This window comes from Mya arenaria, chromosome 9 (genome assembly GCF_026914265.1).
Source record: "Mya arenaria isolate MELC-2E11 chromosome 9, ASM2691426v1".
NCBI lineage: Eukaryota > Metazoa > Mollusca > Bivalvia > Myida > Myidae > Mya > Mya arenaria.
The window spans coordinates 65,872,646-65,944,734 of record NC_069130.1 but is presented as its reverse complement, the minus strand read 5'-3'; the positions used below and the strand labels follow the sequence as shown (position 1 = coordinate 65,944,734).

Sequence of the window (72,089 nt, the reverse complement as noted above, 5' to 3'; positions counted from 1 at the left end):
GCATGATTTGTCTACATTTGTATTCAACCTTCTTTAATGGTACTGACGATTCTGATTGTGGGTTAAGGTGGTGGTTAAGATATACAATCGACCTCTGTTTGAACAAAGCCAAAGTGTCAGAAAAGTCCAACCTGGACTAAGTGGCAACCTGTAGTAAGCAGCCACTGTTTCTTTTTCCCAAAGGTGGCCACGTGATACAGGTTTGACTGTAAGTGTTTTCTGAACTTGGAAAACGAAATAGATCCAATTGTCTGACGTTTGCCAAGTCATTTCGCGCTGCAATTGATGTACCTCACCATTTGTTGCATATACTTTGGGTTTCAATAAACATTTCGACTTTTTATATATTGCTCGTACTTAAATAAGGGGACGTCGTAACTAAATGTCAAGTTTCAGGATTTTATTCAGATTTTACTCTTTTTTTCTATTCAAGAACTTGTTGACCTCATTTTTAGTGTCAGTATGATTCTAATATAAAGCAACTGTATGCTGTCAGAAAAAATCAAATCAACAGTCGATAACAATTTACATCCGCTGATAGAAGTGTCATTTAAATTATCAGTCTAATGATACTTGTAGGCAATTGTAAGGTAAAAGAGGGGACTTCATATAGTCTACTTATTGCTCGTAATTAGCGAATTGGCACTGGATTCATATATTCCTTGTTTATGCATTGACGAGATTCTACATTGATTGCGAGAAGACGTGGGACAATTCAAGACATATTTTTAAAAATATTCTAATCAAGAATCTATATAATAATAAAAGTAACATCACATGGGTATTTTATTTCTTTAATAAGCCGTCCGGTTTCGCTTGTAGCTCATCAGGGCTTATGTTAAATGTGTAATTGCTACGGAACGTCACATGTGTACACATATTTCCGAACTTAAAGTCATCACTTTGTGTTTAAAAATGGCTTAAAAGTGTCAATGAAAAAACGCTCTTTTGATAACCTAGCTGAAACATCATTATTTTGAAATTATGAAAAAGAGAATATTGAATTAAGGGTGGGTTTGGCAACAATTATCTGAATGTTCTTTTCATGGAATTTTCCTTGGTGATGGTTTTAATTGCTGGCCATGAACTGTACGATGAGCGCCAAATATTTTATTAAACACTTGTTCAATTTGGTCGACTTATAAAAAATAATATATCATTTTTAGGTATGTTTTGAATGTTGTATTTTTTCCACCCTTACTGTTGCAATAAATTTTTTGTTTGTTCTCTTCATCGAATTATCACATTGTCTTCACCAAATTAAAAATTGATGTTAACCTTTGGGACATTATCCATGTTTGTTACAGAGCCAGTATCAAATTTGGGATGAATCTAAAGGAAATTCTTGAAAATTGAAAGTTGTATTTCTCTTTGATTTTTCATCTCAGCTGTATTTTGTACATATAAGGAAGCCACATTTATTCAAGGCCACCCTTAATTCAACCAATATTTATCAAAACTGTTTCATGGAAAGTTACCAATGCCCAATGCATGTCCTTGCAGTAACAAGTGTTTAAGTGGCAATATAATTCAATTCAATCAACGCTTTAAAATACTGCGATTATTCATACATTTACATAGCAATGAATCCACTGTTTGCAAGAAATTTTCTTTCTGAACCTTTGTTGTCCGGAAAATGATTGGCCACTGATCCATTAATCTGTATTGTTTTGTTTTGGATGCAGAAAAGGGCATTAGGTTTTGAAAATTCTGACATATAAAGATGATTCTTTTTTTACTGATCACATATTAGTGTCTTGAATTGTTTCATAAATGATCAATTACAGTATTTTATGTAGACTACAAAGAAATCCAACGTAACTTGACTGTTACAACAAGGACATACTTGTGTTTGCAAGGACTATATTGTGTTACTGAAAGGAAACTCTAGGGCTTATGGTGTTTTATTCTTTTTATTTGAAACTGTTCAACTACAAAGTAATTACAAACATGTAATATACACAGCAATAAAACGATTTATCCATCAAAGCCAACTTTGTATTTAATGTATTTAAAAAACATACACCAAAAACTTTTCCTATGTTATTGTAAAGACACACTTTGTTATTGGAAGGAAAATTAATCTCATTACGGCCCAATATGTTTTAAATATCCCAATACAAAATGAATTTCTTAAATATGGTTTTCCCTACTTATCGAATTATTTCAGTGCTCTATTAAATAATACATTGAAAATAGGCTACTTCCCTAATCAATGGACGGAAGGCTATATTATACCATTATTTAAGAAGGGTGACCAAAACCTCCCAGAAAATTACAGGGGGATTACCTTACTAAGTTCTTTAGGGAAACTTTTTACAAGAATAATAAGTAATCATTTAAATACATGGGCCGAAAATTATTCCATTTATACTGAAGCGCAAGCAGGATTTAGGAAAAATATGGGAACAGTTGACAATATCTATGTCCTTAATGGTGTCATTGAACATATTCTTAACCAAAATAAGAAACTGTATGTCTGCTACGTAGATCTTACAAAGGCCTTTGACCTTTTGGTGAGAGGTAACATCTTCTACAAACTTATTAGATACGGAATACGTGGAAATATGATGAAAACAATATACTCGCTTTATAGTAATGTTAAATCAAGCATAAAGTTAAAAAATGAAGTAAGTGAGGCATTTGTCTCCTCACTTGGTACAAGACAAGGGGACTGTTTATCCCCTTTTATATTTTCCATGTACATTAATGATTTAGAGGAAGAATTTATACTCAAAGGTTGTCAGGGGATCAATTTAAACACATTAAAACTCTTGTTACTGCTTTACGCAGACGATATAGTGGTATTTGCAAATTCAGAAGTAGAACTGCAAAACGGACTTAATATTCTCAGAAATTACTGTCAAACCTGGAAACTGGTTGTAAATGTCAATATAACTAAGGTCATGGTATTCCGAAAAGGCGGAAGATTACGAAATAATATCAAATTCATTTACGGAGATTGTGAAATTGAGATTGTTAACAAATTCACGTATTTAGGAATCACATTCTCTACCGGCGGTTCATTTAATAAAACATTTGAAGCACTTGGAGGCCAATCTCTTAAAGCTATTTTTAAATTAAAGAAATATTTATCTAAATTTACTTACATCAAATTAAGCCACATCGTTTCATTGTTCGACAAACTTATATTACCTATACTCAACTATGGGTCAGAAGTATGGGGATTCCTAAGAGCAGATTCACTAGAAAAAAAATCATCATCATTTCTTTAAAAACTTACTTGGAGTAAAATTATCAACACAAAACAACTTTATTTACGGAGAATTGGGAAGAACCCCTCTCTATGTTTATCGATTGACGTCTATCATCAGATACTGGTTTGATTGACAATGTCGAATGACAGAAAATACGTAAAACTTTTAAACAATTCAATGATATCAGATATACAAGACAATATCGGTCAATTCAATTGGGCATATAAAGTCAAATTTATGTTAGAATCAATGGGGTTTAACGACGTTTGGCTAAATCAAGGTGTCGGAAACATTAACTACTTTTTATATATCTTCAAACAAAGAGCGAGAGATATATTTATGCAAAAATGGAATGAAGAGTTGAGAGACTCTTCGATAGCTTCCTCCTATGTATTATTCTCAAACTTTAACTTCCAATTATACCTAGACAATATCTAGAACAAACATCACAGGAACGCCCTATCAAGGCTTAGGTTATCTTCCCATAGACTCGAAATAGAAATGGGACGATGGCATAAACCACACATAACCCCAAGAAATGAAAGAAAATGTCAACTTTGTAACACTCTGGAGGACGAATTTCATTTTCTCTTAGAATGACCTTTATATCATGAATTACGGAAATCATACATACGTCGATATTACTGGCGTCGCCCAAAATATGAAATTCACTGAACTTCTTTCAACGAATAACATAAATACAATACGCAAATTGTCGTGCTATATATTTAAAAGTTTTAAAATACGACAAAATACATACTATAATTAACACTTTTCTCCAAAAGTAACATGTAAAGATATATCGGATATGATATGGATATCTTAAAAATTCCTCGAATAAGGCAATGCTTCTATAAATCATTATTCAACCAAATTAACATTTTCACTTGTAAATTTATTGTTGAAAATAAATATATATTCAGTTGAAAGTTGTATTGGATTGCATCATCTCACATTCAATTTTTAATCGTTTTGAAAATATATATGTGTCTGATATAGAAATTGATGAAAATTGTAAGAAAAGTATTATCATTGTGCATACCGGAAATGTTTTATTCTCTATATTATCGTTTGAAATATGTAATACTCATTGGCTTTAAGCTTATAGTGAATAAACTATCTCTGTATCTCTGTATCTGAAATTGACTAGATTCTGAATAATGTTACAAGAAAGAATTATGCGATAACGCTTTTTAGTAGAAACAATCTAAACATCAAAATGAAAGAAATTTATCAACCTTACATGCTCGTTATTGCAAAGACAAAGATTCTGTAAAGTATGTGACATTAATAAAGACAACTATGTTGTTGCAAGTCTGATTGTAATAATACATTTTTTCATCCCAGATATCAGTAATATACCCGACTTAAAAGTGATAAAGTCAATGGTAAATTACAAATCATTTGATTTCTTTTAAGATTATTAAGAAAACATCTAGTTACTGCAGTGACATACCTATATTATTATTAGGTATAAGAATGTAAACGATTAATTATAAAACAAACAAGTAATGTTTAGAAGACCAAATATGCCTTTTTATAGAATAAATGACAAATAAGAATGTAGTTGAATAAGAACATTTAACTTAAAATATTCACAAATCCTCAAAAGGCTTTGAAATCCAAATTATTTTATAGTTTGACTAATATGCTATAATTATTTACATGTAAGTCATTTTTGTATGCTTGCTTATGCATTGATACTCTTTTAGAATGAAGTCATGAAAACCTTTAAAAACAACATATAACATTGAAAGAACTAATTAAGTTTTTAAAAGTTTTTCAAACTAAAAGTAATGGAACGACAACATTTAATCCACAACATGTCATAATATTATGGTTTCTATTTTTATGTTATAACTTTTACACCAAATTTTCTCCTCTTAGTTATAACAGTTAAACCAAAGTCTCTTCTCATAGTTATAACAGGTAAACCAAAGTCTCTTCACTAAGTTATAACAGATAAACAAAGTGTCTTCTCTAAGTTAAAACATTTAAACCTAAATGTCTCATCTAAGTTATAACAGTTATACCAAAATAACATAACAGTGTCTCATCTATGTTATAACAGTTAATCCACAGTGTCTCCCAAGTACCCAAGTATCATGAGCACATGCTTGATTTGCAAACACATAGTGCATGGTCAAACAGTTTATCATCTATCATGACATGACAGATCACTTTTCTTTGGCCAGAAGAAACAAATTGTTGACCTTTTTCTTTCAACTTGATGCATGCATAGCACTTCCACTTCTTCATTATGAACTTCCTGGACAAGCCCTGAGTAAGGTTTGCTGTGGAAATTAACGATAACATATCTGTTAAGACATTCCTTTATATGAGGTACAAAATACCTTTCTTCATTTTTGTCAATTTGACAGACATTGTTATCGACATGTAATTCATTTGCATTATTCTGTTCAACATTTGAACTTACATTGTCAGAGATTCTTTCATTGACTTGGTCATTGTTCACCTGTATTACGTCCGCAGCTGTTTCAACATGGTAATTGTTTTGATTATTGTCATTTCTGTTATTGTTCATGTGGTGTTCAGTTCTAGTGTCTACTTTGATAGAATTATCTTCCTTTGAATTTTCTTTCCCCGCCTTTTCCCCAGTAAGCTCAATTGTATGTTCAGTCTTAGATTTATGTGCTAGTAGTACAATGTTTGTTTCAATGTCGACTCTACTTTCATTTGCACATTCATTTCCTGAGTTGTCTTATCTTGTCTGTAGGTTAAATCATTGTCAAGTGTGTTATTATTGATACCATGATTAGTCATAGACGAATCAATTTCATCAGTTTCTTTTCCTTCACCACTGTTTTGCTCATTTTCATAATCATGCATACTGCCTACTTTGTCTATCTCATCCTTTGACCTTTCTTGTTTTTCAAATTTTACTGATATCTTTCAGTTCTGTTCATCGGCAGGCAAAGAATCCTGAACACTGCCATCAAAATCCTCTCTATGGTCATGGTCCTGAATGGTTTGAATGTCCTGATTTTGTTTTGATATGCCATGTTTGTAATTAAGGCAGCAAGGGAACAAAATGGTTAGGAAGCCAGTGCTCTGTTGTAATGTCATCTCTCGTATTTGTCTACAGAATATAAATGGGATTTGACTTTGGTTATATTCTTGGCCCTATCAGTCTGATTAGATAATTTCTTATATTTTCATTTCCTTTCATCGGATACAAATAGTCTAAAATAATAGACATGTTATACAGGATTCTTCCAATCCCGTACGTCTAAACTGGTTGGTACAAAAAACAAGGGTGTTTTGAAAAATACTGAAATTGTATTAAGTGGAATATTTTATGGCTGAAATTTATCATAAAGGTTTATATTCATATTTTACCATGTAAGTGAAGAGTTATTTTGCACAAAACAAGCATTTAATGCATTAAAACACAAATGTCATGATTTTAACACATTATTTACCTTTCAAATTAAACGAAAATTGACTGACACAGACAACAATTATGCCAAGCGGAACAACTCATTCCAATCGTAATAACTCTGCCACCACCGACAAGCTTCAAATAGACCTCACAAATACATGTACAATCATAACAACTTGGCCATCGGAATCCGATTGTTTTAAAATTGTGCCCTAAAGCCTTGCAGGTTCCCTTCATGTATATATTGTTATGTTTTGACAGAATGAAATGAAGAAAACCGTTCAAACTCATAATTATTCGTTGGATATTTTTTGTGTACGGAACTAATTTAAATTAACATTATCTGGTAATATTTCTTGTTTTTATGATAATTTATAGACGCAATATGCCTTAACCCAGAATCCCAAATAACTACCCACTTTTCATACATACAAAAGAATTTGTACATGAAGGATTTGTCATATCAAAAATCGTAAAAAAAAATCTGTCATACAATTACTTGGACTATTGAGCCAAATAGACCCCATTTTGGTCAATAGCCCTCACTTGAAAAAAAATGGTTAAAACGCCCCCAATTTGGTCAAAACGCCCCAATTTGGTCAAATAGCCACCAGTCCTTTTTATTTAAATGTATATTTGAAGGTAAGTTATAATATTTTTAAGATATTTGTATGAATTTTACATACCCAGTAATTGCTAATCAAACAACAGCATTTGTTGATAATTAAAATGTTTTGAAATATAAAATATAATTTGCACATATTAAAGACTTATTAATTAGAGAAGATAGGGCATCTAAATTATCACATTGTGCAATAATCCTTCGAAGAAAGATTAAACTGGGTTCACACTTATCTTAATAACTGACTTCAAAGGGTTCACACTTAGCTTAATTACTGACTTCAAACAATTTAGTTTGCAAACCTACTCATTGATATTTTTATGCCCCCCCTTCAAATAAGAGGGGTATATATATTGCTTTGAACATGTCGGTCGATCCGTCCGTCCGTCGGTAGACCAAAGCTTGTCGGGGTGATAACTCAACAATTCCTTGACATATGGTCATCAAACTTGACATGGAGATAGGGCATGACCAGCAGATGACCCCTATTGATTTCAGAGGTCATCGGGTCAAAGGTCAAGGTCACAGTGACCTTAAATGGTAAAAGGATTTTAAAGCTTGTCCGAGTGATTGATCAACAATGCCTAGACCTATGGTCGTCAAAATTTACATGGAGGCTGGGGTCATCGGGTCAAAGGTTAAGGTCACAGTGACCTTTAATGATACATGGTTGTCCGATTGGCAATTTGACAATGCCTGCACCCATGGCCCTCAATCTTGACTTGGAGGTGGTGTTTGACCAGTAGATGACCCCTATTGATTTTGGGGGTCTTCAAGTCAAAGGTCACAGTGACCTTGAAGTCAAACACAACAATTCCTGGACCATCAAATTGGCATGAAGGTTGGGCCTGACCAGCAGTCTCATGATTCCTCTTGATTTTGATTTCATTGGGTCAAAGATCACGAAAAGGTTAACAAAGCTTCTCCCAGAGATATCTCAACAAAGCGTGGACCTATGATCATCACATTTGACTTGAGGGTTGAGCCTTAACTGTAGATGACACCTTTTAATATATGGGGAAGGGTACATCGGGTCAATGCCACAGTTACCTTGAACGCAAAAAGCTTGTCTGTGTGATAACTTGACAATGCCTGCACCCATTGCCCTAAAGCTTAAAATGATTGATTGTTAGCAAAGCTTTCATTGTAGAAATGAGTTCATGAATGTGGTGCTGGATGACAATTTTTAAAGAAAATATCGGATTATTCATGTTTGTTCTGTAGTATTGACATTTTTAAGTGTATATTGGGTTTTTCATTTTTATTAAGTCATATTTATTAATTGTGAGTGTTTGGTTACAAAATGGACTATCCTTGTGTAGAAAGCATTAAAACTGTCAAATATATATGGCGCAATATATTCTCCATCAACAGATTCTTGCATTTTTCTTTTCGGATTTTTTTTGAAAAGGAATATTTATAACAACACCAAAATTTAAGTGTTAAGTACAAATAACGCCATGTCAGCCGTTGTATAAAAAATGAGTTGTCCGATATATCACTGTCTGTTTCCGGACCTTCCCTGTGCCATCATACTTCATTACAACTGGAATTTTAAGCTTCTTGACCCGACCGACACTTTCCACATAATTATATTTGAAAAAAAGTATTGAAAATATTTACTAAATGTAAAAAAATATATCTGAGTGGCTAAATCTAGTTGTCTTGCATATGTGTTTTCAGAGCAAAACCACAATAATTTGAAGCTTGATTTTGTAACAGAAGCCTGGTTGTATATTGCTGACTAAGACCGAATGACTGTATAACACTACAAGCTCCTGTGTGCTGTGCTTGTTTAAGTCAACTTTTTTTAGTCAGTTTGATATATAATTATGTTTGCCCTTTTTTGTCCTTTTTAACAGGACCATTTCCTGTATTGGTGGAGGAGAAAACTGATGCTCCCTCCTATTGGGATACAGAATGATGCAGAGAACCCGATATTCAAAAGTATGTAACGATTATTGTGATTCTTTATGATTTGTCTTCTCTTTTTCATTCTTCAGTATATGTTGATAAGCTAGAATTGAAAATAGTGATAAGTGCCAAGTAAATAATACCCACTTTTGAATATTTTTAAATTATTTTTTTGTTTTCTGACATGCATGATCCTTACCACTCCTGTGATTTCTCTAGATAACACTCCAAGACTTCCATTAAAATGACACTCTTATTCAAAATCAATATATACACATGTAAACAAACATAAATTTTTACTCAGATAAACCTTAAACGACTTACTAAAAAATGCATTTGTGTACAATATTTATTACTGATAAGTAAGTTTGTAACCCTGTATTTTATAACAGAAAATTGCAAAAATATTAAATTATTAGTTACATTGTAAAATATTTACTGTGATCTACTATTATGGCATAGGGTAGAAATACAGTCTTTTAATTTTATGCACATTTTTACAAATTAAACTCGGTATCCTTCTTAAGAACTATTGTTTTCACCATTTATTCATCCTTTGTGGATATTAAAACAAAGACTTAATTGTAGTTAATCTAATTTTGGGAGTATTAAAGAGTGTATATTTAAGACTTTGAAACATCACAAAGTATATTGATTGCACTCAACGGTACTGTAGGTACTTTGAATGTCATTGTTATAAGTTATCTGAAGTAAAAACAAATTCAAAAAAGTTGTTTCAAATAAATTGTTATGTATTTATTTACAAGGGCATATTTTTTAGATAACTATACGATAATAAAGGACGAAATGGAAAGTTTCAAAGCGGAAACTTTTTGAATTTAAACTTTGTTAAATGCAAGTCATGCACACACATCTTATTGGCACACAATGACATTATGAAAAGCAACTTACCCGTATAACTGCAGCAATAATTGTCTACTTTTGATCAGCTGTCTGTGTAAAACACTTCAAGGGTTTATTTTCAACTTCCATTTTGGCTCAACTTGCGTGCCAACTTTTTCCGTATTATCTTTAAAATGACAGTCATATGCAACGCTCTTATCTTAATCATCACCATAATCGACAACATCATCACAACCACCATCATCATCACCACAATCACAACCACTTCCAAAAACCATCAGCATCATCATCATCATCATCATCATCATCATCATCATCATCATCATCATCATCATCATCATCATCATCATCATCATCATCATCATCATCAACATCATCATCATCATCATCATCATTAACGTCATCACCATTGTTTTTGTTGAAATATTTTTTAGCTTTATAATAAATGGTTAAATTAATCCTCTTTATGTGGTAAAAAGGCACAGTCGCGCCCCATATTAGCAATTTCTGCTTTATGCGTTGAGCGTCGCCGCATAAACGTTTATGCGTTGAAAATCACCGCGAAAATCAACGAAAACAAACATGCTTAATTATCTCGTTCGCATGACAAAGTAACTCTTGCGCTAGACTAAGTATCTCGTTCGCACGACAAAGTAACTCTTGCGCACGACTAAGTACCTCGTGCTCGCGACTTAGTATCTCGTGCGCACGACTTAGTATCTCTCGAGCTCACGGCTTAGTATCTTGTGCACACGACTTAGTATCTCGTTCGCACGAAATAGTATCTCTTGCGCACGACTTGGTATCTCGTGCTCACGACTTAGTATCTCGTGCAACCGACAAAGTAACTCTTGCTCACGACTTAGTATCTCGTGCTCACGACTTAGTATCCGTGCTCACGTCTTAGTATCTCGTGCTCACGTCTTAGTATCTCGTGATCACGTCTTAGTATCTCGTGCTCACGACTTAGTATCCGTGCTCACGACTTAGTATCTCGTGCTCACGACTTAGTATCCGTGCTCACGACTTAGTATCCGTGCTCACGTCTTTTTATCTCGTGCTCACGACTTAGTATCCGTGCTCACGACTTAGTATCCGTGCTCACGACTTGGTATCTCGTGCTCACGACTTAGTATCTCGTGCTCACGACTTAGTATCCGTGCTCACGTCTTAGTATCTCGTGCTCACGTCTTAGTATCTCGTGCTCACGTCTTAGTATCTCGTGCTCACGACTTAGTATCCGTGCTCACGACTTAGTATCTCGTGCTCACGACTTAGTATCCGTGCTCACGTCTTAGTATCTCGTGCTCACGACTTAGTATCCGTGCTCACGACTTAGTATCCGTGCTCACGACTTGGTATCTCGTGCTCACGACTTAGTATCTCGTGCTCACGACTTAGTATCCGTGCTCACGACTTAGTATCCGTGCTCACGACTTAGTATCTCGTGCTCACGACTTAGTATCCGTGCTCACGACTTAGTATCCGTGCTCACGACTTAGTATCTCGTGCTCACGACTTAGTATCCGTGCTCACGTCTTAGTATCTCGTGCTCACGTCTTAGTATCTCGTGCTCACGTCTTAGTATCTCGTGCTCACGACTTAGTATCCGTGCTCACGACTTAGTATCCGTGCTCACGTCTTTGTATCTCGTGCTCACGACTTGGTATCTCGTGCTCACGACTTGGTATCTCGTGCTCACGACTTAGTATCTCGTGCTCACGACTTGGTATCTCGTGCTCACGTCTTAGTATCTCGTGCTCACGACTTAGTATCTCGTGCTCACGTCTTAGTATCTCGTGCTCACGACTTGGTATCTCGTGCTGACGTCTTAGTATCCGTGCTCACGTCTTAGTATCTCGTGCTCACGACTTGGTATCTCGTGCTCACGACTTGGTATCTCGTGCTCACGACTTAGTATCTCGTGCTCACGACTTGGTATCTTGTGCTCACGTCTTAGTATCTCGTGCTCACGACTTAGTATACGTGCTCACGTCTTAGTATCTCGTGCTCACGACTTAGTATCAGTGCTCACGTCTTAGTATCTCGTTCTCACGACTTAGTATCCGTGCTCACGACTTAGAATCCGTGCTCACGTCTTAGTATCTCGTGCTCACGACTTAGTATCTCGTGCTCACGACTTAGTATCTCGTGCTCACGACTTAGTATCTCGTGCTCACGTCTTAGTATCTCGTGCTCACGACTTAGTATCCGTGCTCACGACTTAGTATCTCGTGCTCACGACTTAGTATCTCGTGCTCACGACTTAGTATCTCGTGCTCACGACTTAGTATCTCGTGCTCACGACTTAGTATCTCGTGCTCACGACTTAGTATCTCGTGCTCACGACTTAGTATCTCGTGCTCACGACTTAGTATCTCGTGCTCACGACTTAGTATCCGTGCTCACGACTTAGTATCTCGTGCTCACGACTTGGTATCCGTGCTCACGACTTAGTATCTCGTGCTCACGACTTGGTATCTGTATCTGTTATAAGCTATCTCTGCATTTGGGTAAAACAGAAACTATTTTATTCGGGTCAAAACAGAGGCTTAAATCTAAAGGCAATCTAAACGTGACTTGCAAAGGTTTGCCAATTGAATGTAAAACTTCAGTAAAATATTTAGGCGCAACCATTGATAATTGCTTGCCTTTGAGGACATGGCTTGGTCGGTCATGAAAAAGGCAAATACAAGGTTAAAATTCTTATTTAGGAAGCGTGAGTACCTTACCCAGCACACAAAAAGGTTACTGGTCATGTCCCTTATTCAGTGCCATCTAGACTTTGCCTCTACCATCTGGTTTTATTCTGTTTACCAAGACTTGCGTAATAAGCTTCAGGTCACACAAAACAAACTAATGAGATTTGTTTTAAATTTAGAATCTAGGTCCCACATTGGAAAATCTCAGTTTAATTGTCTTAACTGGTTACCTGTGGACAAAAGGGTTGATTTTATAACTCTTTGTCATGTTTTTAAGATTCATTCCAAATTAGCCCCTTCATATCTAAGTGAACATTTAACCCCGTTAGTGTGGCACACAATTATAAAACTAGATTCAGAATGTCCGCTACATCTCAGGGCACTGATTTTATGGATAGTAGGCGTTTTTCATATCCAAAGGTCAATAGTTTTGGTAAGAAATCCTTTGCTTACCGAGGATGCTCACTATGGAATGATCTCCCTAAGGAAATAAGGTTCAGCAAGTCTTTGAAGTCTTTTAAATCTTCCCTTAAAACATATTTGTTGGACTAGGGCTGTTCATATATCATGTATTTTATATTGTAATAGATAGATTCATGTCCAAGGTAATCTTACATTTTTAATTTAGCATACCAATTATTCATGGATTTTTATGTCTTGTTTTATTGTCCATTGTTGAATACATTCTGTTAATCTAGTATTTGAACAGCACTTCAATTGTGATACACTGTGATACTTCTTATTTTACCTAACATATTATTATTTATATTTAAATATGCAATACAATTAATACATAATCAGTCTTCTACTGTGATATTTTTTTATTTTATTTTTTTTAATTAAAATTTCTTAATAGCATGTCTTCCTATGTCAACTAGTTTGTTATATAAGGACCACAATGGAAATAAGGGATTATCAATCCCTTTTTTGTGTTATCCTTAGATATATAATGTAGTTAACATGGATATATTTTATTCCTGATATTATTTATCATGTGTTTAATTCCATGCTATGTACATTTTATGCTGAAATAAATCTATCTATATCTATCTCGTGCTCACGATTTAGTATCCGTGCTCACGAATTAGTTTGTCGTGCGCCCGAGATGGATAAAAACACACGCATGTCACCTCTGTGCCACCGTACTTAAAGATATTAAATGAAAGTTAATTGCGTATACTTAATATATTTATTATTTCGCTGATGATTTTTTCTATAAGCCACCGGAAAGCGTATACTTAATATATTTATTATTTCACTGGAGATTCTCTCTATAAGCCACCGGAAAGCGTATACTTAATATATTTATTATTTCACTGGAGATTCTCTCTATAAGCCACCGGAAAGCGTATACTTAATATATTCATTATTTCCCTGGAGATTCTCTTTATAAGCCACCGGAAAGCGTATACTTAATATATTTATTATTTCGCTGATGATTTTCTCTATAAGCCACCGGAAAGCGTATACTTAATATATTCATTATTTCACTGGAGATCCTCTCTATAATCCACCGGAAAGCGTATACTTATTATATTCATTATTTCACTGGAGATTCTCTCTATAAGCCACCGGAAAGCGTATACTTAATATATTTATTATTTCACTGGAGATTCTCTCTATAAGCCACCGGAAAGCGTATACTTAATATATTTATTATTTCACTGAAGATTCTCTCTATAAGCCACCGGAAAGCGTATACTTGATATATTTATTATTTCACTGAAGATTATCTCTATAAGCCACCGGAAAGCATATACTAAATATTATATTTGTTTTCAAGAATACAATCGTGATTAACTATTAATCAATTTTAAGTAGGTAAATGCCGAACTTACATTTTTGTACTTTTTCAGGAGATACAAAAACAATATAAAATGTCATAAACAATGACATGTAGGTTCGGGTTTTTCTGCAACTTCTTCTGACCAGTAAACTCAATTTCTATTGGCTGTTAAGTCCAGTGTTTTCAGAAAAGGTGGCAAACTTAAATATGATAATAAAAAGATGAAAACCCCGAAATATCAAAAAATGTAGGTTCGGCTTTTTTAAATGGTGCCATCGATAGGATATTTATTTGTGTAACGGTTATGTGTGTTCTAGACAAAGGGCTAGGCTTTAATTGATGAACTGGGTGAAGAAATGAATGACGTCAATAAGTATGTGGATGAATAAATGTACAACCGGGACATGATATATACATATAAGTAGTTATATACAAACCAAGAGTACACAGTCACTTACAGTGATATAAACGTGTTTTAATAGAGTTTAATACAAATTTAAAACAGAATACATACGACTATACAAGTATTCGTTAGGTTATTGTGTCTGCACAACATTATGTACGTTAAATTAGAGAACCTGTTCAGATTGGTTCTAAAAAGTCCTATACAGTAAGAGCAACCTTCTTGTATAAAAACGTGGAAGGACGACTTATTTTGTATACGGGGTGATAATAATGTCCACACGCTGATATAGTTAATCTAGCTCAAAAGCGAAACCCTTAAATAACTAAGCGTGTTTTGCATTGTACCAAAGATTCAAATAAGCTCGAGTTCAAATAATAAATAGAAACTATAAAACATTACAGCCTGAGCATATTGCAAATGAGTATTGCAATATATACGTGTTTTATTTCGTGATTATCGTAGGTAGCCGCGCCTATACCAAGTAGGTTTTGGCATTGATTTTTCAGAGAGCTAGTTGATAGTTCCCTGAAGTTAGTGTATCCGTGTGGTGACTGCTCCCATGATACTCCGAGACCCCTGTCGAAAATTTTAAAGCTTATAGTCATTTATAAAACGTCATCGTGTGATATACCCTACTGGTAAGCCACTGAAAGTACATCGTAGTACAATTATTCAAATACATTGTTATATATACTACTCAAAATTTGCTAAGCACCAAAAAATGCCCACACCACTATGAAGTATGCATTTAATATATTTGCGATATGCTTATTGGATACGGTTTGGTGATGTATTTACATGATTACCAGTGTACACATAAGCGTCAATAACGGGTAAATCATTCGTGCATGGCATGGAAATGATGTACCCCTCGGTTTTCACGTTTTTTAGGTGCATTGAAAACATGTACTCGAAATGTGTAGGGTATTTAATCTTCACTTAAACTTAAAAATCTGAAGTTGTATGAGTTAATTATGGAAAACGGAAATGTTAGAAGACATTTGTCAAATGGAGAAATGTGGCGGGAAGTTGGGAACGTGGAACAAGGGGCTATCCATCGCCAGGTAGGGGAGGCCCTTGGTGTGCACCATACAGTTGTCACCAGGGCCTGGGCGAGGTTTCTTCAGTATGGTACACCACTTAGGAGACATGCTGGTGGCAGAGAAAGGGCAACAACTGCAGCTGAAGACCGTTTTGTGGTTATTCAGGCTCGCAGAAGTCGTTTCGCGACAGCGACACAGCTTCGCGCCGACCTCCAGAATGCATCAGGGGTCAGAGTTTCTACTCAAACCATTCGATCTAGGTTGCACGAACGTTGTCTTAGGTCACGAAGAGCGTGTATACGCATTCCGCTTGCTCGGAACCACTGCCAGACACGATATGATTGGGCCTTGGATCATGCTGGTTGGCGTCGAATGGATTGGCGACATGTACTCTTCACAGATGAGTCCAGGTATTGCCTTGATGACACCGATCGGCGTGCAAGGGTGTGGCGGAGACCAGGCGAGAGATTCCATGCGGCAAACATTGCTGAACATGATCGCTATGACGGCGGCTCCATTATGGTCTGGGGCGGGATCAGCTGGGATGGACGCACGGATCTCTTGGTCCTTAACCAAGGTACACTGACTGCCCAGCGGTATCGTTATGAGATCCTGGATACCCAGGTGAGATTGTATGCTGGTGCAGTGGGTGATCAGTTCATTTTAATGGACGATAATGCCCGCCCCCATACTGCCCATATTGTACAGAGGTATCTGTACATAGAGGGTATAACACGTATGGACTGGCCAGCACGATCCCCTGACCTCAATCCCATCGAACACATGTGGAATGAGCTACAGGTTAGACTTTCAGCACGTCAGGTCCAACCAAGAAGTCTCCAGGAGCTTGGTGTTATGTTGGTCCAAGAATGGAACAATATTCCACAAAGAACCATCAGGAACCTTATAGGGAGCATGAGGAGGCGATGTGAAGCTGTTATTAACAGCAACGGGTCACATACCCGATATTAATCCTATACCAGCTTACAATATTCCTTTTTTAGCAAATTTACAAAATTTCACATTCAATCAATTTTTTTTATTTTCAAGGGTCACCCTACTAAACTTCTAAAAAGTCACAGAGAACAAAAAAAATCCTTTAAAAACAGTCGACATCATTAAATAAATCATCTATCTAAAAGTATAAATACTTTTCAAAACTGTATTTCAAATGTAGTATAAGGTATGCATGTGTATAGTTTTGGTGCTTAGCAAACTTTGAGTAGTATATATCTATACCAAACCCCCAGGATCATACAGCAAGGGAGGTAACCATTACTAACGCCGTGTGAAGGTTACAATGCAGTTATCTCGCATGTATCAAAGTACGTATTCATTTAAAGCAGTTCTACATTTTGGAAAAGTTTTGCCTTTGTGATGTTAGTAATATATTTAAACACCATTAAAGCATCAAAAACAAACTTGGTATCGACTAGGCTCTGACGTCAAAGGTCTTTTCAAACAAAAACACAAAAGCCGAAGATTTTACCATTGTTGTGAGGCTATTTGAGACATATATTTGATCGTCTAAACACTAAACGGAAACGTCTTGTTCGAATCTAAAATACGTCGTCATTCTTATACGCATATTTTATGTATTATTTAGTATGATTTGCAATGCGTTGCAAAATGTAAAATAAAGCTACAGCTGTGTTAAAATTGGCTAATTAATAATGTATGGTTCAACATCTATCCAAGAACTGAGAAAGACAACTTTCTGTTATTCATTGATACTTACCACAATCCAAGTGATCAACCATTAAGCTGAGACACAAACTCATACTGTATTTAAATGACGATTTACCAACAGACATAAGAGTTTTTGTTCACATCAGATTTAATTCTATACTTCCCGGTGATTTATAGAGATTTGTCAATGAATGAAAGATGATATTTCACAGTTGTATATAGCCGTGCCTTACCTACGTTAACGCGGAAGCCGTGTCTCACCTACGCTAACACGGAAGCCATGCCTCACCTACGATAACGCGGAAGCCGTGCCTCAACTACGATAACACGGAAGCCGTGCCTCACCTACGATAATGCGGACGCCGTGCCTCACCTACAATAACGCGGACGCCGTGCCATACCAACGATAACAGGGAAGCTGTGCCTCACCTACGATAACGCGGAAGCCGTGCCTCAACTACGATAACACGGAAGCCGTGCCTCACCTACGATTATGCGGACGCCGTGCCTCACCTACAATAACGCGGACGCAGTGCCATACCAACGATTACAGGGAAGCTGTGCCTCACCTACGATAACGCGGAAGCCGTGCCTCACCTACGATAACATGGAAGCTGTGCCTCACCTACGCTAATGCGGAAGCCGTGCCTCACCTACGAAAACGCGGAAGCCGTGCCTCATCTACGAAAACATGGAAGCCGTGCCTCACCTACGATAATGCGGAAGTCGTGCCTCATCTACGATAACGCGGAAGCCGTGCCTCATCTACATAACGCGGAAGCCGTGCCTCATCTACGATAACATGGAAGCCGTGCCTCAACTACGATAACGCGGAAGCCGTGCCTCACCTACGATAATGCGGAAGTCGTGCCTCGTCTACGCTAATGCGGTAACCATGCTTCAACTACGATAACGCGGAAGTCGTGCCTCATCTACAATAAATGGAAGCTATGCCTCACCTACGCTAATGCGGTAACCATGCCTCAACTACGATAACGCGTAAGCCGTGCCTCATCTACGATAACATGGAAGTCATGCCTCATCTGTGATAACGCGGAAGCTATGCCATACCTACGATAATGCGGTAACCATGCCTCAACTACGATAACGCGGAAGTCGTGCCTTACCTACGGTAAAGCGGAAGTTATATCTCTCCTACGATGACGGGGTAACCGTGCCTATCCAACAACAACGGGGAAGCCGTGCCTCACCTACGCTAATGCGGAAGCCGTGTCTCCCCTACGATAACGCGGACGCCGTGCCCCACCTACGATAACATGGAAGCTATGCCTCATCTACGATAACGCGGAAGCCGTGCCTCACCAACGATAACGTGGAAGTCGTGCCTCATCTTAGATAACGGGGAAGCCGTGTCTCATCTACGATAACGCGGAAGCCGTGCCCCACCTACGATAACGCGGAAGCTGTGTCTCACTTACGATAACATGGAAGCTGTGTCTCACTTACGATAACGCGGAAGCCGTGCCTCACCTACGATACCGCGGAAGCCGTGCCTCATCTACGATACCGCGGAAGCCGTGCCTCATCTACGATAACGCGGAAGCCGTGCCTCACCTACGATAACATGGAAGCTGTGCCTCACATACGATAACGCGGAAGCCGTGCCTCACCAACGATAACGCGGAAGCCGTGTCTCATCTTAGATAACGGGGAAGCCGTGTCTCATCTTAGATAACGGGGAAGCCGTGTCTCACCTACGATAACTTTGAAACCGTGTCTCACCTACGATAACGCGGAAGTCGTGCATCACCTACGATAACGCGGAAGCCCTGCCTCATCTTAGATAACGGGGAAGACGTGCCTCACCTACAATTATGGGGAAGCTGTGCCTCACCTGCGATAACGTGGAAGCCATGCCTCACCTTCGATACCGCGGAAGCTGTGCCTTAACTACGAAAATGCGTGACCCTGATTCACCCACGATGACGCGAAAGACGCTATTCACCTACGATAACGGGGCAGTCATACCTCACCTACGATATAGCGGAATCCGTGCCTCACCTACGATTACGCAAAACCCTGATTCATCTACGATAACACGGACGCCGTGCGTCACCTACGATATCGCTGAAGTTGTGGCGGTGTAGAATTAGTCCTGCCACTTTATAATAGACTTTAAACTTGAGATATAAGCATGAAAGCCTGGGATATAAGTACGAAGATTGCAATATTTGAATAAAAAAACTTGAGATAAAAGTTTGAAAGTCTGAGATAAAAACCTGCGATATGAGACTGTATAAAAGGACTTGAGATATAAGTTTGAAAGCCTATGATATAAGAATAAAAGCCTAAGATAAAATGTTGAAAGAGTAAGATGATAAGAATCTTTCATAGCCGAGATTGTTAGATATATTTATTCCGACCCGAGCGTAGGGTGTTTTGCGGAAACGAGGTTTACCGAGTAAAAATGCACGACAAGCATTTAATGTATATGCTGATTTTTAATGTTATCATGACAGATAAATCACTCAGGTTAATCGGTCTGCTGTAAATGTGCATAATAATAATAATAATAATAATAATAATAATAATAATAATAATAACAACAACTCTAATTATTTAACGAATCTTACATACTAAGTGTACAATCATTACAGACATACTACTTATTTCCAGCATGGCCTTCACACAAAAAGTATTACAAAAACACATATACTAAGTTACATTTTAAGCAACAATTAATATGATGATTATAAATAAATGTATATAAACGACTAGATTTATTGATGCTGAACCAAACATTAAACCTGTCAGTATTTCCCTTGGAACGCCAAATATATTTTGAACGTTTTATTAACATATGTTATAGTTTAAAAAAAATCGCAATGCAAATGTCTGCTTTATATCAATCTGACAAAGTGGGGGCCGTGTAACGGTCTACCTTAAGATATAATTGAACCGAATGTTGAGTTTTTGCTTGAATGTAACTCAAACGTTATGTTGACGTCGTCTGTGCTGCATTTGCTTTTGCCAGTAAACAAAAAGACAATACCTGTTTTCCTATATTTTCTCATATTGTTATATATCGTAACAGAAATGTTTGCTAAGCGTAAATTATACGAATAATAGCTGTACTTACACTTATACTGAATAACTATCCCCTGTCACGCGGAAAGACCGGGGTTCGATTTCTCGTCGGGGAGCAAAATTTAACCTTTTGGCTTATTACTTTGTAAACGCCGTGATGGGTTCGATATTTAGTTTATTCATATATGGAGAAAAAAAGGACAGCTATGATGTCTTTATGATATTGTCAAATTTTAGTATTGAGTATAGAATTTCGGTCTTTCTCTTACGAGAAGCAAATGTGGAATAACATAAAGAAAAAATGAAAGGGACAAAGGATTTAATAAACTGTGCATAGAACATGAATACAACAATTATGTTAGTAAAATGACAGGATAATAAGTATTCACACTCAAGCTAATCATACATTACAGAACAAACACGCCTGGGAAACACTCGCACTACCTATAATTAAAACCTGGTTACATATGCAGATAAATGTGCTGTTTAAATATAACATACAGTCGAACCCCTTTGGCTCTTACCCCGATGGACCGGCGAATATACCTCGAACCCCGGGAATTTTGAGTTATGCGGGAATGCTTACCTTCCAAAATAAGAAATCGGTCCTCAACATCTAGTTCGAGCCTACAACGAAATCGAGCAAAGCGAGTTCGAGCCAAAAACGAAATCGAACAAAGCGAGTTCGAGCCAAAAACGAAATCGAACAAAGCGAGTTCGAGCCAACAACGAAATCGAGCAGAGCGAGTTCGAGCTAACAGTGTTCAACTGTAATTACATTCAGCAGGATTGCATTTACACCCAGAAATGGACGCACAAGCACAATGACACCAAAATATAACTCCTTAAAAGGCAAGCCCACGTCAGTGTCGCCTTCTAACCATATACAGTAAACTACAGTCGAAACTCGCTATGTCGAAGTCTTCTGGTTATCTGAAATTATTCGAGATAAATATTCGACACCGATGAAATGCATGGAAATGGCACAAACAAAACACATTTAAATCCGAATTGTGGCTGATGCTTACAAAAGTAATTGAATTTGTTTTGTAATATACTTCCGTGCGAATTTCACTTAATTAGTTACATTATTACTGGTTAACTAGATCAGATTCGTGTTGCCACTTATCTATAAATATAATTGTTCAAAAAGTTATATATAGCCACGATCGGCGAATTTCACTTAGTAAGTGGTATTATGCTACTCATTAATGCACCAGTCAATTGTAACCACGGCCTCCCAGGTCCGGGGTATACCGGGGATAGCCGGGGAAATCGGCCGTGTTTTTACCTTTCAGGTGGCATCGCAGTGCCGGGTGAATGCGGTGGTTTTGTCTTCGTTTTAAATATAGCGGGGAATGAGCCTTACCTAGGGTCCCTGTGGTGCGGGGGCAAATGGCGACTCCGCAGGGCGGGGATTTTAGCCGGGGTTGTTGGACCGAAAGTCAAAGTCTCCGCTATTCGCCGGACGTAGGGGGGGGGGGGGGGGCATGGTTATAATTGACTGGTGCATAAGTGAAATTCGCAAACTACAACGAGTTATCCTGTTAATGTTGTACAGCTCAAAAGGCAATTATATGTCACCATAAATTCACTATTTCCTTTTCATTATCTTATTGAATATATGTCTTAATTAAAAAAGAAATCTCATCAAGACACACGAAATAGTTGATTATGTAATATCAGGCATATTAGCAAAAGGCATACAGTAGTACAGGGGTATACCGGGGAAATGGGCCGTGTTTCTACCTTTCAGGTGGCCCCGCAGTGCCGGGTGAATGCGGTGGTTTTGTCTTCGTTTTAAATATAGCGGGGAATGAGCCTTACCTAGGGTCCCTGTGGTGCGGGGGCATTTGGCGACTCCGCAGGACGGGGATTTTAGCCGGGGTTGGCTGGACCGAAAGTCAAAGTCTCCGCTATTCGCCGGACGTAGGGGGGGGGGGCGTGGTTATAATTGCCTATAGTTGATTATGTAATATAATATAAGGCATATTAGCAAAAGGCATACAGTAGTTATATGGGTCCGAAAACAATGCGAACGCATTTTACCCAATTCTGAGTACAATCTTCTTTCGTAACAATTAGTCAACTCCTTTGAATTCATGCAACAATAGACAATGTATCACGCGATATTGGAAATATATACATATACAAGTACATAATAATGTAGCATAATCCTCTTCACTATATACATGTATTAATATTTTCGAGCGATTTTACCAGCTTGGACAATGAAGAGCACGGGGATTTCACCTGAGTGAATGAAATCAAAGATTCCCGTTAACAAAAGCATAGAAACGTTTTACACTCAAAATTATCTCCTGGGGCGTAGCTCTAGCAAGTGCCAGGCCCTTAAAATGATGTCTGAATTTCATAAGGCGTAGGCTTGTGATACAAAATAAAGTTTGAATCGTTTTTCTCCCCATCTTTTCTCGAGTCAACATTATCAGCATTTTCAGTTATGCTGGTATGGTAGAAATTGTGGGAATCGCTTCCGTTGCTTCTTAAAATAAAATAATATCCAGCTACACCCCTGCGAATCAGATGGTGCGTATCATCCTGACCTGTATATAAAGAAAATTAGACCACGAGCCGGCGGAGTTCGTAGTTAGAGTCAGTTTTCAGAGAGTTTTCACATTATTTAGAGTATTATGGCCGCATTTCTTTTGTCGTGTACGTCATCATCATCATCTTCATCATCATCATCAACACCACCAACTGTAGCGTCGTCAGCAGAGCCGATGTCTTTTGTAGAGGGATGGGGCTGGGAGCCGGGAACAGGCGTCCGCGGGGTCCCTTGTCTGGTCAAGGACTCGCGGACAGGGGTTCAGAGGTATGTGGTCGTAGGGATTCACATTTACGAAATTCATTTTTTCTGTGAACTAAAACAAAAGTATCAAAATGGTGCAATTGACTTGAAGTATTTAATTGATAAAATGAATGTTTTGATAAATTGAAAATGAGTATAAATGAGTGTGTTCTAAAAGATACTGCCTGGTGTTCTATGACGAAAACAAATTGTTTGAACAATTCAAAATGCCTGTAACATATCAGAAGTATGTTGTTGTTCTTTCTAGCACTTTAACAGTGTACAAATTCAATTACACCAAAAACATGCTCTTATATTGTAAGAAAACTCTATCGCTGTCCACGTGACAGGGGTTGTCTTATGGTCACCCAAAACGGGCAAAGTGCGCACTCGTGTTCGTGAAAAGCAAACACCGACTCAAGATCATACTGGCTAATGCCTGGTCATGTGGTAGATAAATGTTCACGTGCTGAGCAATCATTTATGAGCCTACTCTGGACTGTTTCACGCACTCGGGATAGAATTAAAGTATTAAGTGTTTAAGCTTTATATCATACATTAAGACTGGTTTTTAGTATAAATCCGAACAAGATTCAAATCCCGAACACCTGTTAAATTACGTGTTGTTTGCGGTTATTGATACTTTGATCAAGAACAATACCAACACTTGCTCATTGACACAATTATATTGCCTTAGTAACACATTTTTTTCTCTTTTATTTGAGTATCTTTCTAAATCTGCAATCCAGTTTTCTTATGTATAGCGTTACGCTTAAAGATCAAATTGTTGCATGTGGAAGGAGAAACACCATAAAGCGCGCGTGCAGTTATGGGGCCTCGAAAATATCTTGATCTTCATTCAAGGGTTTAATAAATAGAACACCTGATTTGAGTTTGCAAATCAAATCAATTTTTCTTTTCATTCGGTATGACATAACAGACAATACATTTGTTTTGAATAGCTATTCCCGACCGTCTACACCTTTTGGGAATTGCCCATTTTGAAATACAGAAAAGAAATCTTTGTTGATAGAAATAATGTTTTACATTTTGGAATCGCGTGTTTTGAAAAATATTTGACTGCTAATGTAAAAAAGTTAACACATACAACATATCAACCAAACTCATGTACATATACATGTATTTTGAACATTAGGAACTCCTCGGTTGTATAAAAGTTTGCGATGGAAAATGACCGAGAGGTAACGAATGGGGTTTTGGCCAGTAACAAGTAGCACATTTTTTAAATGTACTTCACGGTAAAATCTAAGAAGCCTTCCTTAACACGAATATAGAATGTTGATTTACTGTCCACAAAATGACGTTTTAAGCAAAAGATTTATAAAATGTGAATATGTTCTTCAGTGACAAATGTTGTCACATTAATCTTTTTCTGAAATATAAAACTCCCCTAACAAAAACTACCCATGAAAATGTAGAAAAATCTATGTTTTATTTTACATTTTTTTTATGCCAGAAATAGTTCGTTTCTGAACCATGTGGTTTAACACATTTATAAATATGGAAAAAAATGTTGACCGGTAGCCGCACCACCAGGCTGTTTGCATTCGTAAGCAATTCTTTTTGGTAATTCATGGTGTATATTTCGTATTCTTCTACAAGACGGCTGCTTTCAGTTGAAGCTCTTGTTTAAATAAGCGTGTAGTGTTGACATGATATCTTCTAGATGCCATTAGTTAAGTGTAAATTACATGATCTATTGGAGTAAAAATATTCGGAACTCCTCGGCCATTTCATTTTCAATAAAAATGGCATATGAGTTCCGAATGGAGTAGAAATGGTCTGTAAATGTTGACTGCTATCTTAGTGTTGTCTGCGACAATATCATCATCATATTCATCATCAGAAAAAGGCAAAAAATATTCGATAAAGTACATCGAGACCATAGGCGACGATGACGCCATAATTCGATAAACAACTACAAGGTACCAAACGAACACCAAAAGGAATATTATGTTATTATAACAAATTATTCCATGTGCAATTCATAATACATATATTAAGGCATCGGTGATGTACCTGTTTTAAAGGGCATTTTTTGTTTAAATAGCATGTTGGTAGTCTTATCCATTAAAGTCTATTTACTTTCGAGCACCATAATAATAACAGGTACAGTAATAAGAAATCGGATACACAAACTTTCGGATATCGTGATTATGAAATTGGTACAGTACGGTGACTTACGCAGTAGGTCTTGTTAAAGCTGCTTGTGAAATTTTATACACTAGATAATTAATAACACCTTGGAAATTTTAGAAGAGTTTTAACAGCTTTATAATATCTTGATATTTACAAAAATGCTGATTAGTAGGTAGTCCAAATAATTGTACGTTGACGGATTTTTTTAGATTTTTGATATGGCAAATCCTTCACGTACAAATTGTTTAGTGTCAAAAGTGGGTAGTTGTTCCGATCAGGATTCCGGGTTAAAGCATATAGCGTCTATAAAATATCATAAAAACAAGAAATATTACCAGATAATGTTATTTTATATTAGTTCCGTACACAAAAAATAAATATCCAACTGATAATTATGAGTTTGACGGCTTTTTTTCATTTCATTCTGTCAAAATATAACGATATATACATGACGGGCACCTGCAAGGCTTCAGGGCACAGTTTTAAATCGCTCGGAACATATTTCGGCCATGGCCGAGTTGCTACGATTGTGTAACGAGGTCTATCTCGAAGCTTTGTCGGAGGAGGCCGAGTTATTACGATTGTATCGAGTTGTTCCCCTTCGCATAATTGTTTTCTGTGTCAGTCAACTTTCGTTTTATTGGAAAGGTAAACAACTTGTTTTAATGCATTAAATGCTTGTTTAGTGCAAAATAACATTTCACTGACATGGATAAATATGAATATAACTCTTTATGATCAATTTCAACCATAAAATACTTCATTTAAAACAATTTCAATATTTTTAAAACACCCCCGTTTTTTGCACATTCCCGTTTAGACGTTAGGGATTGGAAGAATCCCGTATAACACGTCTAATATTTTAGACTAATTAGTAGGATGCCAATTAACAAAGAATGCTGATTCAAAAGTGGTCTTTTGTACTGTACTGGTAACCTAGCAACGATCTCATCCAAAGTGTGAAGTGAATCAACAAGTTGTTTATTGCACTATGTTCTTTTTGTGACAGATTTATATGGTATTTTAGCATGGTTAATAGAATTTTGAAGTTTTTAAAATAAGTTTTCAGGCCAATTTCATATGATTGAGTTTTTTTATAGCTCAAAAATCTGCAGGATGGCCTTAGACGGGTCTCAAAAGCAGTATATTTTACCTTCCAATGATAGAGTTCACATTTCTGATTTAGACTTTTGTCAATAAAGCGTAGCCATTTTGAAACCGTATAGCAGGTGCTGTTATCTTCTGTTTAATATGCTTAGCGCTGGGATATGTCATTCTAGGCTAGGAAAAAAACAAATGCGATATGGACTCATTGAGTTGCCAAATAAAAAATCATCAAAGACTCTGAAGCTGCTGTTAATATGGACTATTAACATCAGGGGTTTAAATAAGACCCAAAATCAGGAATTTTTTAAAATTCCATGTCTGATTTTCATAGAATTTGTAGGTAAAGAAGCGCATTTGATGCACAACTCAAAATGATTGTTTTCATGTTTATTGTTTATATTCATATTCAACCATAACAAGAGTCTAGTATAGGGGCGCATGGGGATGCGAGTGGGAGGGGTCCACCCCTGTCACGGGGGGGGGGAGGGGTATGTGGGCTTTTCTTATTGAATGTTTTGTTTTCATACTCAATTTGAACCATTTTCCATGATTTTCAGACTTGTACAAAATGTTGTTGCTTGTTGCTTTTTCACAAATTTTAGAAGGGTGTGTTTAAATATCAAAATTAAAATTTGTCTTTTTGTCTGTGGTAATATGACTGTACTTGTCTGGATTCTTCTTTAGTGCAATGCCTCATTTTTCTCTTAAAATTCATGTAAAATAAAAAACCTAGACAGTTGAGCATTTGAAACAATTATACTGGCCTAAATACACAAAAAATCACTGCCCTTGCTTAAAGAAACACTTATACAGCATAGAACATTGATAAAATAACTATGATAATCGTTCCAACAAAATGGCGGTTTCGGCAAATTTTGACAAGATCGTAGACGTGATAGATAAACGCAACATAAGCTTCAAAATATTTTTTGGCGGTTACAAAGAATTGTTCATCATGAATATTTTACAAATACACTTTCAAAACATTTAGTGATAAATTGATGTATTTGACTGTGTTAGCGCCAGCTTTCCTATGTCTACAAATCAGCAGTGACCGTCTGCTTCAAGTCAACAATATTTAAAATAGTGATTCACGTCTGTACAATACAATTATTTTACAAGGTTTAATAGTGTTTGACAACATTTTTCAACATCCCTTCCCATTTTCTATAGCATTTTATGAACTTTCATCTTTGAATGAACGAGTTCTCATTGTATATTCTGATTGGCTGACATTAGCTCCACCTCCTGGCAATGTTTCACTAATTGGCTCTTCCTAATTATCAGATTAGAAGATGGGCGTTGCATGAATACACAGGTCGTCTGCTCATTACAAACAGTAAGCTGTCATAAATTATGACACGTACAAGGCATATGGGAAGATGAAAGGGCAGTACGGCATATTTTAAGCAGTCAATGGTGCACAGCATATGAAAAAGTCTGGTCTCATTAAAAGAGGCGTACAAGGCTATTAAAAGGAATTTTCAAAATGCACGGGGTCAAATTCTGGGATGTTTTTGGCTATTTTCAGGAGTATAAAACTCTACGTCCGCTTATTAAAACCAGTGACTACATGCGTCCAACCATTAAGTTTAAATGTTTTTGAAAACAATTTGTGATCTGTCAATTTGGAAATGAGAATTACACTTCCATTTGTAATTGCAGCATGCATGGAATTTGATCTTAAATATTCCTTAAGGTTCAGTATAAAGGAGGCTAAAAGAATTTACACCTAATTAATGTGTGTATACCAGTTTTGCACTGGTACAGAATCAGTAATCAGTCTTTGATGTAACCTTGATTTTTTCCAAATAACTAAAATTCCAGTAAAAGTTGCATTTTGATACATGTAGTTAAAAATATTTTCATCAAGATGAAAGTTTTTATTAATTCACCTTAGCCGTAGGCAAAGGGTGAGCTTTTAGGATCAATGATTGTCCGTCGTCCATCCACACTTAGCTTGTTAACACTCTTGGGGTCACTTTTTTGCCTCAATTGTCACAAATCTTGGTCAGGATGTTTGTCCCAGTAATAACTCGGACGAGTTTGAATATGGGTCATCTGGGGTCAAAAACTAGGTCACAACGCCCAGATATGGAAAAACCTTGTTAACACTCTAGAGGTAACATTTTCAGCCCAAATATCCTGGAATTTTTTAGAAAGGTTGTTTCGATGATTTCTAGCTCAAGTTTGAATATGGGTCATCTTGGGTCAAAAATTAGGTCACATAGTCCAAATCTGGAAAAAACTTTGTTAACACTCTCAAGACATTTTCTGCCCAAATATCCTGGAAATTTGCCAGAAAGGTTGTTTGATGATTTCTAGCTGAAGTTCGAATATGGGTCATCTGGGGTCAAAAACTAGGTCACAGAACTTAAATATGGAAATACCTTGTTAACACTCTTGAGGTAACAATTTCATACATCAGAGAAGCCAAATCCCTGTTTTTGCCCTTTTATTATCAACAAGTCTATAGCACAATGTTTTACTGAGGTGTTAGATATAGGGCCATCTTGGCCCTCTTGTTAGATTTCTTATCGGTCATTTGATATGCTTGAAAACTTACGTTTGATACATCGACCTCAAAATGGCATAAATGGAACCCCAAGAGGGATTGCAAGGGAAATGGGCTTTGGTTTTACTTTCCAGGTGGTTTTGTATTTGCATCAAAAATGGGGGGGGGGCAGGACATAGGGTCCCTGGGGTGCAGGGGCATTTGGTAGGGATTTTACATGTTGCAAGTAGTTCTTCACCGCAGGGAAGGCATTTTACCCGGGCTTGACTGGACCCACATTATTCAAAGTCCCCGCTATTCCCCGGAACTGGGGGGGGGGGGGGTAGTCATATCATCCAGGGAGTAGGATTACTGTATTATTGGTCCCAGTATCATCTTAATTCATGTTTTAAGTGCCATGAAGAAGTGTTACAAGACGATGATTTGGAACTGAACCATCTATATTTAGTACTTTTCAGATGCTCCTTTCTTACATTATACATTTAAAATTTAAGGTACACTAAAGCCTAGCTCTTTTACACGTCAGAGTACTTTATAGATTAAATTTTGTAGTGAATAGTGCAATATCTGGTAAGCTGGTAAGCATCCCACTCCGTAGTTGTGTTTTCTGGTTTTATTAAGGCTTGATTTATAGGACATATTTAATTAAGTCTTTATTTTTTTAGGGTATATTTTATGAAATGTATTAAAAATCTCTCATGTCATGGTCATCATAATGTATTGAATAAGGTCTAAACAAATGGTGCCCCAAGAACTACAGTCTGCTGTTTATTATGGAGAGCATCCAGTTCAGAATATTTGTTTTTGTTCAAAATTAAGTTTTGAAGTCAGATACAGGCCTGTGACATGTGAGGTACTCTGTGAAACACCTGGCCCCAATTTCTTGAAACTTTTAAGTCCCTAAGTAATATAACCGGATTAAGCTTATCTCACTATTTTTGTTGTTCTATAAAATGTGTTATATTTACTTCTTCAAGAAGTTTTAGAAATTATGTAGAAATAATCTGTATGATTATCAGAATAAACCATTTTTCATTTATCAAAATCCATTTTCAGTATGTATTTTGGCTAATTGAAATAAGCGACTTAAGCCTGTTAAGCTTAAGAAGTTTCGAGAAATTGTGTCCAGGGCTTTATCTGGCCATTTTGGGAAATTCCTCAGACATTTTGCGTGTCAGGAAATTCGCCCAAATTGGAAAATGTTACTTAAAAAACCCCAAGCTTATCAATCCTGCAAATGATTAAATCATTAAATGTTTGCTCTTTCAAACAACTGAAACAGCTGGAATATCAATCATTTTTAGTCTTGCAATATTTCTGAAAGGCTTCCAGGGGGATTTTGGTTTGAATTTCAGGAAATTTTTATGTTTAACCAGGGTTTTTATGTCCCCAAAGGTTGGCATATTAAAATCCCACTGTCCGTCCGTCTGTCTGCTAGTGTGTCTGACTCAATAACTTGTGTCCGGGCTGTTTCTTTTCCTTGTATGGACAGATTTTAAAATAAGGCCAAATAAAAAATAGGTCTGTTTCAGGGTACCCGACCTACCCTATTTTTTCCCGATTTCTGATTGTGTGGCAGGTATATTTCAATTCTTGAACTACATTTTCATGTCAGATATAAATTTGTCAGATACTGACTTTTGGATTCATCATCATTGATATGTCAGGTCTACTTAAGTGTGCAATTTTGGCAATAAAACCTGCATGTTACTTGTTCTTCAAACCTGAACCCCCAGGTCCTCTTGACAGCATTGAGGTTTCCTTGGCTGATGGCTTATATGGTAAATTGGCTGTCCCACTCTCCATGTAATTATGTAATACTTATAGGCATGTTAGCATACTACAGATGGTGATTGAAAGCCAAAGGGTGCATAAAACAAAAGTAAAGCCATTCCTGGAAAGTCTTTATAATAGCAGAGTGGTGTACCATAACTTAGTTGAAATCCAACCATCATTGTCAAAGTATTTAACCAGATATATAAAGGTTTCCTTTGAACCATGGAACATGTTAAAAAACTGTTGATAACCCTGAAAATTGTGGTCTTTAATTAAATTCTTATTTTAATTGTTACAGCCTGAGTCAAGTGAAATCAATATATAAAAAAAAATATTCCAACCTACCTTCTCTATAATTTTTGGCAGCGTTACCTGAAACTCACCTATTATTTTATTTGGCCTAACTTGCGACATATGTTCCACATACTAAGATGACATGTCGCGTACCTCTAAGGTCAAGATCACATTTATTGTTTATTCTCAATGGAGTGCTGCATATAAGGACATAGAGCATAGTTTGTCGTGTCTAGGCTGAAATTTTCCCTTGTATGGATATATTTTAAAATAACTTGCCACATGTGCTCCACATATCAAGAAGACGTGTCGCGTGCAAGATCCGTGTCCCTACCTCTTACGTCAAGGTCACACTTAGTGTTTGTTCACAATGGAGTGCTGCATATATGGACAAAGAGTATAGGTTGTCGTGTCCGAGCTGTAATTAACTTTCTCTTGTATGGACAGATTTAAAAATAACTTGCCACATGTTTTCCACATACCAAGACGAAAATGTCAAATATGGGTGTTTTTTTTCTATGTTCAGAGGCAATTCAAAATAACTTGCCATATGTTTTTGACATATAAAGGCAAGATCAAATGTTCATGTACTAACCTTGTTCATAGGCCAATGTCACATTTGGGGGCATTCGTCACATACTGTGACAGCTCTTGTTTTATGATATATTTTTTAACGAGTTTAGGCAGATAATGGGGGATTCCACCGTTTTGAGGTATTGCATGTATGATCAATCCTTGCAATGTAAATATCTATCACAATACATGATGACAGACATTTCATACTGATCTCTGAATGGGATGAAGATCAATAATTTCTGAAATGATATTTCCAAAACTTAACATAATTTATAAGGATATTGAATGAATCAGCTCAGGTAAAAAGACTCCAAAAAAGTAATTTTTAATTTGGATTTTTCTGAAGATTGGGAAAAAGATTACATTTCTTGCTTTGAGAATGGGTCCAATAGTCAGACTCAGACCAGTGGTTATTTGAGTAAAGGCCTGGACACCTATCCAAAATCCAGTATAATTATGTTGACTTAATTAATTGTTAGTCAGTCTTTAATATATGCCAAGTCGATTATCTATGTAAAGTTGAGCTTTCAGATGGAAATGTTTTTCAAAAGGTTCGAGATTTGAGCTGATAATCTGTACAAGTAATAAATTATAGCAAAATAAACCTGTGAGACTGATATAAGTCTGAATCGAAAAAAAAAATCTGTTCTGTTTCTGTGATCAGAGTAAAGTCATTTGAGTTAACTTTAATCAATGTCAGGTTCTGCATTATGTTTGGTAAATTTAATCATCAATGCTCAATTTGAAGAAAGTCGCAAACAAAATAAAATTCTGCAGTTACTACTTTTAAATTATAGGCATCAGAAAACTGGATTCTAAAAAAAATGTTTAAAAATTAAATTTAATAACAGATGACTCATTATAAGCATCTGATTGTTAACTAAACAGATTTACTGTATGAAAATCTCTAACATCATTACCCCTACTATTGCATATTTGCAATAATTGTGCTATTTTTAGCTCATCTATTCAAAGAATAAGGAGACCTATCCTAGTCACCCAAGCGTCGTTACCGCTTTTGTTAAGTTTGCGTACCACCTCAAATATTTTTAAGTCCATTGACGTATGGCTTTGAAACTTTGCACACTTGTTCACCATCATGCCCCCTGAACTGTACACAAGAGGAGGTAACTTGATCAAGCATTTTGACAATATTATGCCCCTTTTTCTAAATTAATGTAAATATCTCAGCACATCAATGATCATGTATTGCATTGACACCTAATCTAACAGTGATCCATGATGTTTTGCCAAAACTTTTCAATCCATACACTGATAAGCGGAGGAATAGTCAAGCGCGCTGTCTCTGTGATAGTTCTTGTTCTTTCAGTGTCTATAAGTCCTAAACTAGTTGTTAGAGGAATACTGGATTCTGACATTTATTTTTGTAAAGCTAATGGAATGAAGATGATTATGTAATAAAAGTGCTCATCTGAAAAGTATTTCATGTCGGATTAAAATGTCACACAGTATTTACAAAAGGGGTGTCAATTGGTATGTGACGGAATTTTATAAATCTGCAGTTAATTGCTCAATATTTGGACAAGACCTAATGCATCAAGGTTGATTAAGTTTTTTAACTTATCAGATACTACTGTGAACTTTTAAAAAAATATTTTATCATGAATAAATTGTTGTTGTTTTATCAAAAAAGACACTTTCATGTGGTCTTAAATTTCTGGACTTTATTTCATTCAATAAAAGAAAAACAAATTTTGGGCCTGGGGTACTAGGTACGAAAACGTTTTGAAATGCTGAATATCAATCATATGTTAAGATAATTATGCTCACTTCCCACTTAGGACACTCGGGTTCGATTCTTGGTCTGAAAGCACAACTTAAGATTGGTAAATTATCAAAGGTGGAAAAATGATCACTGATGAGTGCTGCAGTGCACAGCAGGGACCTTTGTGTATCTCTCATATGTAAATGTAGAGGAATTGTTGCCATCTTTGGCTGATTCTTTACTATGACGTAATGAGAAAATCCACTTGTTTCATTATGGAGCAATCGAGTCAAATTCAAATTGAAATGATGTTCTTATTTCATTGACCAGTAGATGACCCATATTGATATTAGGGATCATTGTGTCAAGGGTCCAGGTCAGTGACCCTGATAGCAAAAGGCTGTTTGATAACTTGACAATGCCTGTACCCACGGCCCTCAAGTTATCTGGTCATTTTCTAATCTAGTCAGTTACTATGTACAGTACCTTTATCATAACAAATTGTCCTTGTAATTAAAACCTTAATGGATTGGTTCTAAACTTCTCATATTTGTGGTTTAAAAGTGAATTTTAGCTCACCTTAGCCGTAGGCTTAGGGTAAGCTTTTAGGATTGATGATTGTCCGTCGTCTGTCGTCCATACACACTTAGTTTGTTAAAACTCTTGGGGTCACATTGTGCCTGAATTGTCAAGAAACTTGGTCAGGACGTTTGTCCCAGTAATTACTCGAATGAGTACGAAAATGGGTCATCTGGGGTCAAAAACTAGGTCACAGCGCCCCAATATGGAAAACCTTGTTAACACTCTAGAAGTAACATTTTCAGCCCAAATGTTGTGTAAAGTTGTTAGAAAGTTGTTTATTGATTTCTAGCTCAAGTTTGAATACGGTTAACTGGAGTCAAAAACTAGGTCACAGAGCCCAGATGTGGAAAAACCTTGTTAACACTCTAGAAGTACCATTTTCTTGGAAATTTGTCAGAAAGGTTGTTTCGATGTTTTCTAGCTCAAGTTTGAATATGGGTTATCTGGTGTCAAAAACTAGGTCACAGAGCCCAAATATGGAAATACTTTGTTAACACTCTTGAGGTAACATTTTCAGCCCAAATATCCTGGAAATTTGTCAGAAAGGTTGTTAAGATGATTTCTAGCTCAAGTTTGAATATGGGTCATCTGGGGTCAAAAACTAGGTCACAGAGCCTAAATATTGAAATACCTTGTTAACACTCTCTAGGTAACATTTTCAGCCCAAATATCCTGGAAATTTGTCAGAAAGTTTGTTTGATGATTTCTAGCACAAGTTCGAATATGGGTTATCTTGGATCAAAAACTAGGCCACAGAGCCCAAATATAATAATACCCTGTTAACACTTTCGATGTAACATTTTCAGCCCAAATACCCTGTAAATTTGTCAGAAAGGTTATTTTTATGATTTCTAACTCAAGTTCGAATATGGGTCATCTGGGGTCAAAAACTCAGGTCACAGACCCAAATACGGAAATACCTTGTTAACACTCGAGGTAACATTTTTAGCCCAAATATCCTGGAAATTCGTCAGAAATGTTGTTTCAATGATTTCTAGCTCAAATTCATATATGGGTCATCTGGGGTCAAAAACTAGGTCACAGAGCCCAAATAAGGAAAAACCAAGTCAACACTCTCAAGGTACCATTTTCAGCCAAAATATCCTGGAAATTTGTCAGAAAGGTTGTTTTGATAATTTCTAGCTCAAGTTTGAATATGGGTCATCTTGAGTCAAAAACTAGGTCACAGAGCCTAAATAAGGAAAAACCTTATTAATTCTCTTGAGGTATCATTTTCAGCCCAAATATGGAAAAACATTAACACTCTCAAGACAACATTTTCAGCCCAAATATCCTGTCAATTTGTCAGAAAAGTTGTCTCCATGATTTCTAATCAAGTTTGAATATGGTTAATCTGGGGTCAAAAACTAAGTCACGGAGCCCAAATATAGAAATACCTTGTTAAACACTATAGAGGTTACATTTTCATACATCAGAGAAGCCAAATCCCTGTTATTGTCCTTTAATTTTAACAAGTCTATAGCACAAAGTTTTACTGAGGTGAGCGATATAGGGCCATCTTGGCCCTCTTGTTTAAACATGAAATTTATATAGATCTTTCTTTGTGTCTATTTTACACAAGTGATATGTATACAGTATGAAATAAAATTATATAAGTTAAACCACAGAGCTAGTGGTCACATGTTATGTAATAGTAACTTGTAAACACTAAAGGATAGTTGTGTTCTGGATAAATAATGTAATCTAGCAAAGAAATGTACACACAATATTGTTAGGGAACATTGGTGCTTAAAACTGGTGCATGTACTGTATCTTTATGCCTTAAATATGACAGGGCTTTTTCTGCCCATTTTGGGAAAAAGACCCTAGACATTTTGGGAAATTGTGTTGTGAAAATGCCAAAATTTGTAAATTTTACAGTTAAAAAACAACAACGTCTAGTCTCCTGCGATTAGGAAATGATTTAATATTAGTTTATTTACCCTTTAAAAGACCCAAAAAATATCAATCCTTGGGGTGTCATATCTATTGCAATAAATCATGACAGTTAGTAAATAGTTTATACTGATCTCTGAATGTGATGAAAATCATTGATTTCCAAGTTCAATTATCAAACAAACTTTACATCACATAATTTATAAGGATGTTGAAAATGAACCAGTACAGGTAAAAAGACTTCCTAAAAAAAAAAAAAAAAAAATTATTTGGATTTTTTTCTGAAGATTGGGAAAAATATAATATTTTGCTTTGGGAATGGGTCATGATCAAATCGATCAATAATTGATCATATATATAGGTTTCATAAACTGATTATTGATAGTATTTTTCTGTCTGATTCCAAACACTAATATATGACCCCTATGGATTTTGAGGTCATAGAGTCAAAGGCCAAGATCACAATTGTATATATATATATATATGAATATAGGTGAACAAAGTTAAATGTAACTCCTATTTACTTGTTCTGTGCTCTTTCAAGGATACAAATTTATCTGCAAATATCAGTCATCATTTGAACATCATTAAAAACTCTACCTACTATCCCCACACTTTTGAATGGTCATGATCCTTAATAAGACTGCCTCAAAGGCAATAAATGTCTGACAAATTAGCTGTCATTCCAGTGAATGCATATATATTTCATTCAGTTGTGCATTTTTTCCTGATGACATTGCTCAAGATTGAATTATTGCGCATTTAAGGCCATACTACCCTGAAGTTTGAGAAACTACAACAATAATACATGTAATCTTTCATTACAAATCAGTGTGTATGCTTAATTTCAAGGGTAAAAAACACAACATTTGGTCATACATTTATATTATTGCTTGCCACTGTAGCTTATTATATTTACTTGAAACTTCAGTAATTTTTCAGAGGAATATTCGTTTGTGTAATTTCAGGGTAACCAAGATCAGGGTTACCAGGGAGACCGTTGAGGTTGGCATTGTAAGTTGAATTTGGTAGTATGATATGGTATAGCTTAAGAATTCAATGATATGGAATTAATTAATGAACGAAGTGTTTAATTATGCTTTTATTATATCAATTTGGCATTTGACAAAAGTACTACCAGTCTGCATGCCAACAAAATTGAGTGATATAGTAAATTAAAATAGTTCTAATAGTTCTTTTCTCGGCATTAAATGTTTCTCTACATGACTTGGCGCATGTTGGTGTTTTTTGTTAAAAGCTGAGCTAAGAGTGGCTAAATTGAATTGTTGTGGTTATGCATGTTAGGAATAAAATGTACATTTAAGCAGACCACAAAAACAGCAGCTTTACATTGTAACAGAATTGTTTGGTTGTATATTGCAGTCTCAGAACAAATGACTTTACTTTGTAAGATCCGGTGGAACTGATTTTTTTTAGTTAACTTTTTCATATTCATGTTTGTCCTTTTTTCAGCCCGAGATGAGGTTCACATTGGAGGAAGAACTGAACCCCACTTGCCTGTTTACATTTATTTGCCGGGAGAGAGACTTTATACAGTACGTAATTCTTTTAGTGATTCTTCAACAATTATCTTCTTTTTCTATATGTTGCAGTGAACATACTTTTTGGTGGGTATGTTAAAAGGAAAAAAGTAGTGAAGCCCAAAATATTGCACCCACTTTCAATTATGCCAACATGTGATGTCTCTGAAGAAAACTACAGAACACACAGATCTGTTTTGCTCATAAAATCTAAGAAAGCAGACAGAAATAGTGTACTTGTGCTTGGCATCAAATGGTTAAAACAAGATTCAGTATGTAATCTAAATTTTTTGATCAAACCAATTATGCAATTCACTAGTGCAAGGCTTGTGGGCTCGTGCTAATTTTACCACAGGTATAGTGGATGTGTTAGAGATTGATACCATTTGAGTGTTCAGTAAAAAGGAAGACTTTTATTGGTCAAAAGAGATCATTCTCTTGAGATGCATGAATGATATAACAAGTCCTTCTAACACAGTCTGCTAACTGTGAAAAATATATCATTTTGTTGTTGTTGATCACACGCAATAGTGACTTGACTCAATGTACGATAAATAATTTAGTTTTGTGGATTATCATGTTGACAAAAAGTGTTAACTGACAAACCTTGTAGATAATGATTTAAACTGGACCAACATACCTTGACCAGATTTTGGCAATTTGTCATCCAAAACATGATAAGATCTGAAGATAATTTATAAGAACAACATACTAGTACTGTCCATGTAGTTATAATAAAAAGTAACATGTATCTTTCCAAACTGTGTTATGCCATAATACATCTGTACATTTAACAAATCCAACATTCTGCTGTAGAAAGACGTATTATATAAAGTACCTGTAAATAGATATCTCACAAAAGATATTTACTGTTCTCTTTTATTGCAGATTGTGCAACAACTACAGGTTGAATGTTGTAGATTCAGAAGACCTGTTTGAGCAGATCTTGGATAGTTTACAGGATGTGAAGCAGTCAGGGTGAGAAATTAGCTGCATTGTAAAATACCGTCTATTTATTCTTGCTAGTGAAGACACTTTTAGATGATAGGTGCAACTTCAAACTTGGTTTAGTCAGTGGTTGATAACCATTGGACTCAAATTGAATATTGAGCACAAACTGATATATGAGGTTTTGAAATAAGGTGATAATTGGCTGATTTAAATGATGTGGAGTTGGAGTGATTATGCATGTAAAATTAACCTTGGCCTGAACTTAAAGTCAAATCCATTCAAGCCATCAAAATGAAACTTAATACACATGTTGCAGAGGTAATATGTTTGTAAAAGTAATAGAATTATGCTCCTGCTTTTACTCCCTGATTAACAAAGTGTATATTGGAATCACTCAGTGGACGATCTGTCGATTTTTAACAAAACAATAACCTCTGAGGGGTGGTCTTATTTTAAAGAATCAGTTGACATTCCTGTGTGGAGGTGGAATTTAGGGCCATGTTTCACTCCTGTGATAGCTCTATTTTCCCATAAGTTACAAGACAACCAGCTTTTGCATTTTACATGCAAATGAGTTTATTACTGAAATATTTGCAACATTTTAACCCTTTACTTGCACATATTGTGAGTACATGATATTAACCTTGATGTAAGACCTGCTATTCTTCATAAAATGAAATTTTTCTGGCACAAATATATAAAATCAAACAAATTGCCTGATATTAATGTTTACCGTAATGAGATTTATACATGGTGAAGATATTTCGGACCTTAAAATTCAGTAGTTTTTTGAAATATGGGTCAGATAAGTTGAGGTTAAATGCCTCCTTATTTGTATTGTGTTAAAATATTATTTAACTGTTTTAAATGTATTTCAGGCTTAGGGTTCGTCCCCTATTATTTGAAACAATGAAGACGGTGGCCCACCTGAAACTACCAAACCTAGAGATAAGATGGAGACCGGCATGTAAGACCAGAGTGGCACAACACTAACAAGGTACATGTCAAGTCTAACTGGGCTTTTTTGTCAATGATAACTCATAAGTACATGCCAACTACTGAGAATGATTGATTTCAACTTCTATCTTTTTATAACAATTTTTAGCTCTACTGGCCAAAGGCCAGAAGAGCGTATGCGATGGTTATGTGTACGTTGTATGTGCCTCCGTGCGTCTGTAATCAATTTCTTGTTAACGTGATGCAGTCTTCAGTTTGGATTGTATCTCAATGAAACTTTTGCAGTATTTAGATATTTATTAGAGCTTGGTTCAGCTATATCCGACCATGCTTGCCTAGATTAAGGGCCTTGAAAATGCTCATTTTGGTCAACTTATTTTTAGCCATGCAGGTCTGCATGAGAGAATTCTACTTTTAGCCAAGTTTACATGTACATATAAATTAAAGTCTAGGATTAAGGGAGACAATTTGCTTTTTGGTACTGCAGTTGATTTTGTTACTCTGCCTTGTTCTTGTTGAAAGCCCAAAGACCATTTTTTTAGCTCTAAGTGTCTGTAGTTTGCACATTCATCTTAACAAAATTGGTTGTGAAGTTATGCACCTGGGGTCATTACTGGCCACGCCCAGGGTTCTCAGGTTTGGTCAACTTAAATTGGTAAAGTTTTGAAAATCTGTTTGTGTTTGTACGTCCATCTCAGCACAATTGCTTGTGAATGTTTGTTTAAATTGATCAATGTTGTCCTAGGATGCCCTTGACTTTGACCTTTTGACCAACCTTTTTTTTAAAAATTTAAAACGACAGAAATATTTACCATGAGTACAGTTTTGAAAGCATATTTTTTTACAGATGACTTTTACTTGGCACATATTAAAATAGTTCATGCAACTAATCTGATTACAATACTTTCTGGGCTCAGATGTTGAACGTGCAACATTTTCAGGTAACCCAAACACAAAATGTGAACTATATATCTGTTGCCTTTTACCCATACATACATGCTCTGGATTAAAAATGACCACAAGAGCCATGCCAGTAGAGCAAAGGCCCTTTTGGGCCTCTTGTTAAGATATAATAATGTTGATAGTCATATCATTCTGGCCGAGTTATTTTTCCAAGGTCAGCTGTCATGATATCATCTCACATAATAACATTGTATAGTGTTGATTTCGTTCCACCAGTTTTAAATTCATTTTCATTCTTGTTTCAATTTTCGGTAAGCTTATAAAATTTTCAGTCATTTTTTTGACACAAGTTTTATCATTTTATAAAATCCTGCTGTTGTTTGTACCATCAGATGCGGCAGGAGGAGAAAGAAGCGGACAGAAAGAGACTGGAGCGCAAATGCAGAAATCAGAGAGAGGAAGTGAGTAAATTGTGCATCATGTTTAAACAGATTCATCTTTAGCTCGACTAGAATAACAAATATAATGAGAGCTATTATACTTGCATTCCTTTCCACGAAGTGTTAAGCGTGGGCCACACACCCAGGTTAAGGTTAGACATGGAAGCCCCTGAGACCATTATCTCAACTGAGGGCCTCAGAAGACTCTAAAAACTTTATCTTGATCTATGTACTTTGGCCAAAGGATAGGCCAGCACTTCTCGTTTAGTCAAACATTACTGATTGTTAAAGTAATAACATAAAATTATTATAATTGTAATGGGGTTGTAAAACTATATATATTTTTTTCAGATTGAAACGATGGAAGCTATGAGAGTGGAGATGGATCGCATGAGAGCTGAGATTGCAGAATTGAGGGAGGAAGTCAGGTCTCTTAAAGAAAGGGCCAAGACTTGTACGGCCCCTTCAACTGAAACGGCAGAACAGAGCAGGGTAAGATAATTTTACAACTTTTAATAATATTTATAAATTACTGTATAGATAATCTGTTTGGTCATTTCAGGTTACATAGAATAGAAAGTGTCTGTCCCAAAGATTTAATAATCACCTTTCAGACATCATTTTAAGAATATAACTGCCTAAGTTAAAACCTATTTTGTTAACAGCCACATTATTCTTACCTTTTCTTATTTCAGATCCCAAGGCCAAAGGGACCTGCATCTGCCACTGCGCACAGGAGCCTTTTTGCAGCTGTGCGCAGGAGACCTGGCTTCGCTGCGGGCAGTGCTTCTACAACGTCAACTGCGTGCAGGACAACAACAACAACTGCATCAACAACTGCACGCAGTACTTCTGCCCGCAGCACGGCAGCAACTGTGGGCAGCTCTACACGGAAGACAACATCTGCCCGCAGCTCTGCTGCCACTGCCCCCAGCATGCCATCAGCTGGTGGGCAGACTTCTGCCCCCAGCACATTATCAGCTGGTGGGCAGACGGTCGAGGGTGGGGCAGCTCGAGGTCGTGGAAAAGTCTGTAAGTACATACCTTATGATAAGAAACCAATAGAGGTGTTGTGTATGGTCAGAGTGTCTGATATTAAAACTGTTTAATTCTTCAAAGGAATGTTTTTGCTGGTACATTTAATGTGCGGATCAATATTCTCAAAACAACAACAGTAAGAATGGAAATTAATGACAGCACTTTTCATTCCCTGGTTTATTCAAAATGTTGCATCATATTAAATTCAACTTAAAGTCTTATCCAGCCCCTTGTTATAATCCGTTATTATGTGAGGTCCCTGCCTGATAACCTTATACTTCTATGTGGAATGAAACAAAACATGAACGCTGGAAATAAGATGGAGGAGCTTTGGCAGCCACTTGCAGTAGTAATTAAAAAACAAAATGTATCTCTCTATTACATGTGTTCAACTTTTTCTTAATTTTTGTTATTATATATTTTCAGCAACAAAACGTAAGCGTGTTGATGACGATGGGGGGAAGGCAAAGAAAAAACCGGCTTGGAAATGAGAATAAAAATGCCTGCCCCTCCCCCACCCCTCGACCGGACTCCCTCTTCTGCATCTCAGCCAAACAACATCTCTCTCTGATCCAAAGTATTTAACGACTATGATCCAAATCGCTCCACATCGCTCCGCACCTCTTCTTCACCTTGTACAAAATCCCTGCTCAGCATCGCTACATACATGGCTGCAGTTTCCCTATAATATGAAGGCTGCAGTGCTCTACAATGGCTAGAGCTGTGTTTGTGTCATGCCGGTCTCCATGGGCCACCATCAACAACGTCCTGATTGTGAATGTTGTCTGAAAAAAACACTTGAAAGGACATTCCCACGAACAAGAACTGACGATTTGTTTTAAGTTGTTTGTGTTCATTTTTTATTGGTTAAATACAGGTTTGCCTTTTGAAAGATGCCATTTTTTCAACAGTGTTCTTTAAAAAAAAAAGAGAATGTTCATAGCCTCTTTCATGTTTTAAAGGTATGATGTTCATATTACTAGACTTATTTCACACCTGTTAAAATCAGATAAATTTCTGAAAAGTCCTCAAACTAGTTGGTGTAGTTATCCAAGCTTTTTGACTTGACTGCATATATCTACAAATGCATTATTTCACTTTGTTTAATTGCCTAAAGCAGATCTTGACTGAAGCTCCAAAGTATTAGCTGTATATGATTTTGAACAGTTTCATACATGACCTTGGCTTCACTCATTTTTTTATGTTTCTGAGAATTGGACAACTATGATCTATTTGAATCTTTTATTGATATTTATCAATTTGTACATTGCTGTCTGTTCAATTCTGACCTTAGTCCCTGTCCTGCGATCCATCTTGATATTGAAAACAGGGGCCCCTGTACTCCACTTAATCCCCCTCCTAGCCTACGCCTGGCAATATTCAATCCCACCATTATCCCGTCCAACAAATGCCTTTCCCCAAATCCTTTCCTGACCCCTGACCTGTGCACTGTCAAACCAACCTTCTACTCTACACTTTCTTAAGGGCCGGCCCAAATCATACCATCTTCTCTAACAGACATAGATGTACAAATAGATTGAATGTGTATATGAAATTATATAAGCATTCACAAAGTCTTGTTATTAATTTTACTACAAAAAGTAAGCTTTACCATATAACAAATTAAAGAAACTACAAATTAAGGCAGCATGGTCAGAACTGTTCCTTTTTAGTTCATGATAACCCGAACTGTATGCTTCCATTGACTGGCATAGTTTCAGTATTTTGTATTATGTACTTTAAATAAACTTGCCAATTAAAGCAGAGGGCAACCTCTACTGAAACATTCGGAGCAGAACATTCATAACATTAACTGAAATACCACAGGATTATCAAAAAAAGATAAATGTATGAAACCTGTTATTGTTTACAAAGGTATATAGTAGAAAGGCAAGCCTATTAACCATTTACGAGAGCATTATACACAATATAAGATGTTCGTTGGGAATGAACGTTTCAATACGATACTGTATTATCACTGATTGCATTCAGTGAACTTGTTTTGGGGGAATGTTGCAATCGTTCTTTTGATTTGTTATTTTCTGCTTTTGTGCAGTTTTATTTATTTTTTCGGTATGCTGACGACTTGCAGTTAGTGGTGTTAAAGGTGATGATGAGGAGGATGATGATGATGATTGGAGGATGTATATAGTGATTTTTAATATTTTGTTACGTTCTAGTAACTTTTATAAAAAAATAAAACCAAATAAAAAATATTTTTGTGCAACCTATTATGTATGTTTATTTTTTTCATTTATTTTGAAGCATTTGTTTTATATTGTACAAAAAGGTGTAATTAATTGGTAAAACAAACAAAAAACATATTCAAAATAACTTCAAAAGCAGTTTTATGTATATATATATTATTTTATTCTGAACTTTTTTTTGTTTTTGCATTGAATTATAATTATGGTCATTATTTTAGACCTGTTTGTGTTTTACCAAATACTTATACCTTTTTGTGTTTTACTTACATAAAAAATACAAAAAAAAAATTAAACTTAAAAAATCACAAAAAAATAATCTTGTTTGAATTATGTACATATTTGAATTCAGCCGGACTGTTTCAAAGAAACAAGTCTAGCTATTCTCATAGCCTTGGTGTCGTCATTATTGTGTCAAAGCATATCAAATGTTCAAGCTATCAAAATGAAACTTGGTACACATGTGGCGAGCTATAATACACACATGAATAGCAAGGCCATAATTCTGGTTATTGGTGGTGAATTATGCCTTTTTTTTACACTGAACAAGTGTTGGCGTTCACTTTGGTGCGCTCTCTTTTTTTGTTGGTGATTATCAACGTATTTTGTTTTTGAATGATTCGCCACATTTCCCTCAGTTATTGTTATTTTCTGTAATAGTGTTCGAAATGTTTGTGCTGATGCTTCTGAAAGCGTATAAATGTAGTTTGTAAACTATTTTAAAACCATTTTCATGCTGTAGGGTATTTACATTATGAGTGTTTATGTTCTACTGTTGCTATTACTGTTGTGACTGTATGCATTATTTTGTGTACTGCATTACAATGCTGATTTAGAATTTTGAACACTCATTAATAGTTCTCTTTCATTTAGTTGTTGCTGTTACCGCAACTGTTGATGATAAACCATTGATTAAGTTGTTGCTGTTACCGCAACTGTTGATGATAAACCATTGATTTAGTTGTTGCTGTAATCGCAACTGTTGATGATAAACCATTGATTTAGTTGTTGTTTGCAACTGTTGATAATAAACCATTTATTTAGATGTTGCTGTTACTGCAACTGTTGATAATAAACTTTAACCTGTGTTTGTCCTATTTGGTAAAGAGTCCTTCTTTCCTTATTGTAGAAGTAATATAATTTATTTGTCAGTTATTCAAGGAAAGTTCTATACTTATGCTGAAACTAAAAAGTTTGGAAACCTGCTCATTATTAATTTTGACCCAAATTAAAATGCTTTCTCATTCTCGAGTTAAATAATCTAGTATTAGATCTCTTTTGTAGTGATGTTTTAGGTTGGAACAAATGTTACTTACCATTGCTTGTTGTATTATACTTATGCAATATGCTTCAATCCTTGTGATATATTTTCCATGACAATGTTCATATGTACAGCATTTGACTTCAGGAAGCAGCTGATTGAATATGATTGACTTATGTGGTATGACAATTGAGTGAATATATGAAATTCTTGATGATAAAAGTGTTGAATATGATTGACTTGTGTGGTATGACAATTTAGTGAATATATGAAATTCTTGATGATAAAAGTGTTGAATATGATTGACTTATGTGGTAGACAATTGAGTGAATATATGAAATTCTTGATGATAAAAGTGTTGAATATGATTGACTTATGTGGTAGACAATTGAGTGAATATATGAAAATCTTGATGATAAAAGTGTTGAATATGATTGACTTATGTGGTATGACAATTGAGTGAATATATGAAATTCTTGATGATAAAAGTGTTGAAAATGATTGACTTATGTGGTAGACAATTGAGTGAATATATGAAATTCTTGATGATAAAAGTGCTCAATATGATTGACTTATGTGTAATGACAATTGAGTGCATTCATGAAATTCTTGATGATAAAAATGTTGAATATGATTGACTTATGTGTAATGACAATTGAGTGCATTCATGAAATTCTTAATGATGAGTGTATTTGTGCTAATGCATAGCAAGGTATGTAACTCTTGCTAAAATAATAGTGTAAGAGTTCTTCCCCTTTTTGATGTAAAAGAACAGTCAAGCATTGTATTTTTCCCTGTGGTGCTCTTATTTAATCTTTATTCAAACTTATTTAGATAATTTAGAACTGTGTCTTCAGTACAACTTAAACAGTTTGGATGAAAATTATTTTCAAAAGCAATATTAAATCTTGAATTTACAAAAAATGTACCGTAGTTTTACATCTGTATAATTCAGATAATTATATTATTACTTGTTTAGGTGCTGTTATGTAGGGTCAGTTTGGTAAACCAGTCTGTGTTTAATTAAACAGCGTATGTTTTTTTTAATGCAATTCAAGCACAATTATTAGATTTGAGACTGCAATTACAAAAATGGAGCTGTATAAGAGTGAAATAGTAATTTGAGGAATTGATTTTGTATTGACCTTGTGGCTAATTTACAACATTTTGTATTTAAATAAATCTATTTGTACATCAATCTGTCAATGATATTCAGACCTTATTCCGAGTCCTGTTCCCTTACTGTGTCTGCCTTTTTCTAAAAAAATCAGGGGCCCCTGTATTCTGACCTTATCCCGAAACAAAATGACCAGGCCTGATGTCCCGCCTCTGTCCATCCCACCATATCCTGCCTTTCCCATACCCTTCCCCGACCCCTGACCTGACCCCTTTCAAACCTACCACTTTAAGGGCCCACCCTTTAAGCTTGTAATGTTTTTACACTGCAGAAAAGAGAAAGTTCACCTCTGCTTTGTACTACTTTAAAGCATTTGACTCGCCTTGTAATCAATATCATAAACCAAAAAGGAAATAGTTATACAAAATTTACAGGCAGCTTTTAAATATTAATAGAATTAGTCCTAAAATCAACATATTGCCAAAACCAGTTAAATATCAAAATTAACACTAAAATGATCTTAGTTAATCTGCATTCATCTTATGCACTTGGGTGTATGTAATATGTGCATCTATCAATCAGAATTTGTAGGTCATTTAGAATCCTTTAATACATGTGTGTTTGTTTTGTTATATTTTGTTTTATAAATACTTTATTATTTGCTAAATATGTCATTGTTTGGTCATATATTGTATTATGAATATTTTCATTATTTGCTAAATATATTATTGTTTGGTCATATACATGTATTGTATTATGAATATTTTCATTATTTGCTAAATGTATTATTGTGATGTCATATATTGTATTATGAATATTTTCATACCTCGCTAAATATATTATTGTGATGTCATATATTGTATTAGAAATATTTTCATAGTTCGCTAAATATTATAAATATTTTCATACCTCGCTAAATATATTATTGTGTTACATATATCGTATAATGTATTATAAATATTTTCATAATTCGCTAAATATACTGTTGTTTAATCATATATTGTAAAAGAAATGTTTTAATAATTTGCTTTATATATTATTGTTTGGTCATATATTGTAATATAAATATTTTCTTAAATTGTTGAATAAATTATGTACAACATACCTAATAATATTAATAACGATGTTTGTAATTTTGTCCAGTGACTGCTAATATACTTAATGAATTATGATGTACGTATTTTTGGCTGGTCACAGCCTGTGAAAATATTAAACCATGTTGTACGGTATTTTGTATATGTTAAACTAGAAGCAATAAATGCCTTTGTTGTTTTTATCCCATTATACATATTTGCTTGGCCATGTTTAAATGCCGATATCGAAATGAACTCAATATTTGTGAATCTGAAGTGCACCCTGGCCTGGATTCGAACTTCGGATTGCCTTGGTAAGAAGTGAGAACCCTAACTGAACAATTGTGTTATAACCTTACATTTTCTAATGGAAGGGGGAATTAATAAGTTAAAATAAATGATAACTTACTTTTAAGGCATATTGGTGATTTGTTTAAAGTGCTGTAAAAGAGGTACTATTTATTTAGTTACCTGCAAGCAAAATGCAACGGTTGGAAATGAAATAGGCAGCCTTGATTAAACACTTTTTTATTCAAATCTGGTCCATCAATACTTGTTTATATCTTAAAGATACCAAACACGTACTTGTAACCAAAAACTAAACAATATATGATTGAAACCAGAACATATATAAGATTAAAAGGATAACAAGAACAGCCGCAAAATAACTTTGTATTTGAAATCATAAGTAAATGACTATAAGAGCTCTATAAATACATACATTCAAACCTGGCATAGTGTTGCAGCAATAATAATTACCATCTCCTGCAACAGCGTCATACTACTTTTTTTTACTACTGCAGCAGGCATTTACAACTTTTCTGTGACAGCACTTGGTTCTACCACTTTACTTAAATTACATCAACGCTAACACTGCAGTATTGATCACTGTGGCAAAAATTGGCACAAACCCTTCAACTACATTGACAATGATTGGCACTACCCCTTCACCTACTACGACAATGACTAGCACTAGCCCTTAACTTACTACATCAATGACTGGCACTACCCCTTAACCTACTAAGTCGATGATTGGCACTACCCCTTTTACTACACTGACAATGATAAGCACTACCCCTTTAACTACTACAACAATGATTGGCCCTACCCCTTAACCTACTACATCAATGACTGGCACTACCCCTTTTACTACACTGACAATGATAAGCACTACCCCTTTAACTACTACGACAATGATTGGTACTACCCCTTAACCTGCAACGTCAATGATTGGCACTATCCATTCAAAGCTGCACACTCACAGATTGAACATTTTGACAAGATTTTTATTTTTTGTCTTTGTGTAGTTTGAACAAGACAATTTTTGCAAAAATGCATGGAAACCAGTTCTATAACACAGCTGATAAAAAAATTAGATCGCAGACTTCTGTTTAAGTTGAAAAATGATGTTTTCTTAAACCGTTAGCACTACCTTAACTACTACGACAATGATTGACTTTACTACAATAACGGCCCTGATACCAACTTCTAGATCACCAGTTCAACTACTGTGACAGTGATCAGCACTAACTTTTTAACTTCTACAACAATGATTGGCTTAACTATTACTACTGCACTGATGACAACTTCTAGATAGCCAGTTTTACTACTGTGACAGTGATCAGCACTAACTTTTTAACTACAACAACAATGATTAGCTTGGCTACTATAACCACACTGATAACAACTTCTATATCACCAGTTCTACTACTGTGACATTGATCAGCACTACCTTTTTAACTACAACAATGATTAGCTTTACTACTATAACCACACTGATAACAACTTCTATATCACCAGTTCTACTACTGTGACAGTGATCAGCACTACCTTTTTAACTACAACAACAATGATTAGCTTTACTACTATAACCACACTGATACCAACTTCTAGATCACCAGTTCTACTACTGTGAGAGTGATCAGCACTACCTTTTTAACTACAACAACAATGATTAGCTTTACTACTATAACCACACTGATACCAACTTCTAGATCACCAGTTCTACTACTGTGACAGTGATCAGCACTACCTTAACTACTACGACAATAATCGACTTAACTACTACTACCGCACTGATAACTTCTATATCATAAGTTCTACTACTCTGACAGTGATCAGCACTACCTTAACTACTACGACAATAATCGACTTAACTACTACTACCGCACTGATAACTTCTATATCATAAGTTCTACTACTCTGACAGTGATCAGCACTACCTTAACTACTACGACAATGAGCGACTTTACTACAATATCGGCACTGATAACTTCTAGATCACCAGTTCTACTACTGTGACAGTGATCAGCACTACCTTAACTACTGCGACAATGATCAGCTTTACTACTACTACTGCACTGATAAAAACTTCTAAGATCACCAGTTCTACTACTGTGACAGTGATCAGCACTACCTTTTTAACTACTACAACAATGATTAGCTTTACTACTACTACCGCACTGAAAACTTCTAGATCACCAGTTCAACTACTGCGACAGTGATCAGCACTACCTTTTTAACTACTACAACAATGATTAGCTTTACTACTACTACCGCACTGAAAACTTCTAGATCACCAGTTCAACTACTGTGACAGTGATCAGCACTACCTGTTTAACAACAACAACAATGATTTGCTTAACTATTACGCACTGAAGACAACTTCTAGGGTCACCAGTTCTACTACGAAGACGATGATCAGCACTCCCTTTTTCACTACAACAACAATGTTTTGCTGAATTTCTACTATTACCACACTGATGACAACTTCTTGAACACCAGTTCTACTACTGTGACAGTGATCAGCACTATTTTTTTAACTACAACAACAATGATTAGCTTTACTACTATAACCACACTGATAACAACTTCTATATCACCAGTTCTACTACTGTGACAGTGATCAGCACTACCTTTTTAACTACAACAACAATGATTAGCTTGGCTACTATAACCACACTGATAAAAACTTCTAGATCACCAGTTCAACTACTGTGACAGTGATCAGCACTACCTTTTTAACTACAACAACAATTATTAGCTTTACTACTATAACCACACTGATAACTTCTAGATCACCAGTTCAACTACTGTGACAGTGATCAGCACTACCTTTTCAACTACAACAACAATGATTGACTTGACTATTACCACACTGATAACAACTTCTAGATCACCAGTTCAACTACTGTGACAGTGATCAGCACTACCTTTTTAACTACAACAACAATGATTGGCTATACTACTACTACTGCACTAATAACAACTTTAGATCACCAGTTCTACTACTGTGACAGTGATCAGCACTACCTTTTTAACTACAACAACAATGATGGGCTATACTACTACTACTGCACTAATAACAACTTTAGATCACCAGTTCTACTACTGTGACAGTGATCAGCACTACCTTTTTAACTACAACAACAATGATTGGCTGTACTATTACTACTGCACTAATAACAACTTTAGATCACCAGTTCTACTACTGTGACAGTGATCAGCACTACCTTTTTAATTACAACAACAATGATTGGCTATACTACTACTACTGCACTAATAACAACTTTAGATCACCAGTTCTACTACTGTGACAGTGATCAGCACTACCTTTTTAACTACAACAACAATGATGGGCTATACTACTACTACTGCACTAATAACAACTTTAGATCACCAGTTCTACTACTGTGACAGTGATCAGCACTACCTTTTTAACTACAACAACAATGATTGGCTGTACTACTACTACTGCACTTATAACAACTTTAGATCACCAGTTCAACTACTGTGACAGTGATCAGCACTACCTTTTTAACTACAACAACAATGATTTGCTTAACTATTACTACTGCACTGATAACAACTTCTAGATAGCTAGTTTTACTACTGTGACAGTGATCAGCACTACCTTTTTAACTACAACAACAATGATTGGCTATACTACTACTACTGCACTGATAACAACTTCTAGATCACCAGTTCTACTACTGTGACAGTGATCAGCACTACCTTTTTAACTACAACAACAATGATTGGCTATACTACTACTACTGCACTGATAACAACTTCTAGATCACCAGTTCTACTACTGTGACAGTGATCAGCACTACCTTTTTAACTACAACAACAATGATTGGCTTAACTATTACTACTGCACTGATAACAACTTCTAGATAGCTGGTTTACTACTGTGACAGTGATCAGCACTACCTTTTTAACTACAACAACAATGATTGGCTATACTACTACTACTGCACTAATAACAACTTTAGACTACCAGTTCTACTACTGTGACAGTGATCAGCACTACCTTTTTAACTACAACAACAATGATTGGCTTTACTACTACTACTGCACTAATAACAACTTTAGATCACCAGTTCTTCTACTGTGACAGTGATCAGCACTACCTTTTTAACTACAACAACAATGATTGGCTTTACTACTACTACTGCACTAATAACAACTTTAGATCACCAGTTCTACTACTGTGACAGTGATCAGCACTACCTTTTTAACTACAAAACAATGATTGGCTTTACTACTACTACTGCACTGATAACAACTTCTAGATCACCAGTTCTACTACTGTGACAATGATCAGCACTACCTTTTTAACTACAACAAGACTGATTGACTTTACTACTACTACTGCTGCATTGATAACAACTTCTAGATCACCACTACTCCTTTAACTACTATGACACTGGCACTACTTCCTCTGCTATTGCAGGGTCACCACTTCTACTACTGTGACAGTGATCAGCACTACCACTTAAAATATGAAAACAATTTGCACTTCTACTGCAACATTGAGCTGAGGAAGCGATCAGCACTACCCCTTTAAGCACCATGAAATTGGCACTACTACTTCTACTATTGCAGCACTGATCACCACTTCCTTTCCTGTGAAAATGATCACCACTTAAACTACAATAACAATGATTTTCATTTAACTACTGCAACACTGATCACCACTACTATTTCTGTGACAGCAATCAGCACTCATTTTACCTTTGAACTTCTATGAAATAGATTGGCTCTACTTCTACTACTGCGGCGTTTATCACCTGACTTCTAATGAGACAGCACATTGGCATTTCTAGTTCTACTTTTTGCAGCAATATAAGAAACTGACTTTAGAGACTTGAAACATTTCTTTTACAGAACACACAACGGGACGACACAAAATTTGTAAACTTTATTTTAGGCTATTCAAACATAATAAGTAACATTATTTAAGACAGTAAAACCAGCATAGCATTTTATATTAAATAAAAATAATGAAGATTTAATCTTCAAATAGTCCAATTAGTTATGTTTTGAAGTGAGAGATTACCGTATACAGAGCCAATGATAATATTTGTGATGCCAGCATAAAATATGAGAAAAACATTACCATTTTGAATTTGCAAAACATATTTCAGCTATGACATTATTTTTCCACAAAAATATGAATACTTTGTCTGCTAATTTAATTCCAGAAAACCATATTAAGATAGTTTCATTTTTCTGCTATCATCATTTTTTTACAGTCACCATCTCTAACATTCATGTGCAACAGTCATGGCTGCATCTGTAGGTCATCTCTGAATCCATCCACCCAAGAAAGAGGTCCTGCAAAATATCAATCAAAACTAGAACTGTAAGCCATAGGCTAACGAATACCCCCCACCCCTCCATGTCTAGGTTGTTTGCCCTGGAGTTAGGCCGGACAAAGCTAATTTTGCCTACAAGGGGAGATAACTCCAGTCAGGGTCATGTGACCTGTACCAAATTCACAGAGGCGAAAGTTTACAACATGGCCATTAATTTCTGAAAGTTTGATAAAGATTTGTTGAATAATAACAAAGATGAATCCCGGACAGGGCTTATTTTGCCTACTTTAACACATCAAGGGGAGATAACTCCAGTCAGGGTCATGTGACCTGTACCAAATTCACAGAGGCGAAAGTTTACAACATGGCCATTAATTTCTGAAAGTTTGATAAAGATTTGTTGAATAATAACAAAGATGAATCCCGGACAGGGCTTATTTTGCCAACTTTAACACATCAAGGGGAGATAACTCCAGTCAGGGTCATGTGACCTGTACCAATTTCACAGAGGCGCAAGTTTACATCATGGCCATTAATTTCTGAAAGTTTGAAAAAGATTTGTTGAATAATAACAAAGATGAATCCCGGACAGGGCTTATTTTGCCTACTTTAACACATCAAGGGGAGATAACTCTGGTCAGGGTCATGTGACCCGTACCAATTTCACAGAGGCGCAAGTTTACATCATGGCCATTAATATCTGAAAGTTTGAAAAAGATTTGTTCAATAACGACAAAGATGAATCCCGGACAAAAAAAAAACGGACGGACAGACGGACGGACAACCTGATTCCAGTATACCCCCCCAAACTTTGTTTTGGGGGGTATAATTACATAAATGTCTCCAGGTATGATATGAATCATGTGTAAACTTAGAAACACATATAAGAATACAATGTACACATCATTAAATGCTACCCAAGTGAGGAGAAACATTGTTTAAAGAAATACTTGAAGGGGTACTGGACACCCGGAACCATTTTGCTGACACCTTTATGCAAACCTTAACTTCTTTATACATAAAAACTAGTACTTTTCCTATGTCTTAACTGTGTATCTTGGAAAGAATACTCTTGTTTCCATTTGTTATCAAATTTTTTTTTACCACAACAGCAATTCAGAGACAGTGATACTCACTGGTGGAAATTAGGCTCTCGGACAGCTACATTTTCTTGGAAATGGAGTTCAGATTAAATTTGATGTTTCTCCAGATATGATTAATAGATTTACATGGAATTATGAAATTCATTACACTGCCTATGTGTTATACTTGTTCCTTATCCCCGATTTAGTGCCTTCACTCCATTTAAATAATTCTAGCATGCTAACATATAATAGAAAAACTTTGAATTTTCAATAAAAGTCATGCACTTCCATATTTGAATAATGATAAAAAAATTGAAAAAGTTTTAGCCAATTATGAAGTTTATTTTTAGCATAATTATATTATTGATATACTAGAAGCGCCGCAATGCGACGAAACCAGGTTTTTGATTTGGGCAATCAGAAATTATAGCCAATTAATTTGTTGTATGACTTTATCTTTACTTTTATCAAAAAGAGACGTAACTGAAAATTACTGTTGGCGGAAACCATTTTTCTATTTTTAGTAATAGTGACCTTGACCATAGCCCCTCCCCACTCAAAAGCAATCCCAAGCTAGCTCTTCACATAAGCTACCTACACACTAAGTTTCATCAATATATATCAATGCTAACTTATGTTATTGGGCAGAAACCATTTTTCTATTTTTAGTAACAGGCGACCTTGACCTTAGCCCCACCCCCCTCAAAAGCAATCCCAAGCTTGCTCTTCCCATGAGCTACATACACACCAAGTTTCATCAATATCTGTCAATGCTAACTAAAGTTATTGGGCAGAAACCATTTTTCTATTTTAAGTAACAGTGACCTTGACCATTTTTCTATTTTAAGTAACAGTGACCTTGACCTTAGCCCCTCCCCACTCAAAAGCAATCCCAAGCTAGCTCTTCACATAAGCAACTTACACACCAAGTTTCATCAATATCGGTCAATGCTAACTAAAGTTATTGGGCAGAAACCATTTTTCTATTTTAAGTAACAGTGACCTTGACCTTAGCCCCTCCCCACTCAAAAGCAATCCCAAGCTAGCTCTTCACATAAGCTACCTACACACCAAGTTTCATCAATATCTGTCAATGCTAACTAAAGTTATTGAACAGAAACCAATGTTTGACGATTTACTTTCTCATCTCTTACAACTCTTACACATTTAATCTGACCTTACCCCAGTGAAAGAATGAAAGGTCGGCAAGGCTAATTAAAATCAATGAGAATCTTAATATATTATCTGTTTTTATCTTAATATATTATCTGTTTTTATCTAATATATTATCTGTTTTTAAAGCATTAAAAATATTTCTTTACCTTATTGAACAACAATTCTTGGTACTTTTTGTAAAAATTGCAAAAGGAAAGCCAAAACGCTTGACTTCTGGCCATGTAAGCTAGCCTGGAAATAAATATGCAGAGCCTCACCGTGCTGTCAAGCAGTCTGATATCAATCCTGGCTCTAGTTCAGCTGGAGATGTCAATTCAACATAGCTGCAAATCTGGCAAAGTTCACTGCATCTATGCCATCGGCAGTATCTGCAAGAGGAGGGTGTAAATCTGGGATTATATAACTGCATTTATAACCAAATTGAGAAACTTCTTATCCTTCATAAGAAGTATGTATTTATGTATGTAACATGTAATTATGTAACTTATAAACCATCTGCACTTAGTTATTCTAAAGAAGAAAAGGTTAAGTCTTGTATCAAAACTTGAATTTTGATGCCTGAAAAAAGTATGGACTTGCATAGATGGCTTGTAGTCCAGGTTTTAATCGCTTACCTGAAGTTTGTAGGGCTACAGTTGAGGGCTTTGCTGTAAACTGCAGGGGCTGTTACTTCACACTCTTGTCTGTGAGGGCAATATTGGCTTAGGTGACTGGTGTTACCACTCTGCATTTCTGGCCAAACACAACACAGTGTATCTGAAAATGACAGAGAATGACCATGCACTTACATAAAGCTATACTGAGAATATGCCTTGTCACACAGTCAGTTATGAGTGTATAAGATGACTCTTCCACACAAAAATTGTGCGGCATCCAATACAGCTATACTGTCAACAATTCCTTAACCTGTATGGAGCTGTCATGGAGCTGTGCTGGTTTTGTGGCGTCAAAACCACTAAAACAGATTATTCACTAGAAATTTCAGTTCACAAAAAAGATACAACGAATACTCGGCCACTTTTGTCACTTTGAGTGCACATTAAGAGCATCTAGGTACTTGACAATAGCCGCATAAAGATCTAAAAGTCACAAAAAGTATCAGAAAGCTGTTAAATACCCATCTAAACTTGACATGGGCAACTATTTTAAAGAAAAGAAATTGGAAGATTGGAGATTGCTTAAGAAAAGGTCAAGCTCAAAATTGATGATTTAGGCCCCAATTCAAAGTGTTACTCAGTAGCACAGCAGACTTAACTTTATCAAACCTCATCAAAGTAGCTCAGGAAAACAAGAACTGGCCTTTAACTTCATCACATTTATGGCAGATGATGGTCTGATATGCATAAAATTAAATATGAAGCCTGTTGGCTGGTGTAACATACAGAAATCACCAAATGGACTATCAGCAAAACATGCTTTACAGCACATGTCTGAGGGGGGCCTGTTGTCTGGTGTAACATACAGAAATCACCAAATGGACTATCAGCAAAACATGCTTTACAGCACATGTCCGAGGGGGGCCTGTTGGCTGGTGTAACATACAGAAATCACCAAAAGGGATATCAGCAAAACATGCTTTACAGCACATGTCCGAGGGGGGCCTGTTGGCTGGTGTAACATACAGAAATCACCAAATGGACTATCAGCAAAACATGCTTTACAGCACATGTCCGAGGGGGGCCTGTTGGCTGGTGTAACATACAGAAATCACCAAATGGACTATCAGCAAAACATGCTTTACAGCACATGTCTGAGGGGGGCCTGTTGGCTGGTGTAACAGAAATCACCAAATGGACTATCAGCAAAACATGCTTTACAGTACATGTCTGAGGGCGGCCTGTTGGCTGGTGTAACATACAGAAATCACCAAATGGACTATCAGCAAAACATGCTTTACAGTACATGTCCTAGGGGGGACGGGAATCCATGTTCGTCACTGAAAAATTTCAGCTTCCCACGACATTCTTCAATAAAACCTATCCATGAATAAAAACAAATGAACAAATAACTACCAAGAAATAAATAGAAATAATGAAGATTTTTACCTAAATCTGGCCAACACCAAAAACATTTTCATAATATATCTCCATCAGTGGGGAACTGGTTCTTCATAGCCATCAGTATGGGAACAGCTGATCTTGTTGCATCCTGCAACTTGTGCACATGTTACCTGAGAAAGAAATGTATAAAAGATAAATATTTTGAACCAAAAACTTCATTACATGCATTCAATTCTTCTGAAAAAAAGGTTTCAAGTGATAAAAGCATACCCATTTCTTACATATTTCAAATGACATAAGTATTAACCATTTTGAAAAAGAGTACTATAGAAATGAAGTGTAATCGCTGAGCAGAGGTCTTAAATGCTAAATTAGGAACTGTAACAAAATCTCTTATCAGCTATTTTAAACACAAGAAATACCGGTAATTGTATTAGTGCACTGCACATTTTTAATTTCACAATGTTTTGCAAGGAGCTAAGACAAATTATTCCATAAGTTGAACAATTAAACGTGAGTCCTAACAATCCTGATATATAAACAAGAGGGCCCTGAAGGCCCTGAATCGCTCACCTGATCCAATAAAGATCATCAACAATAACACTCTGATCAAGTTCCATGAACATATGGTCTTAAATGTGGCCTCTAGAGTGTAAAAATACTTTTCCTATTTGGTGACCTAGTTTTTGACCGCACATGACCCAGATTCAAACTTGGCCTAGAGCTAATCAATATAAACATTCTGACTAAGTTTCATGGACTTACAGTCATAAATGTGACCTCTAGAGTGCTAACAAACTTTTCCTATGATTTGACCCAATGACCTAGATTTTGACCGCACATGACCCAGATTTAAACTTGACTTAGAAATAATTAAAGTAAACATTCTGACCAACTTTCATGAAGATACAGTCATGAATGAGACCGCTAGAGTGTTAACAAGATTTTCCTTCAATTTGACCTGGTTACCTAGTTTTTGACCGCACATGACCCAGAATCAAACTTGACCTAGAGAGTACTAATATTAATATTAACATTCTGACTAAGTTTCCTGAAGATACATTCATAAATGTGACCTCTATAGTGATAACAATCTTTTCCTTTAATTTGACCTGGTTTTCAACCCCAGATGACCCAATATCGAACTCATCCAAGATTTTATTGAGGGTAACATTCTGACCAAGTTTCATTAAGATAGTGCCCATATTGTGACCTCTAGAGTGTTAACAGTCAAATTGTTGACAACGGACGACGGACACAGGGCGATCACAATAGCTCACCTTGAGCACTTCCTGCTCAGGTGAGCTAAAAACATAACAATAATAATAAAAGCTTTATTTACCAGGTTATACATTTAGACATTTGATAAGTTTTCATTATAGCTAAATTCCAAGTACCGTAAAAAAAATAAGAGAACAAGAACTGCCCCCGAATGTGACATTGACCTATGAACAAGGTCAGCAAGTTGATCTTGCCTTTATGTGTCAAATACATATGGCAAGTTATTTCAAATTGCCACTGAACATAAAAAGTACCATCCATACTTGACAATCTACACTCTTATTTCCTTATATTCAGCATTCCATTGTGAATAAACACCTAAGTGTTTCTTTCACCTTAGAGGTAGGGACATGGGTCCTGCACGCGACACATCATCTTGGTATGTCAAACACATGTGGCAAGTCATTTTAAAATCTTTCCATACAAGAGAAAGTTACAGCCCGGACACAACAACCTATACTCTATGTCCTTATATGCAGCATTCCATTGTGAATAAACACCTAAGTGTATCTTTCACCTTTTTTTGTCACTAGTCTTAATGACTGGTATACATGCATTTTCAAACAAATTGGGTCATGCTACATAAAAAATAAAAAATAGATGTAAAAACGTTCAATCTGTTAGAGTGCAGCTTTAAGCTACAGGAACAAATAGCAAAAATCTTTAAATTTCTATCTAATAATTATGTCAGACTATGTTTACCCTTATATAAGCTAAAGTGGCCATTAAAGAAATCTCCTCCAGATCCAATGTAACCATTATTCATGAGCAGAAAACCCCAAAGCAAAATGCTATTTTACTCAATACATCGCATTGCCTATAAGTACCTAGAGTAATTAAAATAAAAAAAGATATTACATTGATGAAATAAAAACTTCATGATTAAGAATGGGCATTCAGATTTTTCTACAGGTCATCTGACTGAGAATAAAACCTTATTAGATGACACATTGCCTATGTAAAATCTGACAAGTGTGTAAGACCACAGTTATTTTTACTACATTAATATAGACAGAAACCTGGCTTTTCGCTTTAAAATAGTCCAAATTGAAAAACAAGTTAACTGGCTGCTGTAGAACTATCCAAGACACAAAATTTAATCACAAGAAAACATAGGGTTGACCAATTTGGTGTCTCACAAAATTGAGTAGTAATACATGACCCTGAGGTCAAGATGGAACAAGGCTACAACCACGCACCTATAAACTTTTTAGGGCCGTGCTACAACAAACCAATTAACAGTGTTTCGCAGGCAACGATTTTTCCAATATCTACACTGGAACCTATCATTTTTTGCCGAACAGTGGCAAATTATGTTAAGCTCTATGCAAAAAGGTCACCTGTTTAATTCTTCTATTTCTTTTAACTTTAATAAAATATTGATACTTGAACACAAACACTTTTTCTGTATTTACATCAAAATTTTGGTCGACTGGGAGCAGATAACTGTGATCTTGAGCCATATCAGATATATATATATATGGCAGTAGGCAGTCCATTAAACAACCAGGAAAGTTGACATTCTTCATAATTGCCTGTCTGTCATTTCATTGGTTGAAGATGTGGGTTGCATTGTAAAAGTAGGACACATTTTCAGATTATATCCAGTGTGAATCTTCATGTAAACACTTTCAAAAAATACTGCTTTATTTTAAATAGTGACATCATGTCTGGTAAGATGACATCATAACTTGTTGTAAAATGTTCATGAAGTCAATTCATGTTATAACACATTAAGGATTAAACATCTTTATGAATGTTTGTTTTTTTCAAAATCAAGGAGTTATCATGTTTATCTCTTACAATTCTTATGAGTTAACTGCTTATTTCAAATAAATGTTTTATATCATAACAAGACACCAATGCAGCAAAGCCGCATTAAAGCCAGATTTTTTCTTTGACAATGCAATTTTGCAAACCGATGGATTTGAGGTAGTACGTTCCTAGTATTTCTAGCCAAAAAGACCCATATTTATACTTATCGGAAATATCGTTCATACAAATAACCTGATCAACAGATCCTATTCCATTTGTTAAAAAATCAACATTGTATAAATACATCAGCTTTTCCAATACGATCTGTCCCAAAGACCTAGTTTTTTACCCTAGATGACACGCTTTATCATCTAAGATTTCATTTTATTTATGACATCTGGGAAAATAATTCCTTAGATTTGACCTAGTGACTTTTTATCTAAGATGGCCCATATTCACAAATGTATAAGACAACTTGTAGACAAATATTCTGACAAAGTTTCTTAAAGATTTGACAAAAATTAATGAACTTTTGTGACCATGGACTTCTTTCTCCTGAGATTTTACCTTGTGACCTAGATTTTAACTGGGGATGACCCATAATAAAGAACTTTCAAGATATTATGCAGACAAATACTCTGACCAAGTTTCATCAAGATTTGACAAAAAATGTTCAATTTATGACATGGAAAGATTTTCCTAAGATGCCCGTGTCTTATAAAAAGAAGAGTCAGAAGAGTTATCTAACTTGATAATTCAGATCTAAGCTTCCCTTCTGAAACAAAAAGGGATACAATTGACAATTAACCTTATATTTTACTGCTTCATTCCAGTACTTGGTGTATTGTCACATTGTTGAATTACCTGGTTGAACTTCATAGGTAAATCATAATTATGCCAATGCTCAGGTGTCAGTTGAAGCGTTTTACTTTGTGCAAGTTTCTGAAAAAAAAAAATCAATTAAAATTAGCAAAACTTAAATAAAGGTACATTGTGTACATATAGATCCTGGGATAATTCTGTCAAAATATTGAAGTAATCTATAATTGCCTGGCAGACCTTCATACATAAGTCTTAAGGCCCGCTGATCCCCATACCCTGAAGTAAATGGACTATTTTTAAAAAACTGATTTTTAATTACGTTGGGTGGTTGAATACCATTGTATAAAGTCTCAATGCAATACCTCAAGTAGTTGCTGAGAAATTAACCTATGTGTACTTGGATGCAAAACCTTAACCAAGGTGTGACGCCAACGCCAATGCCGGCACCATACCGATGCCAGGGTGAGTAGTATAGCTCTTCATATTCTTCGGATAGTCGAGCTAAAAGTGAACACATTTTTTTTTTCATGTAGAACAACAATTGGACTTAATTATTTTTTGATATATATATATATATATATATATATGATTGAACCTAGTCAATTTTTGGGGTTGCATTTGGTGAAAAAGACTTACAAAATCTCAAAAGTTCAAGATGGAACACAGCAGAATTTATCATTAATTATGATCATAAACATCATGGAATAAGAAGAGCATCAAGTTACTGTTTATGCTGCTGTCTCATCATCATTGCATATAATAATGCTACTTTTTAACATTAACTGGTAACACTGATTATGGGAATTTCTTTCACTTCTACTTGTCACGTAATGCTACTGTTCACTTTAATTATTGGAAGTCTTTAAGCTAATAAACAACAACCGTTCGAATGTTAGTTCTTTATTGTTAAAACGTTCTTTCTAAGTATAACAAGCATTTTCAGTGAAAAGATATCCCCCGCCAACGATGGCTTGTTTGTGCTTGAAGGTTAAAAAAAATCTCAGAAAGAATAAGATAAGCACATTGGTTTATCTCTTTCCGAGCCAAATTATAAAATATCGACCGGGACAACTTTATGATAAAAAAATTTAACGAAATAAATCAGAGGGATGATTAAATAAAACTGTCTTTTCTGAAACTGCTTACTCGGAAACATCAATCATTGCAAAATAGTACTCAATAGTTGAGATAAAAATGTAGCCGTAGAAATTCACCGAAGAAGTTCATTGCAGGATGTTGGTTCATATAACATTCAAGTTTCATTAAATTCTAGCAGCTAGTTACTGAGAAACAGCTGCAAACAATGATTTTTTAATAAATCAAGGGCAGTAACTCTAAGGAAAATTGACCAATCCAAAAGAAAAATAGACAGGCATCATCACAGTATGTTGGTTCTTATTTATTCCAAGTGTCATGAAATTCTACCAGCTAGTTGCATAGAAAAGGCTGCAAACATGGATCTTTTAATAAATCAAGGGCAAATAACTCATATAGAAATTACACAATCCAAAATATAAATAAACATATATCATCGCAGTATGTTGGTTCATATTTATTTCAAGTTTCAAGAATTTCTACCAACAAGTTACTGAGAAATGGCTGTAAATGAGAGTTTTTCAAAAAATCAAGGGCAATAACTCCAAGTACAATTGACCAATCCAAAAAAATGTACAGGCATCATCCCAGTATAGTAATTCATATTTATTTTAAGTTTCATGAAATTCTGCCAGCAAGTGACTGAGAAATGGCTGTGAATGTGCATTTTTCAAAAAATCAAGGGCAATAACTCCAAGGACAATTGACCAATCAAATTTTTTTTGGACGGGCATCATTCCAGTATAGTGGTTCATATTTATTTTAAGTTTCATGAAATTCTACCGGCTAGTTACTGAGAAAACGCAGGTGACGGACGGACGGAAGGAAGGACGGACAGACGGACGGACGGACGGACAACGCCATTTCAATATCCCCCTCCCTATTTCATAGGCGGGGGATAATAATAATAAGTTCTAAATACAGCATGACATTTAAGGTAATCCCTCATCCTAACTGCCGTCCATTAAGGACCCAAGGCCGCTTTCCTTGCCTTCTATAGCCCTTCTCCCTTCACATCGAAAATCATCTCTCTTAAGTACTACTTTGTTGTATAAATATGACAGCTTTACAACCCAAGGAATACACGCTTTTGTAACTAACATGACCATTTTGTACATTTGTACCAGGTCGACTGTCAACCACTTCCATATTCAAATGACAATCAAATATGTCCTGCATTACTAAATATACAGTATGTAGACACATATCCATTTAATTAAATCTTAATTATATCTTAAATATAACGTTAATTTACGTATTATGTCACATACTTTAATTAACTATATGTACTACTACTCTTCACCATGTTGCTATCACCTTTAAAGCTGCACTCTCACAGATTGAACGTTTTGACAACTTTTTTATTCTTGAGCCATTTTTTGCAAAAATGCATGGAAACCATTTATATAAGACTGCTAACAAAAAATAGATCGCAGGTTTTTGTATTAAAGTTAAAAAATTGATGTTTTATGCAGTTTTCCTTAACCGTTAGTAACAGTTTAGGCCATAAAACATTAACTTTCTAACAGAAATATGAAAATCTGGGATCTGATCTTTTGTCAGCAATCTTTTATCATTGATTTGAAGACATTCATGCAAAAAATTGCTCTTTCTAAGACAAAAAATAAAAAGTTGTAAAAACAGTAAATCTGTGAGAGTGCAGCTTTAATTAAACCAAATTCATGCTACCTTCTATAAATAATAATAATAACTTTATTTAAAGAAGGTAACACATTAAGCCATAAGCATCGTATTATAAATAAACATAACACGCGTCTTATTAACAATGCGGCCTTTTGAAAGAACATACACACGCGCATGCACGCTGGATTCGTATTAGAAAGCTCCGGATTCAGATCTGACAGTTTAACTAGCATTTTTGGAACTTAGAATATTGAGAAAATACATCTTTTTGTGCAGATTTGATAAATTAAATGGATTGATTCTTCGTGATATAAATGACCATAAAAAATCACAGTTACTTGGTATTTGGACCAGTCAAGCTATCTTATTCGAGCGATTGGTCCCTAGGGTGATCTCTTGGACTGAGAATCATAAAAAATGTGTTTTAGTACTTTATGATACACATAATAAACAAACAATCAGCTTTTAGTCGTTAATTCTTACATATTAAATATTTTTAAATTTCATACAATCTTTATCATTCACAAGTTATGAAGGTTAGCAGATTATCTTGAACGGATTAAATTACTTTTGTTTCGCTGGCTAATAAGAAGTTTATTTCAATTAGCCAAAATACAATTTTAATACTTGAATTGAATTTTGATAAAAGGAAAGTGGTCTATTGTGATTATCATAAAGATTTGAAGTATAACAGAATTCTTACAGAAGTGAATGCTAAGCAATTTATTGAAAACCAAAAATAGTAAGCTCACCTTAATCCTGTTATAAGGCACATAAGAAGTTTCGAGAAATCTGGGCCAGATTATAAATTTTTGAAAATTTTGATAGGAAATACCAATTTTCCCCCAAAGAGATGAAGGTTACACGGTTCTATTACAATATCCTTTATGTTTCTAAAACTTCTCCCTTGGCGAGCAGCAAAAAAGCGAGTTTTGAAAAATTAACATTGAGCTTCATTGTTTGTTTTGAAAATGTCATTCAAAAGAATGAATTCCAGATAATTCCCTCTTAATGTATAGTATTTTTATCCCTGTTCTATTTACTCAAGAGTAAAATGTGTTCACAAAAACAAATACAATATAGAAAGCCCAGATTTCACATAACATGCTGGTACAATAAAAGGTCAATTTTATGCTATTGAAATCCATGTTTTAGACCATTGACTCTATTGTTGCCGAGGTAACATGTATATATTTTTGGTATAATTTTGTTTGTACTGGAGGATTAGCTTTGGGAAAACCATGATTTCTATAATTCCGGACTTCAACTATAATGCAAGAATATCATCAACCACAATTTCCTTCAGACAAATGCATACCAAACATGTTATCATTGAAATATAACCTTTTTTTTTCGTTATCTTCATGTGATTTTTCTGTGCCAACTTGATGCTATGCATCAAATTTTTCTTGTTTTCTTCTGTTTTTCATTGTTTTTCACCAAATGCCACCTGTTCCAATACTCCACCAACTGCCACCCATTTTCCACATCCAATTCATGGCAAATTTTGGGAAGGATGCATTACCCTCATGATTTAAATTGTTCCAAATGCACTAATTAGTGCTAAATATAAGTAATATAAAAACAAACTGACTTGTTGGTGCTGTACCATTTGTACAGTTTATAAATTTGCACCCAAATTATGATCTTTTGCAAGTAAATAGAAAAACATGACTGCTCAGTAATTCTCGTTCACCATATTTACCCAAAAATATCTGCACTGAACAAAAAACAAAGGATGATGAGTGTTTTTTCGAGTATCAGTGTTTAAAACATAATGGGGGGGGGGGGTGATTATGCTAATCTATGAAGGGTGTACTGGCATGTATCTAAGGAAATTTACATGTACATATTTGCGTTCATTTTTTACATATAATTTGTCACAATTTCTCAAACATCCATGGTGCCACAATTTCTCAAACATCCATGGTGCCACAATTTCTCAAACATCCATGGTGCCACAATTTCTCAAACAGCCATGGTGTCACAATTTCTCAAACAGCCATGGTGACACAATTTCTCAAACAGCCATGGTGACACAATTTCTCAAACAGCCATGGTGACACAATTTCTCAAACAGCCATGGTGCCACAATTTCTCAAACAGCCATGGTGACACAATTTCTCAAACAGCCATGGTGACACAATTTCTCAAACAGCCATGGTGCCACAATTTCTCAAACAGCCATGGTGTCACAATTTCTCAAACAGCCATGGTGACACAACTTCTCAAACAGCCATGGTGTCACAATTTCTCAAACAGCCATGGTGCCACAATTTCTCAAACAGCCATGGTGTCACAATTTCTCAAACAGCCATGGTGTCACAATTTCTCAAACAGCCATGGTGACACAATTTCTCAAACAGCCATGGTGACACAATTTCTCAAACAGCCATGGTGCCACAATTTCTCAAACAGCCATGGTGCCACAATTTCTCAAACAGCCATGGTGACACAATTTCTCAAACAGCCATGGTGCCACAATTTCTCAAACAGCCATGGTGACACAATTTCTCAAACAGCCATGGTGTCACAATTTCTCAAACAGCCATGGTGTCACAATTTCTCAAACAGCCATGGTGTCACAATTTCTCAAACAGCCATGGTGTCACAATTTCTCAAACAGCCATGGTGTCACAATTTCTCAAACAGCCATGGTGACACAATTTCTCAAACAGCCATGGTGACACAATTTCTCAAACAGCCATGGTGTCACAATTTCTCAAACAGCCATGGTGACACAATTTCTCAAACAGCCATGGTGACACAATTTCTCAAACAGCCTTGGTGTTACAATTTCTCAAACAGCCACGGTGTCACAATTTCTCAAACAGCCACGGTGTCACAATTTCTCAAACAGCCATGGTGTCACAATTTCTCAAACAGCCACGGTGTCACAATTTCTCAAACAGCCACGGTGTCACAATTTCTCAAACAGCCATGGTGTCACAATTTCTCAAACAGCCATGGTGTCACAATTTCTCAAACAGCCACGGTGTCACAATTTCTCAAACAGCCATGGTGTCACAATTTCTCAAACAGCCTTGGTGTCACAATTTCTCAAACAGCCACGGTGACACAATTTCTCAAACAGCCACGGTGTCACAATTTCTCAAACAGCCATGGTGTCACAATTTCTCAAACAGCCACGGTGTCACAATTTCTCAAACAGCCATGGTGTCACAATTTCTCAAACAGCCATGGTGTCACAATTTCTCAAACAGCCATGGTGACACAATTTCTCAAACAGCCATGGTGACACAATTTCTCAAACAGCCATGGTGACACAATTTCTGGTGACTGCCAGCACATGCTGCATCATATTTTCAGTCACAACTTGCACTCAGCCATGGTTTTGATATGGAACAAAGGAAGACCCCACCTGCAGCCACCCAGACAAACTGTTTAGAAACAATCTGTCTCACAAACATTGTGCTGTGTGACATTAAAGTAGTCCTCGGAGGAAACACCAGAAGGTGCCCCCAACTAATGAAGCACCTGGCAGCTAGTCTTTACCAACACTTAAGTACACCTTCCATCAGTTTAATAACAATCTCTACCACACAAAACAGGGTGTTCCTTTTTTAAAAAAGCCTTGATGGCATTTTAGAATGAATACATCAAATTCCGACTTTTATTCTTATACTTATTATTCTTATTTCTATCATGAATTAGTAATAAATAATATCCAAAGTATGTTGAACTCAGAGATCTTATACCATTTTTACAACTTGAAGTTACTTCTTTATTTTTTGTCTTGGAGAGAGCAAATTTTTGCGTAAATATCTGCAAAACAATAATATAAAATTGCTGACAAAAAATCTGGTCGTAGATTTTCATATTTCAGTTCAAAAATTTAGTTTTATGGCTGAAACAGTGTTACAAACAGTGTAAGAAAAATGCATAAAACATCAATGTATGGTTTCCATGGATTTTCGCAAAAATTCGCTCGTTCCAAGAAAAAAAAAAGATGTCAAAGAGTTCAATCTGTGAGAGTGCAGCTTAAATATAATTGTAGATGTCATCGCTGCTGTTTAGAATATTAACTTACATGTTATTTCTTTAAGAGACAAAATGGACACATCACATAACAAGCATGGGTCCACTATGTTACAAAATCCCAATGATGTACAAATGGATAAATATACTTTATTTTAAGTAAACTAACCTTATCTCTTGTAATTTGCATGTACACTTCATCACCTGCGTGTTCCTGCATGTAGGCTGCATTGTCAATGTTGTGGGCAGTGCTATCCTTGGCTGTTACCTCAGTGACCCTACATTGCATTTTGTGTACTATATGGTTATTTTACTTCAAATGGTATATATTCCTGTATGAAGGCCGCATTGTCTATGATGCCGGCAGTTACCTCTGGGACCTGAAATAGCATTTCATGCAATATGGTAATTTTATAAGACTAGGTGTATGCTATACTATACTAAACATGCGTTGATAACTCACCTCTCGCCCAGGTTCTAAATGTATGGAGCATTGTCCTACAATTCTAACAACAAGAGCTGTTGTAAGACAGCGCCTTCGACTTATTACGCTGCTTTGGCTTAGAAGCAATAACGATGTAATATGTGCCTGTCAAAAGCAATAAAACAATCAAATTAAAAAGTTAACAAGAATCACAATGTGACAAACCCAGGTTTTTAATGATTGGCGGAAGAGATTCAGTTTCAACTGCTTTCTTCTATTTTTAGTGACCTTGATACCATGGGCCCAAAACACAATTCCATGGAAGTCCTCCATCCTGCATATCAAGTTTGGTCACAGTATGTCAACCACAACTAAAACAGTAATTTAATTTTAGTAACAGTGACTTTGACTCTATGGGGCCGAAAGGCAATCAATGAAAGCTCTGCATAAACTTGTCCTATATACCAAGTTTGGTCACACTATGTCAACCTTTACTTGAGATATTCAGTACTAAGCATATTTCTATTTTTAGCAACAGTGACCTAGACCATAACTCTAGGGGTCCAAAACACAATCTCAAAAAGGTCTCTATAAACTCTTCCTATATACCAATTTTGGTCACAATATGTAGACCCCTACTTAAGTTATTTAATACCAACCCTTTTTCTATTAATAGTAACCTTGACCTCCTGTACGAAATTTTCCAACCGTAAAACATACGTAAAACTTTAATTTTTACGTACGGAATCATGGAAATTACGCCCAGAATAAAGGAAAATAAAGAACGATTTACGTGTGCTAAACAGATGGAAACTGACCGTAAAAGTGGACGTAATATTTAAATTAACCGGAATTTCAGAACAGGAATTTTTATAAAATTCTGTGCGTAAAAATTTCCGTACGTAAAATTAAGATAGAACTTACTTGTGCTAAACGGACGGAATCTGACCGTAAAAGTGGACGTAATATTTAAATTAACCGGAATTTTGGAACAGGAATTTTACAAAATCTGACCGTAAAATGGCACGTAATATTTAATGTAACTGGAATTTACAACATTTCTAGAACTCAATTCATTGCTTTTCACTACATGCCTGCACTTTTCCAACTCTTGTTTAAATAAAATAATATAATTTTCTTTCATATTATTTATTATATTATATACTTTATATACATTTGCATGAGTTTATTTTTTTCTGATTTTAAAATCAATACACTGATTATAATGATATAATCTGCCATATAAATTTATCATGAAATGAAGTGAAAATAAAAGATATAGTGTTTTTGGAATCGTCTGTGAGTTTTATGTCAATGGTTATTTTCACTTTTTTAACACAGACTCAACTTGCTGGATTGATGATGCCTTTTTTCCCAGTCAGATCCAAATGTATTCTGTCCAGCAACTATGACGTCACACAACCTGCAGTAAAATTTAATATCATGTAAAATTATTTTATCACTAGTATTAAAATGCATCATTTTTAATCCATTTATACATTCTCAAGCACACTTTATCATCCTCACAGCTTAAAGTGACTCGCTCATGATTTTGGACCAGAAATAAGTTTTCCCGGTTTTGCATCTGAAAACACTTATTCACTCCTACGCACAGGGTACAGAGGGTAGAACATTCAGCTCTCTATAAGCTTATCAAATAATGCTCACCATAAGCCAATTTCTGACCACTGTGCGCAAGAGTGTATTTATCATTATGTTACTCTATCATATCAAAATTGCAGAAAAAAATACAGTTAAAGCAGACAATGCGAATGTCCGTCGGACAGTCGGACATGTCCGGTATATTTCCATTTTGACCGACGAAACAAAAGTTTTGGTCGGTCACAATGTCCGGTGAAAAACTAAAGTCAACACCGTTTAATTTTCGGAAAATTAACTTTCAGTTTCTAAATAAATGTTCAGAGTTATTTTTAACTATTATATCATGATTATTCAGCGTGTTAATCCGTGTATCACTATTTGTAAACCCCGTTTCGACATGTTTCCGTAAAAGCCGATAAAACGCGTAAGGTTCCGATTTCAGCTCGTACTCTAATACTTTTATTTTACGGAAATGATCGGAAATTACAAAATTCCGTATGTATTTATTTTCGGCGAAGTGGTTCCCGGCAATCTGGATCTGGATCTGGATGTATACGCTGCAGAGCCTTTCAGCATGTACGCAGCGGGAGAGAGAACACTTAGTAAGACTGTTGGACTGCTCTTCTGAAGCAGTTCACTGTATCAGCACACACAATGGAAGGGTCCAGGTTATTCCACTCGGTGATAGTCTTAGGTAGGAACGATTGCCTAAATTGTTCAGTTTTACAGTTTATATGTTTGTAACACTTTGAGTGGTTTATTGCGTGTTTTTGCACTAGGTTGTTTGATACAAAGTCTTTAAGATTTCTGGGTTTAATCAGGCGTTTGCCACTAATGGGGGTCAGATAGGCATTTGCTGGCATAGCTGGCACCTTTCCCTCGGTCATCTTGTAGAGGAAGGTCAAACGTGACGTTCGTCTTCTATCTTGTAGTGGTGGCAACTCAAGGGTCTTCAGCATGTTCGTCACACAGCCTGGATCTCGGGAAGAGTAGTCGCCGGTTATAAATCTCGCAGATCGGCGCTGTATCTGTTCAATTTTGTCGATATCCTTTTGGAGGAAAGGGTCCCATACAGTAGAACAATATTCCAAAGAAGACCTAACTAGGGATACGTATGCTGCCTTTCTGCATGATAGAGGACAGTGTTTGAGATTTCGTCTAATGAACCCTAGGGTGGAGCTGGTCTTGTTGCAGATGTTGTTTATGTGGTTTGAGAATTTCAAGTTTTCAGTGATCATAACACCAAGATAAGGGTTTTGCTCGACTTGTTGTAAGATCTGCCCGTCGAGTTGGTAGAAATTTGATGACTTATTATTTATGCTCATGATGTAACATTTTTTAGCATTAAAGCGCATACCCCACGTTTCTGCCCAGACTTCTAGTGCTTGTAGGTCCTTCTGTAGTTGAAGGTGGTCATGTTGAGACTTGATATGTCTGTATAGGAGACAATCATCAGCGAACAGGCGAACGGTGGATCTGACGCTGTCTGGAAGATCGTTTATGTGGCAGAGGAAGGCTAGGGGGCCTAAGACAGTACCCTGTGGCACGCCGGAGTCTACTGGTACAGAATCAGACGAATCACCTTCAACTACCACTCGCATCCTCCTATTTGTCAGAAAGTCTCTTAACCAGAGGTAGATGTTGCCATCAATGCCGTAGAGATGCATCTTATGGAGAAGACTTTCATGAGGGACAGTGTCAAACGCCTTCGAGAAGTCAAGGATGATAACGTCAACTTGGTCACCTTGGTCGTAATGATGGAGTAGGTCGTGAACTGTTGTGAGGAGTTGAGTCTCGCATGAGTAGCCCGATCAGAAACCATGGTTCAAAGATGTAAGAATTTTGTTTCGTTCCAGATGGTCTAAAATATGTTTACTGATGATATGTTCTAGAAGTTTACTTGACACACAGGTGAGAGATACAGGTCTGTAGTTTTCAGCAGAATGGATGTCTCCTTTTTTGAAGACAGGTGAAATGTTTGC

General features: G+C 35.8%; 1 protein-coding gene and 1 long non-coding RNA gene across 2 annotated transcripts; one reads left to right on the top strand and one right to left on the bottom strand.

The window, feature by feature from the left end:
• Positions 1-40,880: 40,880 nt before the first annotated feature.
• Positions 40,881-46,866, top strand: LOC128246290 (mucin-5AC-like). Its single transcript, XM_052964483.1, has 4 exons — positions 40,881-40,949; positions 41,280-41,420; positions 41,624-41,960; positions 42,393-46,866. The coding sequence occupies exons 1-4, from the start codon at positions 40,881-40,883 to the stop codon at positions 42,455-42,457; spliced, it is 612 nt and encodes a 203-aa protein (XP_052820443.1). The 3' UTR covers positions 42,458-46,866.
• A 5,400-nt stretch (positions 46,867-52,266) lies between these two features.
• LOC128245691 (uncharacterized) lies at positions 52,267-68,761 on the bottom strand. The gene is made up of 6 exons (XR_008263218.1): positions 68,251-68,761; positions 61,386-61,463; positions 57,531-57,655; positions 56,100-56,241; positions 55,743-55,853; positions 52,267-53,243 (listed from the first exon to the last, which is right to left on the bottom strand). It is a non-coding gene; the product is annotated as an uncharacterized LOC128245691 (long non-coding RNA).
• Between the last annotated feature and the right edge of the window lie 3,328 nt (positions 68,762-72,089).

Coding starts and splice junctions, on each gene's coding strand:
- LOC128246290 (XM_052964483.1), top strand. CDS start 40,881: ATGCGGCAGGAGGAGAAAGAAGCGGACAGAAAGAGACTGGAGCGCAAA. Junction 40,950..41,279: donor GCAGAAATCAGAGAGAGGAA/GTGAGTAAATTG, acceptor TATTTTTTTCAG/ATTGAAACGATGGAAGCTAT. Junction 41,961..42,392: donor TCGAGGTCGTGGAAAAGTCT/GTAAGTACATAC, acceptor ATATATTTTCAG/CAACAAAACGTAAGCGTGTT.